At 36.0% G+C, this 68,945-nt stretch overlaps 9 protein-coding genes across 12 annotated transcripts; 4 read left to right on the top strand and 5 right to left on the bottom strand.

The window, feature by feature from the left end:
- The first annotated feature begins 19,383 nt into the window (after positions 1-19,383).
- On the top strand, positions 19,384-21,772 carry LOC21398955 (bifunctional TH2 protein, mitochondrial). The gene is made up of 6 exons (XM_024162645.1): positions 19,384-19,577; positions 19,670-19,793; positions 20,207-20,476; positions 20,565-20,958; positions 21,087-21,255; positions 21,340-21,772. Exons 1-6 carry the CDS (start codon positions 19,384-19,386, stop codon positions 21,770-21,772), a joined length of 1,584 nt encoding a protein of 527 aa, XP_024018413.1.
- Positions 21,773-23,922: 2,150 nt separating this feature from the next.
- On the top strand, positions 23,923-27,007 carry LOC21398954 (bifunctional TH2 protein, mitochondrial). Its single transcript, XM_010093505.1, has 6 exons — positions 23,923-24,089; positions 24,192-24,300; positions 25,154-25,432; positions 25,549-25,825; positions 25,925-26,281; positions 26,541-27,007. Exons 1-6 carry the CDS (start codon positions 23,923-23,925, stop codon positions 27,005-27,007), a joined length of 1,656 nt encoding a protein of 551 aa, XP_010091807.1.
- Positions 27,008-30,749: 3,742 nt separating this feature from the next.
- Positions 30,750-34,104, top strand: LOC21398953 (MDIS1-interacting receptor like kinase 1). Its single transcript, XM_010093504.2, has 2 exons — positions 30,750-33,408; positions 33,503-34,104. Exons 1-2 carry the CDS (start codon positions 30,750-30,752, stop codon positions 33,910-33,912), a joined length of 3,069 nt encoding a protein of 1,022 aa, XP_010091806.1. The 3' UTR covers positions 33,913-34,104.
- Positions 34,105-35,022: 918 nt separating this feature from the next.
- On the bottom strand, positions 35,023-37,961 carry LOC21398952 (auxin-responsive protein IAA11). The gene is made up of 5 exons (XM_024162632.1): positions 37,315-37,961; positions 36,544-36,860; positions 36,012-36,123; positions 35,410-35,471; positions 35,023-35,311 (listed from the first exon to the last, which is right to left on the bottom strand). Exons 1-5 carry the CDS (start codon positions 37,662-37,664, stop codon positions 35,262-35,264), a joined length of 891 nt encoding a protein of 296 aa, XP_024018400.1. The 5' UTR covers positions 37,665-37,961; the 3' UTR covers positions 35,023-35,261.
- Positions 37,962-41,871: 3,910 nt separating this feature from the next.
- On the bottom strand, positions 41,872-44,550 carry LOC21398951. Its single transcript, XM_010093502.2, has 4 exons — positions 44,468-44,550; positions 44,147-44,281; positions 42,922-43,109; positions 41,872-42,336 (listed from the first exon to the last, which is right to left on the bottom strand). Exons 1-4 carry the CDS (start codon positions 44,524-44,526, stop codon positions 42,134-42,136), a joined length of 585 nt encoding a protein of 194 aa, XP_010091804.1. The 5' UTR covers positions 44,527-44,550; the 3' UTR covers positions 41,872-42,133.
- Positions 44,551-44,592: 42 nt separating this feature from the next.
- On the bottom strand, positions 44,593-49,371 carry LOC21398950. Of its 2 annotated transcripts, XM_024162658.1 has the most exons (3): positions 48,958-49,371; positions 46,342-47,960; positions 44,593-44,669 (listed from the first exon to the last, which is right to left on the bottom strand). In XM_024162658.1, the coding sequence occupies exons 1-2, from the start codon at positions 49,064-49,066 to the stop codon at positions 46,354-46,356; spliced, it is 1,716 nt and encodes a 571-aa protein (XP_024018426.1). In that variant the 5' UTR covers positions 49,067-49,371; the 3' UTR covers positions 44,593-44,669; positions 46,342-46,353. The 2 variants fall into 2 exon arrangements, with proteins under 2 accessions (XP_024018426.1, XP_010091803.1); XM_010093501.2 differs by lacking the exon at positions 44,593-44,669 and having other exon boundaries at positions 46,253-47,960.
- A 2,198-nt stretch (positions 49,372-51,569) lies between these two features.
- Positions 51,570-53,908, top strand: LOC21398949. Its single transcript, XM_024162663.1, has 4 exons — positions 51,570-51,771; positions 52,286-53,174; positions 53,288-53,460; positions 53,616-53,908. The coding sequence occupies exons 2-4, from the start codon at positions 52,341-52,343 to the stop codon at positions 53,743-53,745; spliced, it is 1,137 nt and encodes a 378-aa protein (XP_024018431.1). The 5' UTR covers positions 51,570-51,771; positions 52,286-52,340; the 3' UTR covers positions 53,746-53,908.
- Positions 53,909-54,120: 212 nt separating this feature from the next.
- On the bottom strand, positions 54,121-58,548 carry LOC21398948 (ras GTPase-activating protein-binding protein 1). 2 transcript variants are annotated; one of them, XM_024162662.1, is made up of 9 exons: positions 57,787-58,548; positions 57,509-57,643; positions 56,849-57,158; positions 56,364-56,626; positions 56,038-56,218; positions 55,440-55,561; positions 55,293-55,358; positions 55,049-55,127; positions 54,121-54,651 (listed from the first exon to the last, which is right to left on the bottom strand). In XM_024162662.1, the coding sequence occupies exons 1-9, from the start codon at positions 57,814-57,816 to the stop codon at positions 54,509-54,511; spliced, it is 1,329 nt and encodes a 442-aa protein (XP_024018430.1). In that variant the 5' UTR covers positions 57,817-58,548; the 3' UTR covers positions 54,121-54,508. The 2 variants fall into 2 exon arrangements, with proteins under 2 accessions (XP_024018430.1, XP_010091801.1); XM_010093499.2 differs by having other exon boundaries at positions 55,043-55,127; positions 57,787-58,545.
- Positions 58,549-58,960: 412 nt separating this feature from the next.
- LOC21398947 (pre-mRNA-processing factor 39) lies at positions 58,961-66,347 on the bottom strand. Of its 2 annotated transcripts, none has more exons than XM_024162648.1 (15): positions 66,215-66,347; positions 65,496-65,657; positions 65,235-65,414; positions 64,836-64,939; positions 64,443-64,672; positions 63,604-63,771; positions 63,000-63,393; positions 62,392-62,535; positions 61,725-61,877; positions 61,520-61,636; positions 60,855-60,935; positions 60,576-60,725; positions 59,967-60,269; positions 59,637-59,762; positions 58,961-59,313 (listed from the first exon to the last, which is right to left on the bottom strand). In XM_024162648.1, exons 2-15 carry the CDS (start codon positions 65,626-65,628, stop codon positions 59,206-59,208), a joined length of 2,391 nt encoding a protein of 796 aa, XP_024018416.1. In that variant the 5' UTR covers positions 65,629-65,657; positions 66,215-66,347; the 3' UTR covers positions 58,961-59,205. The 2 variants fall into 2 exon arrangements, with proteins under 2 accessions (XP_024018416.1, XP_024018417.1); XM_024162649.1 differs by having other exon boundaries at positions 58,961-59,310.
- Positions 66,348-68,945: the final 2,598 nt, after the last annotated feature.

Genomic DNA, 68,945 nt, shown 5'->3' with positions numbered 1-68,945 from the left:
TGATAAATTCAAAGAAAAAATACTGAATACGAAACAACTCTATCTGACCCATTAAAGAACTTTCAAAATTCAATCAAAACTCCATTTTCCCCTTTTTTTTAATGGGAATAAGCTAAAAAAACTCATTTTTACATAAACCCATTTACCGGTTTCTTTTTGCAGAAACCCATTTTTACTGGTCGGCGTTGTTTACCGGTTAGAGTGACAAACACCCATTTTTACAGAGACAAAGATCGAGATTCTCGCGGTTCTTCCTCTTCAAGAAGCTAGATTACCTCTAATGGTTTTGCACCGTCACGGTTTTTCTGTTCTTCGTGGTTCTTTTCCAGATGTTCTTGCCCCGTTCACACACGAAGGAATATGCACTGTAGCGGAGCAGTGGAGTAAACTCAAGTTGATGGGGGAGGGTAAACTCGAGAAATGAGTAGTTGACTCGAGTAAATTTCTGAGTCTGGTTCGAGTACGCAAGTGGAGAGCATTAACTTCGCCCAAGAGACTGACTCGAGTACCGAATTCCTGAGTGAGTTAAGGCAACCGAACACACCCTAAAAGACAATGGAAGGAGTTTTGTTGCTTTTCCTGGATGTTGAGTGTTTTGTAATTGTTGTGCGTGTTGTCGACTTTTTGTCGGATCCCAAATACACGTAACGACGCCGTTTTTGGTTATAACATCCTTTTTTTTAATTTAAAATATTAAATTTGAGATTTTAGTAGATTGCGTTTTTTAAGTATTAGTAACAAAACCCCAATTAAAATTAGGAAAATAACTATTCTAGAAATGGTTAATCATGAAATATGTCCAAAAAAAAGGTAATCATCACACTAATTAACCAATGTCAATCAATAATTATTATTTTATCAAACTAGTAAATCAATGATTAACCAGCTCATCACTAATGAATTAGTATTATGTCATTGATTAACCACTAGAGCTGTAAGTTTACATTTGATCCGCTTAAAAACTCAACCCGCCCGGGCCAACTTGGGCCTAAGATCTAGGTTCGAAAGTCTTTTCGGGTCAAGCAGCCTAACTCAATTACTCTATTTTAATTTTTTATTTAAATTAACTTATAAATATTTGAGTGGGACTCTACTAGTATCGTTCAGGTTACTAAAACCGTCTATCCACTTAATTTTTACTTTGATTTTTTTTTTTTTTTTGGAGGATGAGTCGGTGGTGGTGTATCTTTGTGAGTGCTGAATATACTTAGGGCAACGCTAACAGTTATTTCGTATTTAAAAAATAGTTTTTTTTTGTTTTCTTTGTTTTTGGATAACGTATAGGTTCAAGTGACCTAAAAAAGTGCATTTGTTTTGTGCTATTTGATCTTATTTCAATTACGTCACTTACATGTTTTGATCAGTTGTCATACGTTTCAAGTTTTCAGTTTATCAACGGTTATGTTGAGTGAGATGGTGGCTCTTAGGTTGGGCAGTGTTGGCAATTTGTCGTGGTCTTTTTTTTTTTTTGTATGTTTGTTGACTTTTGCCTAAGACGGTTTGCTTTAGCAGCATCGGGGATTTGGGTGAGATGGAGTTGTGATTTCGATCTATTAAAAAAAAAACTTGCCTTAGCCTCTTTAAAAAATAGAAACAAAAACAAAGAAAGAAAGAAAAGAATTTCTTTATCAAAAAAAAAAAAAAAAAAAAAAAACGTTTTCAGTTTAGTTTTGTCGTATGACAATTAGTCTCTTTTGTGCCTGTAAAATGAAAGCAAAACTTGCTCATTTTTCTCCGTTCATTGTTGGGGATCTCCATCTCATTCACACATTGGTTAACATGTTTAGGCTTTCAATTATGAACTGAACAATCTAATCCTTACTTCGAGTATTTCTTGCGTATATGATGTAACCTGGTTTCTAACACAGTACCGGTTGTTTGGAATCTCTTTTTTTTTTTTTTGAAATTAGAAAAAAAAAGCTCTAGAAATTTGGGTTTCGAAGGTCTTAAAATGGTCGTATATTTTTGGCTTATAAGTGGGCGGTGAAGTTTGAGAATAATGTAGCACACTTTCTTGCTAGATATGCGTTTATCCTTTCCTATTTGAGGTATCTTGCGATGTGTTTATTTCATATTTTATTAGCTCGTGTAAGAACTTTTATTGTCCATATTCAATAAAAGGTTGTTTACCAAAGAAGAAGGAGAAGAAGAAGAAGTGGGCGGTGATCAATTTTCTTTAGAAAGAATAGGAAAGGTAAAGGGAATCATTTGGGTGGAAATGATTTCTCTTTGATTGTGAAAAGAGCACTTATTTCTTTTTAACTTCTCTCAATCTCTCTATAGTGAAGTATCTTTGGAGATGACTATGAAGGACTAAGGATATGGTTAGGGAGAAGGGATTTGGAGTGCTCTTGGGTATGAAAAGCTACAACATGCAAACAGTGCCGGAGCTGCTACATTTAAAATGATCTAAACATGATCTAAACAAGATCATAATAACTAATCTAGCCTACAATTCGAAAATGTCACAAAATTCTTATTTGGGATTTAGGCATACCTCATATTCCGGTGGGCAGCGGAAGCACGTCATTCATGGTCGTCGGAAAACGTCGATGGTCGGCCGGAGTCCATGAAGAACCTGGAAAAGGAAGAAGAAGGACAAGAAGAGCCATTGAGCTCCTCCCTCTCTGCCCCTTTCACATTGGCAGCCCCTTTCACGTTGGCAGCAACCACCCACAAGCACAAGCCCCTTTTTTACTAAAGAAGGGGTGCTGCACACATAAACCAAATAAGTCTAAAGGCTTTTGAGCAATATTTAATGGAGAGGGTATTTAGTCCAACGGGTTGACTAAATATTATGAGATAGAGGGAGTTCATATGCCTCAAGCGAGTTAATAAAACAAGAGTCCATCCCATTATGGACCGATATTTAACATACATGCATGTGTTAATTTACATTAACACAGTTGTCTATGAAATGCTTTTATTAATCACATAGTGAATTATTATGATTATGGAAGTCCACATAAAAATATTCTAACAGTCTTCCACTTGGACGACATAATTATACAACAAACATTCACCCATCACAGCATAAGCATCAACTAAGAATCTCACATAACAAACACAAGCTCAAAACAATCATGCATAATAACGTATCGACAGGATACAATCATTATACATAATCTGACGCTAGAGATTCATCAAAGCATGACGACAATTTTAATATATGGATAAAAAATAATGATAGAGACTAACAACCAGATGTCTCTTTTCAACTCGTCACTTTGCCAACTAAAAAGTGTGTTAACACAACATCGCACATAAAGTGATAGATACATTAATATGCATGTATTATTTGAGGTATAAACAATCCTTATCAATAACAACTTGTCACACACAAATGACAGTAAACTCCCACTACTCAATACAACTACAGGCTCCTTACAGTCTCGAGTGGAATGCGTGTTCTTATAACACCTAATAGGTAAGCCTTTAGTGGAACTGCCAACATGTTGTTTATAGGCATGTTTTCAGTAACAATGAGGCATTTTACAATTTCTCTTTATAAAAATAGAACACACCATCATTATGCTTAAGCGGACAATGCTCCTGGTGTTCTAAGAGAAATATACTATTATGAAACTTTCACAACACAGTTTCAGCCGGTCCAGAAATGGAGTGAGCTACTCCTAGTGCTAAAACAAGGTTCCACAATCACATCACACAAATAGCCTCACGATACGCTACATACTCCACATCACAGTCAAGGGCGCTACTTGTGTCTATTTGACACTTTTCAACAAAGTAGCTCATCCTTTTATCATTTATGCAGCCTGCATAATCAGCATCACGATATCCAACCACAATAAAAGTGTTGGTTTGCCGATACATAACTATCTAGTACTTCATTCCCAGTTAATTCAGTAATAATAACAACAATCACTCAAGTATCGAATCTGCACGTCAATAACAAACACAATAATGAGACGTGTGCATACTTGAGCATACATCAGGCTGCTAAATACATAAGCATAAGGGATAATTTTGTCTGATCTCTCTTACTTTACCATAAGGACACTACACCTTTGAAAGTTTGACACTTTAGCTAACAATGCTTACTAGGAGAACAAGAATGCATACTGAACCTATTCGAAACAAGAACAATATAAGTTCTCTGAGACGACCAAAAAATGCACTTATCCTTGTCACGGAGAATCTACATGCCTAGAACATAAGAGGCTATATCAAGATTCTCAAACCAAATTGACTAGGGGATATGTTATTCGTCTTAACTAGTAGGTCAGAATCATTAGGCGTGAGCAAGTTGTTACCGACATAAAAAACAGAAACATGTAACTGCTCCCACTGACCTTAGACGTATGCATTTATCAACAACATTCTCTATGAAGCTAGTTTTAGTGACTGTCTCATCCTAAAATTTATACACTACTGCATCGGTAGTATCCATACACTCACACTCATCATATAGTTTCTCAACACATTAGTGGAGCTAGGAAACACATCCACTACACTCACTCGTATAAATACGACTAGACTCTAACTCCATTTTGGTAAGGAGAAAACTAACGCACTTTACTGTATGGTCTTGAGTAGGTCAAGAGAACTAAGAACTCACTCATTCAAAGGTCTTTTAAGAACTCATAAGTTTTGAGAGCTAGAACTCGAGTCTAGAACTCAGAGGCCGCTCATGTAACTCCGCCGGAAGGCACACTCTCAAGGTTATGTCCATTTCATCATTAACAAATTCATACCATATATAATGGCTTGTCTCACTTAACGTCAATATAGCAGAGATGCAAGGATTGCTCAAGGCTAAAAAAAATAACATGGGCAACCAACAATAGGCATGTAAAACAAGATCATGCAATTTGCCCTTTACTTAGCCTTCCTAATGATCCAAACTAATATGATCATTATGTGCTAGAGTCCGTTGAGAAAGAATAGAACTCTTTCGCATGTAAGGACAATTCATCAAACATCACAACTGAATGCATCAATCCACCACCGATAGGGTAGTAAAGATTATGTGGTTCATGACATCCAATAAACTTCCTTCACCGGTCTAAGCATCCTACCAAACAATTAATTATCGATAGGATAATTTAATTACTCGTATGGATCTTAACAATATAGTAAATACACACCTTTATCCTTAACACTCCAATATATTATTTGACTATAATATGAGTTTAGTGATTATGCAAGTCCACTCATAATCATTCACAATATTCTCCTACTTGGACTGCATAATCAATGAGGACAATACTTATATAATACAAAATTTCAAATAATAATATGTAAATAAAAACATGGATAAAGACAACAAGTTTAAGCTCCAACAAGACTCAAGCATCCTACCAAGCAATAAAATTATGGATAGGATAATTCTACTACCCGTATGGACTTTCAGAACATAATCAACAAATTAAGTTTATCCATATAATCTCACAATTTATTATTTGATAATAGTATGTGAGTTAGTGATTATACTAATCCACACAAAAAATGTTTCTAATTTTCTCCCACTTGGATAACATAATCAAAACACATGATACTCACATAAAACAAGATATCAAATAATAATGATAGCAATAATAAATAAATTATGGATAAACTTATAGCTTAAGCTTTATAATAGCCCATGAGCTTCTAATTAAAATTTTCTTTCTCACTTTAACACAAAAGAGACCATGTATGCCTATATAAATAATTAGGCATTAAAACATTAAACACAAAATGGGCATTTCAAAATTTGAACAAACATCCATATTATGTCTAAATTTTATTTACCAAAATATCAAATTATGTGGGAGAACAAATAAAATATGACCATATAATATGGAGTAACAAACATGCCCCAAAATTTTAGGTCTCAAAATAGTGAGAATTAAAACTACCCATAAAATATATGAAAATTATTAAAATAAACAAATATAAAAATAAAAATATTTTTTGGTAGCTCATGTGCATCCATGTAAGGAGTGTGTGTATCCCAATGCCTTTTTTAAAAGGAAATGTTAAATTTTGTGGGAGAGCTCCGTAACATACGCAGACAATTTAACATGTTTACACTCACGACAGGCAAGTACATAAACATTCACTATTGTCGAATTCTCACAATTAAATATGCCATATAATAATAAGAACACAATACAAATTTTGTCCTGCTGATATGTATATTTATTATTTTTAATATAGCCTTATTTTAGTCCGCTGATTTGTTTTATTCAATTTATGTGATTGGTCATAGGATCTTTGGCTGACTCCTCCAAAGAGGATAGCCTTTCTTCCTTAGGGCTCTTAGCAGATTTAATAATCTGTTAAGTATATAGAAGCCTCTCCTCCATGGAGGAGTCAGCCTTCTGGAAGCCTCTTGATGCTTCTAATAGATTTAATAATTTGCTAAGTATAGAAGCCTCTCCTCCATGGAGGAGTCAGCTTTCTGGACGCCCCTTGGGACTTTTAGCAAATTTAAGAATTTGCTAAGTATAGAAGCCTCTCCTCCATGGAGGAGTTAGCTTTCTGGACACCCCTCGGAGGTTTTAGCAAATTTAAGAATTTACTAAGTATAGAAGTCTATCCTCCATGGAAGAGTCAGCTTTTCGGACGCCCCTTGGGGCATTTAGCAAATTTAAGAATTTGCTAAGTATAGAAGCCTCTCCTTCATAAAGGAGTCATCTTTCTGGATGCCCTTTGGGGCTTTTAGCAGATTTAGTGTGAGCGTAAACCCCTGCTTTGCATATATATAAATATTTTTTGCGTGCTTTGTAGACCCAAGTTGCCCCTCATGTTTGTCTAAAAACCTTAATTTTTAGGCAGGCATGTTATTAAGGGGTTGATTCCTCCATATTTGTTGGACACTTGCTATGAATCAATTTCACTTATATTATTGAAATGCCAAATATAACTAAAACGTGTAAGAATTCGTACATTATTGGTAGTACAGTTTTAGTTGCTCCGTATTCTACGAGTGTTGAATCCTTTTGCCGGTGAGGCTTTCCAAAACGTAGGTCCCTGGGCGTAGCATCTCCCTTATGCGGTAGGATCCTTCCCATGTTGGGCCCAAAGGGCCAGTATTTTTGGGTTTGGTGCTTGTCCTTTCCCATTGCCTCCTGGATGTTTCTCGGCATCTCTATACTCGCCAAATTCGTCACCAAGGCCTTCATTGAACCTGATAGATGATCATAACCTACATAATTGGCTATAGGATATTTAGTGCAGGACCTAGTACCCTTTCTCAGAGCAATAGGAACATCTAAGTCGTTCAACTCCCCATCAAGACTGAGTTTTGGATCAGATTCTTGGGAGTGAAGATCTTCGGGCTTTCTACAACTTTTTGGTTCTTCCTATGTGAAGAATAGGTTAGATCAAATGGTTGCAAACCTTGCTTTTGCATTTTAGATGTTGGATTTTTAGGATTTTGGGCTTGTGTGACTGTGATGGATTGTAAATGATCACCTAATTGCTCTGCAGATGTGTTCGGCTAATCAAGAGCATGTGACTTAGGGCTTGACAGGGTAATTTCCAGATTCTCAGTGGGATTTTCTATGGTAGTGCTTGGGAAGTTCTCAGATTCTAAAACAAGAATATCTGTAAGATTTGAGATGGGAATATTTTCAACCTTTTTACCATGATTCTCTATTTCAGGGGACGTTTCATAGAGATTAGAATCCTTCGGATCTAGGTTTGTAATCTCTGGAGGTGGGGCGAAATCCAAAAAAAAAAACTCCTAAGACGAAGACGAACATTTAAGGTCCTGACCCTCCTGATATTTAGGCTTCTCCCAAAAATTATCTTCACATATTTTCTCCCCCTGAAGGAAATTTTTTGTGAAAACAGGTTGGTTTTCAAAAAAGGTGACATCCCTAGTCACAAAATATTTCCTTTCTCTAAAGAATAACATCTATACCCCTTTTTGGTCGCAGAGTATCCCAGAAAAATACATTTATGAACTCTAGGATCTAATTTCCCACGGTTTGGATCTAGATTATGGACAAAGGCCACACAGCCAAATACTTTTAACTTGAGAGAATATGGAATCCGAAGCTTTGGATAGTACTTATATAGGGACTCTATGGGAGTTTGAAATTTGAGAACTTGATAAGGTACCTTATTTATCAAGTAGGTTGCAATCAGAACTGCATCACCCTAAAAACGCTTAGGAAGATTCGCTGTGAATAATAATGACTTGGCAACTTCTAGAAGATGACGATTCTTTCTCTCGGCCACCCCATTTTGTTGTGGTGTGTCTACACAAGAACTTTGATGGATAATCCCATTTTCCCACACAAATTCCCCTAAACTGGCATTAAAAAGTTTTGTGCCATTGTCAGTTCTTAAGAATTTAATATTCTCATCGAATTGTGTTTTAATCATGGTGTGAAATTCTTTGAAAACATTCCCAACTTCAGATTTTTCCTTTAGAAGATAAACCCAGCAAACCTGTGTGTGATCGATCATTGGTAAAGGTTATGAACTATTTTTTATTGGTGAGACTTGAAACACTAGAAAGTCCCCATAGGTCACTATGAATAAGAACAAATGGTTTTGATGCACGATATGGTAAGGGATAAAAATGGACATGAGTGTGTTTTGCTAATTGACAAACTTCACATTGAAATTTTTCATTATTCTTGAGCAAGGAAACAAAAATTTCAAGTAAGGAAAACTAGGATGTCCTAATCTATAATGCAATAACATTATTTTTTGAGTTCTGGAAAGAGAATTGCTTGCAACCATTTGAGCCTTCCCATTACCACTGGATTTCTCCTCAAAGTAGTATAGGCCATCTAGCTCCTCAGCACTGCCAATCCTCTTCCCCGATAATCGGTCCTAAAAAACACAAACAAATGGCAAGAATATTACTTCACAATCCAAGTCTTTGGTTATTTTACTAATGGACAAGAGATTGAAGCTCAAATTTTTATTGTCCATGTACCAGCTACCACGGAAAAGGTTCCATCAGCAATCTGCACTTTGTGGTTTCCAGCGCTAGGAGTGTATGTGGTGTACAGCTTTGCACACCCAGTGGTCTATTGCTCTTGAGTCAATAATTCATGGTTCTTCCTTTTTTACCAAGCCACGAAAAACAATTAGTGCTTTACCTCTCTAAGCCATAAAAGAGGATGAGTGGGATGATGATTGTGTTAACATCTGCCTTAGTTGTTCCATCTGCTCTTTAGAAAAAACAGGTGCTGCAGTGGCTGGTTCTTCTTCAATCTTCTCAATGGCTGCTTGAAATCCCTTTCCTTCACGTCCACGGTTCCGGGGTGTCTAATTTGCCGGCTTGCCATGTAGTTTCCAGTAGTTCTCCTTGGTGTGATATGGTTTTTTACAATGGCCACACCACTTTTTATTAACTTTTTCTTCTCCTTGCTCCTCTTGTCCACTGACAACCAATGTAGAATTTTCCAAGATCTGCATATTTCCTCCAAGCATGACCTCTTCCTTGATTCCTCTCTACGTACTTCTGCAAAGATTTCCTCAATTTGCGGTAGAGGTCTCATTCCAAGCAGTCGACCTCAGACTTCATCCAAGTCCTTGTTAAGTCCAACGAGGAAGTCATATATTCGATCATGATCAACCATTCTTCTATACATGACTGCATCATCAGGGTCTTTCCACGAAGGGGATGAAAACAGGTCCAACTCTAGCCAGAGTTTTGTCAACTCATGATAGTATTGTGTGACATCACTCTCCCCCTGTTTCAAATTTCTTACCTTGTTCCTTAGTTCAAACATCTGTGACATATTCTCCACATCAGAGTAAGCCAAATTGACTGCATCCCAAATCTTCTTGGCCGTGGGAAACAGGATGTAGGTGTCCGCGATGTTGTCTTCTATAGAGTGAATCAACCATGTCATCACCATAGACTTTTGTGCTTCCCAATTCTCATATGAAGGATCTCCTATTTTAGGCTGTGGAATTGTGCCATCCAAATAGCCTAATCTTCCTTTTCCTCGTAAGACCATTAGTGCCGATTGGGACCACTTGAGAAAATTCTTTCCATTTAACTTGTGAGTGGTGATTTGAAGGGATAGATTATTAGAACTCTCGGGAACTGAAGTGACAGGTTGAGAGGCAGCAGTGGGAGCAATTGTGGAGGTAGTTTGAGAGGACACTTCCTCAGAAACATCATCTCCGCTTGCTCCAGTCAACGCCCTTTTATATGCTGCCATCTACAACTCGAAATTCCAGAACTCCAAGACTTCGCCTGTCTCTGATACCATATAGTAGGAATTCGAGGAGATGGAAAAGGAAAAAGGAAAAACATTGCTTATTTTTTATTCACTCATATTCAAACTCTACATTAGTCTCTTTATATAGGAGAGACCGGTTGGTTTAAATAAAGAAAATAATCATAACAAATAAAAGACAAATCACAGAGAATATCATAAAACAACTAATCCTTAGTCTCTAAGAATATTCCTTTTGAATCAGTGGTAAATCCTCGTAAACAGCTACAAATCCTTCTCCATAATTATCCTATATTCGGTAACACTTATCTTCCTAGAACCTAACTCGACTACCATCCCCCACCTTCCATCTCACTCTCTCAAGAAAAGAGTTCAAACCCCGAAAAATAAATTTCCAAGGATTCCTATGAGCGCCTCTAGTAACAAGGTTAGAATCCCAGCCATTGGATTGCAATCTATATTTGCTCCTAATAATTGTGGCCCACAGAGAGTCTTGTTCCAAAGGAAACCGCCACAGCCATTTACCCAAAAGAGCTTGATTTTTCTTCAAACGATTCCCAATTCCCAAACCACCTTCCAAGCGACCAAATTATCAACCGACTCCCTCTCCAAGCCATCCCACAAGAACCATCTCATATGAGCTTCAATCTCCTTACAAACACCCACTGGAATCTTAAAAGGGAAAGGAAATAAGTCGGAATGCTCGACAAAAATGATTGAATAAGTGTAAGTCTTCCTCCCATAGAGAGAAATCCTTTTTTCCACCCATCCAATCTTTTTGAAATCATTTTCAACACCAGGTTCCAAAATTCCCTAGCTAAGGGGTTTCCTCCTAATGGTAAGCCCAAATATTTCATTGGCCAAGAACCCACTTCACAACCCGACTCCCGGGCCATACTTTGAATCACCTCCTCCTCCAAGTTAATCCCATTCAATGTACTTTTCCCCATATTAATTCTCAATTCGAGCACTTAATTTCAAAATCGAGATTGTATTTCGAAAATTCTCACTAGAGGGTTCAAGAAAAAATAGAGTATCATCTGTAAATTGTAAATGGGATACCTGAATGTTGAATCTGTTGGGATATATGCCCATAAATCAAATAAGATGTAAATATTTTGTTGATTATCAATGAAATGAGGAATTTTTTCAATATTATTTTGCATACATGTGATGTTTTATAAATATCAAAATCCCTAGATTATTTTAGATGTAACTTTAAACATTGTATATAAGTGTTATTGCAAAGGATAATGTTTGAAATAAAATAATCTAAACTTGTCCGTAATTATAAATTAAAGTTGGGATCTTTAATTTAAAATTACTAATGCGGTTCATTACATTTTGAATATAACAATCTTATCCTAGATTGTTAATAATTAGATTATTGAAATGAAAGCATTTTATGTAATATGATTACATAGGACCGGAACGCGATTATCTCTAATAAATTCCGTTATTAAATAGAGTATTCAATATTAATCAATGATGGTCATATATGAATTAATCTTAATTCTGAGTAATTAATAAACTCCTATTTATGATATTATGTTCTTTGACATATTGAGTAATGACACATGTGAATAGTGTCAAAGTCTTGGTATATTGGGAGCATAGTAAAATAAATAGCCGGGAATATTAATTTACAAGATGAAATTCATTCCTTCATAATGAAGTAGATGGACGGTTCCCATAAGTGTTGATTCGGGGCTTGAATAATAAGAGCGCTCAATTTTATGATTGGATCACAAAGTATATTATTCATTAGAGAATCAATGGTACTTATGAAGAAAGATATAATTAAAGAGGTCAACGGAAAATACCTAGCTTTAATTATAAACCGTTTATGGAGGATTAATTCGTATGTAGTGACTATATCAATGGACAACACAAATTCCGTGAACATAATTATTTTATTATTTTAAGAGTGCAATTTCAAATTTATAGTTGAGTAATTTGGAATTAATAATTTTGATATATTAATTAAGGTGTTAATTAATTGTCAAAATTATTGGAGTTTAAAATTATAATGTTCATAGTTTCTCTCAATGGCTCCATAAGATTAATGTGAACTGAATATATCATATTGGGTTATAATTATTAATTTAGAATTAAGAATTCTAAATACACATATATTAATTAATTTGATTAATTAATATTAAAATTAATTTAAAATTGTTTTAAATTAATTTAGATGAATTTAATTATTTTTTATAAAAAGGGAATTTTCTTTTACTCTCCACGTTTCCTTCCTTTTTCGCTCTCCCTCTTAATGTGTATCTATATATATATATAAAAGAGGAAACGTACAGTTAAAAAGAAAGAGTGGGAGGAAACGTGTTGTTGCACGTTTCCTCATAAGGAGGATGTGCGGCTGCACATTGAGATATAGAGCCAGAGGAATTAGTTTTTCTGGGCGTGGAAAAGTTTTTCCTTGAGAGAGAAAAATGAAAGTTTTTTCCAGAAAACAGAAAAAGAGAAAACCGTGAGAACAAAATTCCCTATTCATCCATCTCATGTGTTGAGAAACCCATTAGAACGTCCACACGTTCAAGTTCACGTTAATCCAGAGATACGTTGAAAAAGAATCGTGGTGTTCTTAGAATTGAAGAGGTCAAGACGGTGTTGGAGGAGTTCAAGATTTCCATCCTAATCGAGCGACGGTAAAATTCTCCTTCTTCTCTTTAATATATTTGTAGTTAAATTAACATGAAATAATAATCGCATTAAATTTTGATTTATGTGATTTGATCGATACCACGCTTCTACACAATATTTTTTGAAAATCCGGTTTGAGAAACCAACTCTAAATCCGTTGACTAAACTCAACTCCGCCGCCTTCTCGATCAACCTACTCAGACCATCAACTACTAAAGTGAAAAGGAAAGGAGAAAGCAGGTCTCCTTGTCTTAATCCTCTGGAAGCTCCAAACCTCCCACGCGGTTTACCGTTAAAACACACCCCATGATCCAATTTATCCATCTCTGACCGAAACCTTTCTTCTCCAACACTTGCCTTAGAAGACTCCAATTTACATGATTATAGGCCTTCTCAAAATCTATCTTGAACACCAATCCTTCTTTGCCCTCCACTCTATATTCTTCAACAACCTCATTTGCTATCCAAAATCTGCCTACCATTTATGAAAGCACTTTGACTCTTGGAAATGGTATCCCCCAACACTTCCTTCAGTCGATTGGCCAACACCTTGGCAATTATCTTGTAAAGACTTGAGACCAAGCTTGTTGGCCTAAAATCCTTAACTTTCCTAGAGTCCTCTTTTTTTTTGGAATGAGGCAAATAAAAGTGTGGTTTGTATTTCGATTCACTACTCCATCACTTTTAACAAATCGCCCTTAAACAATTCCCAACATCTTTGATAGAAACCCAATGAGAAGCCATCTGGGCCCGGTGACTTACTTATCTCACATGAGAAGATAGCCTCCCGAACCTCTTTCTCCTCAAAAGGTTTTTCCCACCAATCAGCCCTCTCTGCTTGAATTGGATGCCACTCTAAACCCTCAAACGACCATTGTACCAATGATTCCTCCCTGCATAGTTTCTCGTAATATTTTATCAGCTTTTTCACCACATCCTCCACATTTTCTACAACTACTCCATCCTCTTTTTCAAGTCTAGATATCAAGCTTTTATTCCTCCGATTATTCACTAAGGAGTTGTTTAGTTGGAGGATTCGTATCCCGATTCAAATCATGGTTCGTGGTTCGCTACAGTATTTTCTCTCACAAAAAAAAAACACGTAAATCAAAAATAGTTTTAATCTCATGATTCTAATCCATGAACCAAACGTCTCCTAAGTTGTCTTACAACTTAGAATTAGCATCCCCCTCTTTGACCCGTCTACATCTCATTTTTTGTCTCCACGAAATAGATTCCGTAAAAATCACCTCCTCAAGCGAATTCCTCAAAGCTCTTCTCTCACTCCTTTCTTCTTCATTTAGGCCCCTGTCTTCCTCTCTTCTATCTAAGAAATCAACCTTAGCTAATAAGCCACTCTTGATCAACCTCGTATCTCCAAACACCACTTTGTTCCACTCCTTCACCGACACTTTCAAGCTCCTCAAATTCTCATAGAATTTGTATCCTTCCCATACTTTCACCACAACAGAGTCCCATTTCTCTTTACAAAACTCCTTAAACCGTGGGCGTTCAAGCCACGTACTCTCAAATCTAAATGGACAAGGTCCTCAAGGCACCGGATTAGTGTCTAATATCACAGGACTGTGATCCGAGACCGATCTGCTCCTAACCAATTGCTTCACACCCAGAAACTCCTCTTCCCATTCCGACGTGAATAAAAATCTATCCAATCTACTTTTCACTTCTGCCTCTCTAAAATTACTCCATGTGAAGTGAGCATTAGATAACACAATATCTTTCAGATTTCCTTCCTGAATAAGTCTGTCGAACAATCTAATGTTCTAGTAGACCTGGGAGGGTGAGATCTTTCATGAGTAAATCTAACCACATTAAAATCACCTCCCAGCACCCATTTCTCACCACAAATCACCTGCAGCCTCGTCAAATCATCCCAAAAAATTTAAAAATTTTCTGTCTTTATATGACACTGGTCCATATACCCCTGTTAACCACTAAAAAGAATCCCCTTTTTTGAAATTTTATTGGCACCTTAAATGACCCAATGAAGGTGTCAACAACTTGAATGGTTCTAACATCCCACATTATTAAAATACCCCCCCGCCGACCTGCCAATTGATGGCAAACAAACCCAATTCCTAAACCTAGCTTGCCACAGACTTCCTACAATATGTCCGTGAACTGAATACCATTTTGGTTAGCTCTGTGAATATTGAGGCAGCACCTATTGTAAATGTCAATTTAATTGGGTCCATATAATTTAAATATTTATCTTTGAAGATCTTTGAATGAGGAGCACTTAGTCCATGTGAGCATCTTTTTCTTGTTCCAGTAATCTTGAATTCATTTCCATATATTTAGCTTCATCCTTCCTTTCCCACAGGCGATATCTCTGACGATTGAGACACTTGCTTGGTGTTCTATGCTGGCCATGATTGGTGTGGAGACCAAAGTTTACATCCGTGAATTTCGGTGGTTTGTCAGATTTGGAGTCATTTATGCTTTGGTGGGAGATGCTGTGATGCTCAATCTCATTCTTTCAGTGAGGGATTTTTATAGTAGGTATATGTTACTTTGATTTTAATATACATAATGTTTTGTACAACTTTCTGGGTTTTATATATATAAATCTCAAATCAATCACCCCTTCTAAAAATTATTAAGGATGTATATTTAAATGGTTCTATACTTCTGGCAGATTGTTTGCTTCCTTTTCATCTATTTTGACTAAACTTAAATATCCATTGTCGTCATGACATGATGACGTAAATAAGAAAATGAATTATTTACCACAAAAAGTGAGTCTTAATAGTAGAATAATATGTCATTTGAATTCAAAAAAAAAAAAAGTGAGTTTTTCTTATAAAAAAAAGAGTTATATGTCTTTGATATGATTGATAATTCTTAACTTGAAGTTTTATTCAACATAAGCAGTGCGTGAGAATCAACGCTTTCTAGAATATGAAAGTCATGCCGTATATTTCAAATTAGTATTCATTATTTAAAGAAGCTGACAATGTTTGTGGCTTGTCCTTGCAGATCTGTTTTGTATTTATACATCAGTGAAGTCGCCATCCAGGTATGTTGGTTCTGTTTCTTTCCATCCTTTATTTCAATGATTATTATTCATTTTCACCAATTGCATTATGGTTCATCCACATTAGCTATATTGGTCTGCTCCTACACCAGCTGGGCAAGCCTGGCTGTAACTGAAAGGGTGATGCTGTTAGCTATGTGTTTCATCGGCAGTGTGCCATCCAGTCCAAATGCATGCAATATAAAGAACATATTGTGAAATATGAGGCGAAAAAGACAGTCTACTTTCATTGTTTGAGAAATTGGCTTGAGATTTATCTTTTATTGGGCTAAAAAAAATGTTAATTTCCGCCACTTTATCACTGATGCATTGGTGTAGGTTTTATTTGGACTTCTTCTGGTTGTGCATCTTCCTCATTTGGATCCCTATCCTGGTTATACAGCTACAACTAACAAATGAGTATCAGTAGATTTTAATTAAAGAATAACTCTTATTGTTCTAATCCATGCTGCAGCACCTCAGAAAGAGTAAACTCACAATATTTGGTGACTATGACATGACATGCACCACTGCTGAGTCCACCTTCCCCACCACCCTGGCGAAGCTGTCAATAAGATTAGGCGTAGTTCCTGGGATGTCATCATAAGAAAAGAGGAACGCGTGGCATGACTTAGTCAACCTGTGCGCCAAGGATTTTGAAGAATGCTTCAAAACAATCATGTCCAGTACTGAGCCAGGTCCGACGAATATATGATCAGTATGCTTTGTTTTCTATTTGTAAACTTTAGCCCTTTTAAATGTAGATCGAAACAGATCGGCATCATTGCCTATTAAAATATACTTTGAATTTAACTTCTGCAGGACAAGTATTCAAAAACACAGTTTGCTGGAGACACCTTGAGCAAGTTGCGGAAAGTGAGAAGAGGGCAATTGAAATGGTGGTGAAGTCGGGATTGTTGAAGGATTTAACTAAAGAGGACATAAAGAGTGCTGCCTCCACTGTCATTCTCCGGGATGGTTGCAGAAGGTTTTTTTCAGAAGCTTGCGGAAAATGAAAGTCCAAACATTAGTGTTCATATAATTTCTTACTGTTGGTGTAGTGAACTGATCAAAGAAGTTTTATCTCCAGGTATGCTTTTGGAAACATCTATACACCTGTAATTAAGCACTATAAGGAGTATAGATTTGTTTCGGTTTCTAATTAATTATAAACTTTTAGAAGACTTATATCTTAAGTTTCTTTTTTTTTTTCCTTGAAATTGGTAGATATGTTCCAGCACTCTTGCACAAAATAGTTGATATATGTCAAACAAATGCATTTTCCCCTTTTTTTTTTTTTTTTTAAAAAAAGATTTTTTACTTTTTTGGTTTTCTTTGTAAGGATCAAAAAGCTCCATTCTATCTTCATCTGAGCAGGGATAAAATCCTGCAATATACATTCAAATGAATTAGCTTATGAGAACGGTTTGACGACGGGAGATATTACGAGGATCGTGGAAACTCCATCCAACAAGTTAAAAACTTTCCGTGCAGTCCTAAAGGGCCACGGAATTAAAATCGAGAACTTGACAGTTTGCATTGGAGTAGATGTTAGTGATTTACATTGCTTTCTTGAAGCAGATATAGTCCAAACAACCTATTGGAGCTGGCAGATAGTTTTGGTCTCAAATTCAAACCACTTTTCCCTGACTTGGTAAGGAGGCAGAAGGAGCTTGCTGCAGGCTTCTACCACAATTGGAAACCACACACTGGCATTCTGTACTCGGTCTCTTGTAGGGCTGAAATTGAAGCATTTATTCCGCAGTTGTAAACAAACTTTATGTTTTTATTCATCTTACTAGGTCATGTAATAGAGTATACTAATGTAATGGTGGCTAATTTTGGTTGAGAGTCACAGGTCAGCCCTTATTCTTTTCTTCCTTGGGGACTGCCAGAAAAAAAAAATAAAAATAAAAAGAACATACATATATTCTTTTGTATATATACCAACAACATTCTGGTACAGATGTTATATAAATTTTCTTCTTCTTTAGGGACAGCCAAGGAAAAAAAAAAGTGTGTTGCTATGTATGCAAAATTCATGTTTTAAAACAATATCCATTCGTATTTCAACCTATTGAGCGTTACTTATTTGTTTCTTTAGATGTTTCGTGATTTAGGTGTTTTTGTTTCATTTTCACCATTTCACTCTTCTGAACTAGTTGCGAACATTTGAAACTATTGCATTTTTTTTTTTCTTGGGTTTAATATTAGAAACGACGTTAAATTTTCAACCACAAATAATGTTCTTAAGGATAAGACAAGAAACAAAGGCGAAATATAATATGAATACTACTGTTAAGGTTCTATAAAGGACCAAGGACAAAATACAACTCGTTTCTAATCAAATCTTAACTCTTAAGAAACCAGATAAAAAATTATTATGTGCCTTTTCAAGTTCTTTCTACCCATTTCTCCCTCTCAAAAGGTCTTCATCACTCATATTGAAACAATTTATATACGATTTAGGAATCGTATACTTTTTTCTTTTTGTACTACCGTACTAGGAAACAGTGTGCTTGATCAGCAGGTATTGTTGTTCATATTGTTTTCGTTTATTGACTTAATTGTCATTTTGCAATTTATTTCTTTTTTTCATTTATTATCATGTTCATACTTGTAATTGTGCAAATGATGTTGTTTGCTGATTTATTTGTCGTTAATTAATTTGATCTGATTTTTCAAATTATGCTTTTTAGATCCTTTGTTGAGTGTAATATACTTTATTATTACTATCCTTTGTGGATTATAATGTCGTTTATTAGTTTTTTTTCTCGTTAATTTTTCCTTTGATTATCGTTTTCAAGTTTGCATTCGTTTAATAGACGATGTCGTTTCCTTATATTATTGCCGTCTCTTCTAATGAATGATGTGCATTTTGGTTCATAGTGGTATTTATGTTCGATAGTGTTTCCTAGAATTATGTCTTTTGTTGTTCTAACTGTCCTTTATATATTTTGACTGATCTAAACAATGTCGTTTAATGAGTTGCGTGTTGTTTATTGATACTTACTGCAGTTAAGTTGTTTTCGTTATTGTTTCTGGGTCTATGTTGCTTATTTATATCATTCTCATTAGATATTTATCAACTTTCCTAGTGATATGGTTTGTACATTTTGTCGCTCATTTATGTGTGTTGTGGTTTTCCTTCAAGATTATGTTTCTTTAGGCAATATTCGTGTTTTATTTTGGCTTTATTTTTGCTGAACTTGAGTGACGTTTATTAATCAAAACGTTTGTCGATTTTACATTTCTTGGCGTTTTCTTGTTTATGTTGTTTATGGTCCCTCTTTTAAATTTAACCGCCAGTTTCCTTCTTTCTTTTCGGTAGTCCTCTCTCTATATATTTCTCCCGCAAAATCTAAAGCCTTTGTGACTCCAATCAAACGAACTTTAACAACAATTCGTCATCTCTCTCTCTCTCTCAATTTGCTATATACGGTCCAAACCTTTGATTTTCTTGTCTCCATTGCTTTACATTATTCACATAAAGAAAAGGAAAGATTGAAAAGAGGCTCGTCGAAAACGATGGAGAGGCTAAGAGCAGCAGCGATGAGGGAAGAAAAAATACCAAGAAGGTGGTGGAGAAGGTTCGAAAGTGAATCGCCATTCGCTCAGTACTCGTCTTTCTTCATCAGCTTGACTGCTGGCACTTTGGCTCCCCAGGCCTTTTCCTATTTCATCTCACAAGACCTCCATATTTGGGAAACCTTCAAGGATGCGTATGTGACTAATTACTATACCTCAATCTTTAGTCAAACTGGTGTAGACATGATTAAAGGTATTAATTGTATTTTGCGGTGGATTTTTTCAGCTATGCATCCGCGGCGGAGAACTGCTTATACAATGCCGGCGAGAAGATGATCATATGCCACTTGAGGGAGTCTCTACTAAAGAAAATTAATGAGCGTCAAAAAATTGTCCAAGAAATTGTCCAAGTAGGTTTACCTTTTCTCACTCTTTCCTTCATTTCCTTAAGTTTCCTTTTGTCTTTTTTATAATTCTACGTGTTTCTTTCTCTGTTTCTTTATCAATTTGATTTGTGCATGAGTACACACGCATAAACCAACTTGTATTGTGATATATCAATGGTTAGTTGTTTGGGTTCCAAGAAACTGAACTAAAAAACAGAGGAAATTTTCTTGAAGATCTTCTTAGTTCTTTTTCTCTTTGTTTTCCTTTTTCCCTTTTTGTTTGTATAAAATCTTTTTATCAAAAACCTTTTTTTAGTGCTCTTATGTAGTATTTAGTACTACTAGGATTTGGTAAAAGGTCAGTTTACTTTTCTGAATGAAAAATCTGCTTTTTAAACTTCACTTTATAACTTGGATGATCAATAAATCATATGCAGGAATTGGGTTCTAACTTGCCAAAACAGCACACTTCTTGTGTGACAATAATCAAGTATACAGACTTTTTGCTTGATACAATATCCGGGAAAGCTGAATTGATACAAGTTACGTGGAAGAGAATGATTGCTGCTCATACACTTTGTGCCATTATCCCTTGTATGAGGCTGTATTACCACTTGCTTCGGAAGATAAAGGACATTCTAGATCCTTCTGATACCATTCACCCCTACAAGAAATTGATTGACCATTATTCTTCTCAAGATTTTGAGGTCTGTCACTTTTTTTTTTTTTTTTAACTATGTATGCTTATTTGTTGTAAAATATCCTTCCTCATTGCTTGTGTCCTGTTATTCTTAGGTATTAGTTACGCAAACTGAAGACGTGCTAGAGAAATTGAGTAATCGTTTTACCCGAGATGAGATTGAAGTAATGGAGAGGCTATATTTCCGAGCTGTGAAGCTTCATGTAGAGTTCTTCGCTAAACTCCCGACGTATAAGCAAACCTTAGTGTCTTTGTCTCGGCTGCAGGGCCTCAGAAACAGTAAACTCACAATATTTTGTGAGTATGACAGGACATGCACCATTGATGGGTCCACCTCCGCCATCACCCTGGCGAATCTGTCAATAACAATAGGCAGGGTTCGCGGGAGGTCATCAGCAGTGTTGAAGGGAGCATGGGATTGTTTAGCCAACAACTTCAATGAGGAATTTGAACAATGCTTAAAAAAAATCAAGTCCATTACTGAACCAGGTCAGTCGAATATATAATCAGTACGCTTTGTTTTCTATTTATGTTTACTTTTAGCCCTTTTTAAATGTAGATTCAAAAAGATCAACATCAATGCATATTATAATATACTTTGGATTTAACTTCTGCAGGACAGCAAAAATTCGACTGTGGACGTCTTTGGAGTGTTTTTCCGCAAGTTGCCGAGTACGAGAAGCACGTAATTGAAGAGGTGGTGGAGTGGCGATTGTTGCGGGGTTTAAGTGGAGAGGAAATAGAGAGTGCTGCCTCCACTGTCATACTTCGGGATGGTTGCAGAAGGTTTTTTCAGAAGATTACGGAAAAAGAAAGTCCAGACATTGGTATTTATATGATTTCTCTCTGTTGGTGTGGTCACCTGATCAGATCAGTTTTCGGAGGTACGCTTTTGGAAACATCTAGACATGTATGTTCAAATGAATTACCTTTTGAGTACGATTGGACGTCGGGAGATGTTGTTAGAATGGTGGAGACTTCATTTGACAAGGTAAGCTGCTTCTTTGAAGTCCTAAAGCGCCACAAAACCGAAACTGAGCACTTGACAGTTTGCATTGGAGGAGATGTATGCGACTTACTTTGCTTGCTTGCAGCAGATATAGGCATTGTGATTTGTCCAACTCAATACCTAGAGATACTGGCAAATCATTTCGGGATCAAATTTGTCCCACTTTTCACTGAATTGGTAAAGAGGCAGAAGGAGCTTAATAAGGGCAACTACCAAAAGTGGAAACCATACTCTGGCAATTTCTACACAGTCTCTTGTTGGGCTGAAATTGAAGCATTCATTCTGGGGTTGTAGATAAACTCTATGTTTTTATTCATCTTACTAGGTCATGTTATAGAGTATACTAATGTAACGCTCAGCCAAAAAAAAATATATATATATATATATATATATTCCTTTGTATATCAACATTCAGATACTCAAGTTAGCGCCTTGTAATTTTTTTTCTTCTTTCGGGTGTGCCAGGAAATGAAGTGAAGATTCATGTTATAAAACGATATGTTTTCCTATTTCAACCTTGGGAGATGCCTTGCTTATTTGTTTCTTCATCAATTTAGTTTTAGATGTTTTTGTTTCATCTTTCAGCATTGCGCTCTTTTGAATTTTAGTTGCGAGTAACATTTGAACCATACATTATTTTTTTGTTTAATATAACAGACTAAGTAAAGTTTTCAACAAAAATAATGTTTTAAAGAGAAGACAAAAGGACAAAGGCGAAAGGTAATCTGAATACGACTGCTGAGGTTTTAGCAACTCGTTATATAAGGACTAAGGACAAAAATACAAACTCTTTTGCATCTCCTGTCATTTTTATTGATAATGAAATGGCATGTCGACTTTCGTAGAAAAGTGTCGTTTAAAAGAAACTACACGTTGTTGAAATACAACAATAAAATAACACGGACGGCATGACTTTCCATTAATAATCACATCTTAACTCTTAAGAAACCTGATAAAAAAAAGTTCATGTTCCTTTTCAAGTTCTTTCTACCTATTTCTCCCGCTCAAAAGCTCTTCATCACTTATACCAAAACAGTTTATAACTGATTTAGGAAACAATGAGCTTGATAGGCAGTTTTTCTTAATATTGTTGCCGTTTATTGACGTAGTTCTCATTTTGCAAATGATGTCTTTTTTCATTCATTATAATGTTCATACTTGCGATTGTGCAAATAATGTCGCTTACTGATTTATTTGTCATCAATTGATTTTATCTGGATTGTTAAATTACGTGCTTGATAGGCAGTTTTTCTTAATATTGTTGTCGTTTATTGACGTAGTTGTCATTTTGCAAATGATGTGTTTTTTTTCATTTATTAAATTGTTCATTCTTGTAATTATGCAAATAATGTCGCTTACTGATTTATCTGTCATCAATTGATTTTATCTGGATTGTTAAATTACGTTTTTTAGATCGTTTTTTAGTTTAATATTCTTCATTATTGATGTCTTTTGTGGATTTTGTGTTGTTTATTAGTTTTTTTCTTTGACTGTCGTTTTCAAGTTTGCTGTCGTTTAATATACCATGTCGTTTTCTTATATTATTGCCGTCTCTTCTAATGGTGTACATTTTGGTTCATCGTCGTATGTATGTTTAACAGTGTTTCTTAGAATAGTGTCGTTTATTATTCTAATTGTGCGTTGTATATTTTCAGGTAATTTTGACAAATACTTCTTGAAAGTACATGAGTCATGATTTTTACTCTTTACTCTAGATTTATAATCTTTTTAGTCAAATAATTACACTAATAAAAGAATATTTATCAAAAATAAAGAGTAGAAGTCCAGATTCATACACTCTTAAGAGTAAATTCTCATTTTTTTTCTATATGTTCACTCTAAATCATGTAGTCTATTGAGTTAAATGTTGTTTGTCGATAATACTGTAGTTTATTTGTTTTTGTTATCGTTTTGGGGTTCTGCGTTGATTATTTATATCATTGCCACTAGATTTTTTGTCGACTTTCCTAAATGTTATGGTCTGTAAATATTATCGCTCATTTATGTGTGTTGTCGTTTTTCACCAAGTTTATGTTTCTTTAGGAAATATTCGTGTTTTAGCGTTTTATTTTGGCTTAATTGTTGCGGAACCATACTGACGTTTATTGATCAAAACGTTTGCCGCTTTTGCATTTCCTGTCGTTTTCTTTTTGATGTCGTTTATGGTCCCTCTTTCAAATCTAACGGCCGGTTTCCCACATTTCTGTTCAGAAGACCTTCTATTCATTTTTCCCGCAAAATATAAAGCGTTTATGACTCCAATCAAACGAACATAATCACGTAAACTACAATCCCTCTCTCTCTCTCTCTCTCTCTCTCTCTCTCTCTCTCTCTCTCTCTCTCTCTCTCTCTCTCTCTCTCTCTCTCTCTCAGTTCAAAGCTCAAACCTTTGAGCAAGAACCTCAGTCTTGAACAATCTTTCCCCTCCGACTTTTCTCGCGGCCATGGCTGAATCAACGGCGAACCGGTGTCTATCCCAGTTTTGGGAAGAAATGCTATTCGCTCTGTACTCGCCCTTCGCGCTGTGCTTCGCTGCCGGCAAGATGGACACCAAGAGTCTCCGCCATTACATCTCGCAGAACCGCCACATTCTCGAAGCCTACGTTGAAGCGTACGTCGTGCCTAATTGTCGTTTTTTACGTTTCTTGCGTTGGGCTCACAAATTCTGTGGCCGTTCGATTGAAGTTGTTTGCATTTTTGCGGGGTTTTTCAGGTACAAAAAGGCCGAGGGCTGCGCGGTCGGCGGAGACGATAAGGCGGCGATGAGATTTTTGCAGACTAGGGTCATGGAGAAGATGTTTGCGCTAGACAAACTTCTCCGAGTACGCTCATCTTCTCTCTCTCTCTTCGCTCCCTCTCTCCCTCTCTCTCTCTCTCTCTCTCTCTCTCTCTCTCTCTCTCTCTCTCTCTCTCTCTCTCTCTCCGTGTTCATATTCTGTTGAGATTTATTCAATTTATTCTGATTTTATATATTTCTTTCTTTTCTCTCTGCTCGTTTTCTATGTTTTTTCTCCTTTTTTTGGAGGGAGAATGAATTTTCTTTTCTTTGTTCAGTTTGATCGGCATATGTGTACAAAAGATTGTCGTTTGGCTTCCAAGAAAACAGGAGGAAATCTTTTCTCACTCGTCCATACATTTTTTCCCATTAGAAAACATGAAACTTCTTTTAAGTTGACTAATTCTTTTTTAATCCTTTTCTTTTCTTTCTTTTTTTTTTTTTTTGTTTTGCCTTCTTTTAAAGGAAACTTTTATTTAGCTTATTACTAGTCTTCCAAAACTCAATAAACAGAGATATTGGGTCTACTTTTATAAGTAAATCTTTGGAAAAACCGTGTCAATTTTTCTCATAACACTTAATTAAGATAGTATTAGTCAAAGCTTTTGAATCAATCCTGGATTAAGACTGAATTAAAATATTGGAGGAAAGCTTTTGTAGTCCATAAATTTTTCCCATTAAAAATATGCAACCTCGTTTTAAGTTTACTAATCCTTTTCTAATCATTTTTTTTATTTCCATCTTGTGTAACATTTTGCATCTTTGGAAAAATTGTGTCCCAGTTATAAATGCTTAACAATTTTTCTTTCAAGACTTAATTAAGATAGTAATCTACTAGGATTCATAAAGCGTTTGAATCACTTCTCTGCTTCTTTACATTGAATAAATGAACTTCGCAGGACTGGGGCTATGACCTTCCAGAAAAGAAGAAGAAAATTCCTGATCCAACAACAGTCAAATACGCAAACTTTCTGAACTCAGCAGCTTCTGGGGAAATCGAAGGAAATACTCAAATTGAGAGGTCGAAAATTCCGGTTTACGCGCTTGCTGCTATTGTTGTTTCCATGAGGGTTTATGGCCGTGTGTATTATATGATAGGGAACAATTTATCTCCTGCCTATAACAACCATGACTTTTGCAAAAGATGGGTTGAAAATTATACTTCTCAAGATTTCAAGGTCAGTTTTAGAATGAAAATTAGTTCAATTTGTTCCTTTACGTTTTTAAATCTTTTGTTTGTTGTGAAAAACAGAACATTTCTTAATGATAACTGATTATTTATTTGCGAAATCAGGGTTTGGTTTTGCGGAATGAAGCTCTGCTGGACAAGTTCAGTGCTTCTTTGACTGGATATGAGATGGCACAGCTAGAAACGGTCTATCACCAAGCAATGAAGCTCCAAGTGGAATGTTTTGCCGCAGAGTTGTACCGCCCTCAGCGATCCATATCCCCATTGATTTACGTGCATGGCGGGAGCAAGCGTATGCTTACCATATTTTGCGCCTTTGACACGACATGTGCCGCACTTCAGGGACAGTTCACTCCATCTCAACCAGCTCAGCAAACATCAGGTCCGATATGAATATTCAGCAGGCTTTGTTTTATAATGCTTTTGTTTTGTTGTTTTGAAGAATTGTTTGAACTTTAGACTAAATTTAATTTCTATGCAGCAAAAGCATTTGATTATCCACGTCTGCGTGCCGCCTTGGGCACTGGGGAAGATACAAAGGAACAAGCAAATGCAAGAGCGGTACCGTCTAAAGGGTTTAAAAAAGTCTTTGGCTTTAAGAAAGATCGTGCAAAGAAAAATGCAGTTGATGCAAGTGTGGCACCATGGGAAGTGTACTTTGAAGGTTTAACTCTAGAAAGCCTAGAATTTGGTGGTGAACCGATTATCCCTCTTCAGAATGGCTGCAGAAGGTTCTTTCACAAGATTCCGGAAAGCGGATATCTAACCAAGTACACAGACATTCACCTAGTTTCTTACCGTTGGAGTAGAGATCAGATCACATTAGCCTTGGCTTCAGGTTTGCTTTTAGCCATTAAGCTATTTTTTTGAGAAAGAAAAAAAAAAAAAAAAAGAGCATGATAGCTAAGACTTCGAAAATGGAAACCTTTGGATTCATGATATTTTGTATCCTATGAGGCGTCTTTGTTTTGGTTACCAACATCCCAAAATGTTAAGAGGACTTATTTATGTTACTACAAATGTACTCTTTTTTTCTTTGTGGTGGTAAAAAGTTCTAATTACAAGTTCCATTTCTGTATATCTTCATCTGAAAACAGGTTCAAATGTGTTGAATGTACATTCAAAAGAATTAGCTTACAACAGATCTGTCTCGCCGGGTGTCGCTATAAGGGAGGTGATACAGGACAAGCGCGGTTACTGTAAGGAAGTCCTAGAGGGCAGCAGGAAGAAAAGCAAGACACTAAAATACTCCCAAATTGCAAACGATTGGAAGCACTTGACTGTTTACATTGGAGGAGATGTGGGAGACTTTCGCTGCCTGCTTGAAGCGGATATAGGCATCGTGATCGGTTCGTGTCCGAGCCTGAGGAAACTGGGAGACCATTTTGGGGTCAAGTTTGTCCCACTGCTCCATTTCTTGATACAGAAGCAGAAATTGGTTAAATCAGTACTGAGGAGGAAAAGGGTTATGATGGGATGTACTCATAACTGGGGAGCATTCTCTGGCAATCTTTATACGGTCTCTACTTGGCCTGAGATTGAAGCTTTCATTTTGGGGTTGTAAGCTTTTAATAAGAAACTTTCTTACTCTTTTTTTTTTTTTTTTTTTAAACTCTTACTCTCAGAACAATCCAGATAGGAAACCTATTTCAGTACGTAAATAGAGTTTTTTGTACACTAACAACGGGGGCAGAAAGAAACTGTTGCCTTGTTGATTTCTTTGGATCATCAATTTCTGTGGCTTTAGGTGTTTTTTCTTCCATCCTTTTATACCGGTTCATTCTTCTAAATTTTGAATCTGTACGTTGGAACATAAACTTGTTTTTTGCTCTATCCTAGGGAGCAAGTTAATTTTTCAGACTTGGTTTGTACGTTTCCAACGGAAAATGATTCCTCAAAAAAATAAATAAATTGGTGATGTCGTTTGTACCGGATACTGTCGTTTTGTTTGGATGTCGTTTTTCAGATACCGATTATATTTTGATGTCGTTTTTTGAGTATACTGTCGTTTTTTGTTGTCCTCCTATTTTGTAGTTAAGTTGGTATACTGTCGTTTTTTGTTGTCCTCCTATTTTGTAGTTAAGTTGGTCAAAATAAAGTCGTTTAGTATGTTGATTGCGTTTCGTCTCCTCTTTTTCATAGTTGTAAGTCATCGTTTAGTATGTTGATTGCGTTTCGTCTCCTCTTTTTCATAGTCGTTTAGTCATCTTTTACGTGTTCTCCCCAAAAAATTTTCTCGAAAGAAAAAAACACCTTTTATTTGGACCGACGTGAGATTCTAGTTTACTACAAACCTACTCTTCAACTGCGTCGAAGTCTTTACATGAGTAATGTCAATTCTCAAACTTTATTTTGACCAACTCAGTTAATAGTTACAACCATTGAACTACTGTTAATTCTTTTTTTTTTTCCCCATTATGATTTTTACACTTGATTGAGTTAGTGGAACTAGAACATGCTTATTAGAAACAATGGACATCCACTAAAAAAAATAAAATAAAAAATCACTGAAAGAACTCTGATTTCTTTCTCCCTTTTGGAAATTAAAGTTTATTCGAACAGAACTTGGAATGAATCGTCAGATAAATGTGATCTTTGTTACTTCCCTTGAGTGTTTTATGCAAATTTTCTACTTATATGTTAAGGAAAAAACTCGTTAATAAACAATTACATAAATTAGTTTAGTTAGCAGATCTGATTAAGCATAGTGCAGAGAAAGTTCCAATCAGATTAGTTAATAATTTGTATACCAAAGTGGGTCCCAGAAAATTGTGGGTTCCACAGCCCTTGCATGTGCCACACGTGCAAAGACCAAAACTATGATCCTCTCATTTATGCAATCATGAAAGGGTGGTCTTATAGTGCCTTTGCATAAAGCCATGTGAAAGGCACGTTAAGCCTTCATCCCCCTAATCCCATTGATTCCCAAAACGGGATTTCGATGGCATACAATATATGTAATATAAATCCATACTATAAGGAAAAAATAAATAAATAAATATCAAAATGTTCTCTCTCCAATAATAGCTAAGGAGGGACTTCCTTAGGAAGCTGCTGTTTCACATGGCTTCCATCTGTTCTAATTGCACAATTGTACCATTGTAAACTATAAAAGTGCACTATTTCACTATTTTAAATACGTCACTCCACATGTATGCATGTGAAATTTGGCAGCTTAAGTTTTAACAATAGCCATTCGGTTAAAAATATTTATAAAAAAAAAAAAAAAAAAAAAAATCTTGTAAGAGAGATGGCGGTTGGTGGGACTCTGACCGTGATTGGTAATGTGCCATCACTTCTCCCTTTTCCTCTTGTTTGGTGAAATTCCTCTTTCATATAATAGTTTTTAATTCTTTTGTGCTCATTTTGTGCAAACCCCAATTTGTATTTTTTGGCTTATACTCTCGTTGAAAGGACAAATTCTTCCACATATTTGCAACTGCAAAACTATTCCTTACATAATTGTTGTGTCTCTTTGCTATAAACAATACCTAATTTAAGGATGCATATTTTGTCTTCTAAGGACTATATATTGATCAATATTATAATATTCTCCTTTTCCCTGAAATTTCAAAGGCAAGGCCATACCTTTTGGTATTGCCCCATATCAAAATGTTGTTAGATAGAATGTGTTTTGTCTTTGTTTAAGTGTTTTCACCACATAACATAGAAAGATTCTTTCCTATAAATCAACCATAACAAGTGACTAAATAGTGCATTTTGTGTTGTCTAGGCTAAATCAGCTTATAACTAGATAGTGGGTATGACCTGGTTGTGCTTTTAACATATCCAGACACATTGTGAATTTAATTAAAATATATATATAAACTCACTAATAATTTGTTCCCGTCTCATATGGGTTTGATTTTAGAGTTCAACTAATGCATATACTATATGTGACTATGGGGTCCACTTTATGCATAATTTTTTTTTTTTTTTTCTGAATCTTTGTCATACTTAGAAGTTAACCCTCTAGACGTCTTTACCAACGAGGAAAGTTTTAACAGGATGAAACCTGAATCATTACTACAACTTTAGATTCCACTTTCCACACGCTTTGCCGGGGCGTACAAAGAAGATTTTTACAAATATCTATTCTATATGTATAACTCTAGATTGAGTGATTGGGAAGTTAGGTATTCTTCTTTATTCTTTTTTTTCTTTATCTTCTTTCCCTTAAAAGACACTTTCTGATGTGTCCCAACAGCTTTTCTAATGGCAAGACATAACCGCACAACTTACTTTGCCCTATCTTGCAGATCTCCCTTTAGACTCTCACCAAAACTAACAAGTAAAATCACTTGTTCTAGACTTCAGAGAAACACTAATGTCATTCTTTCTGTCATTCTTTTTGTGACCTTTTATATTCATTATTTAACATGCAGACTCTATTATATTATTTTTTATTTAAATAATAATATATTATATTAGTAGAGTCTATATTTTAAATAGTAAATACAGAAAACAATTAAGATAGTGACAGAAAAAGTGAGTGACCCTAACAAATATCTTAGACTTAAATATCTGTCTTGGGAAGCATGAACCTATAGAAATCTATGGCAATTTTTTTTTTTTCATTTTTTTAGTCTTAATTTGAGTAATATATATGATCCTTTTTATCGGGATAACAACTTTTTTCTCTTAAGGTCATAATAATCAAAGACAGCATAAGAACAAGATAAAAGTCCTTGTGAGTAACGTTTTTTTGACAGATGTAATTAGAGGAGAGGCATTAAAAAAATAAAAACCTTGGTAACTGTAAAGCATTACATATTTGCATTACAGTTAAGACAAAGTGTTTTGTAGGAATGAGTGAGGGAGAGAGAGATGAAAAATAATTGAGCTACTCAAGTTGACCATGAAAAAAAAAAAAAAAAAAAAAAAAAAAAAAAAAAAAAAAATGGGGGTCCACAAGTGGACCAAAAAAAAAAAAAAAAAAAAAAAAAAAAAAAAAAAAACATACATTGAGTGAGTAAGAACACATTCTTTGCCATGTTCAATGTCGGAGAAACTTCCAATAAGTCCAAAGCCTCCCCGTCATTACTCGCAGATTAACAGCTGTTGCAGTACCCAAGACCTCACGAGCCCCAAAAATGTTACAACTAATCCCACCATTTTATTAATAACCCCATTAACTAATTCTTGTTTATTATAACACCGTCACATATTCGTGAACTTGGTCGTCTTCTTTTTCTCCCCATTATCTCCTCATACAAACAAAACAAAACACTTCACAATTCTTAGACAAACTGGAAATGGTGGAAAAAGAAGTGTAAATATCTGAGAGAAAATCCAAGAAGACCAATATGCAACTGAAAACTCAGTTGTTGTTGTTATTCTTCTTCTTCTTCTTCTACTGTTTCATTGATTTCTCTTCTCACGTTCAAGCTTCTGTGGCTAATGATGATGAAGTATCTGCTTTGCTTTCAATAAAATCAGGTCTTGTTGATCCATTGAATAGTCTCAAAGGCTGGAGATTGGTCGAAAAGAACGAAAATCACTGTAACTGGACCGGAGTTTTGTGCAACAGTGAGGGATATGTTGAGAAGCTTGATATCTCTCACATGAATCTCAGTGGAATTGTTTCTGATGAAATCCAACGGCTCAAAAGTCTCACTTCTCTCAACTTGTGCTGCAATGCGTTCTCTTCTTCGTTGCCGAAATCCGTAGCCAATCTCACCACATTGCGGAGCCTCGATGTCAGCCAGAATTTATTCATTGGTAGCTTTCCTTCGGGCCTTGGAAGAGCAGGTGGATTAACATATTTGAATGCTTCGAGCAATGATTTTACGGGATTTGTTCCTCAGGATCTTGGGAATGCCACTTTGTTGGAGACTTTGGATCTCAGAGGAAGCTTCTTCCAAGGGACTATTCCAAAGTCTTTCAAGAACTTGCAGAAGCTCAAGTTTCTTGGCCTCTCTGGGAACAACCTCTCAGGCCTAATCCCGCCGGAGCTCGGGCAGCTTTCCTCCCTGGAGAGTGTAATTCTTGGCTACAACGAATTCGAAGGTGGAATTCCGCCCGAGTTTGGAAATCTCACCGCTCTAAAGTATCTTGATTTGTCAGTTGGCAATCTTGGCAATGAGATTCCACCTGAACTGGGGAGGCTCAAGAATCTGGAGACGGTTTTCTTGTACAAGAACAATTTCGAAGGCAGAATTCCACCGCAAATCAGCAAGATGGCTTCGCTGAAGTTGCTAGATCTCTCGGACAATATGTTATTAGGAGAAATCCCTGCTGAATTAGCAGAGCTGAAGAAACTTCAGCTACTGAATCTGATGTGCAACCGGTTGTCCGGTTCAGTGCCACTCCAACTTGGGAGCTTGCCAAAATTAGAGGTTCTTGAGCTCTGGAACAATTCGTTTACGGGTCCTTTGCCAAGTGATCTTGGCAATAATTCACCATTGCAGTGGTTGGATATATCGTCCAATTCCTTCTCTGGTGAGATTCCACCAACCTTGTGTGATAAGGGCAATCTCACCAAGCTCATCCTCTTCAACAATGCCTTCTCAGGGCCAATTCCAGTTGGCTTGTCGACATGTTCTTCGCTCGTCCGTGTTCGAATGCAGAACAATCTCATATCGGGAATAATTCCTGTTGGGTTTGGCAGGCTTGGGAAGCTTCAGAGGTTAGAATTGGCAAATAACAGTCTCACTGGTCAAATCCCAGACGATATCTCTTCCTCTACATCACTTTCTTTCATTGATTTCTCTAGAAACAACCTCCACTCTTCTCTTCCTTCCACCATTCTTTCAATTCCTACTCTCCAAACTTTCATGGTCTCCAACAACAACCTGGAAGGACAAATCCCAGGTCAATTCCAGGACTGTCCTTCACTTTCGGTGCTCGATCTCTCGTCGAACCATTTCTCCGGAAGAATCCCAGCAAGCATTGCTTCATGTGAGAAATTGGTGAACCTGAATCTCAGGAACAACAAGTTAAGTGGAGAAATCCCAAAATCGATCGCAATGATGCCAACTTTGGCCATTCTAGATCTCTCCAACAACTCTCTGTCTGGTGGAATACCCGAAAACTTTGGAATGTCACCGGCCTTGGAGACACTCAATGTATCATACAACAGACTAGATGGCCCTGTCCCAGCATATGGTGTGCTGAGAACAATAAACCCCAATGACCTCGTTGGCAATGCTGGCCTCTGCGGTGGTGTCCTCCCTCCATGCTCTCAGAATGCCGAATTCACGTCAAGGCGTAGGAGTTTGCACACAAAGCACATCATTGCCAGTTGGATCATTGGCGTATCATCAGTTTTAGCAGTAGGGATTGCGCTTTTCAGCGCAAGATCTCTTTACAAGAGGTGGTACTCAACCGGGATTTGCTTTGGGGAAAGTTTCCAAATGGGCAGTGGAGAGTGGCCATGGAGATTGATGGCATTCCAGAGACTTGGTTTTACAAGTGCTGACATTCTTGGCTGCGTGAAGGAGTCAAACATCATCGGAGTTGGAGCTACAGGGACCGTTTACAAGGCTGAGATTCCACGTTCAAACACAGTTGTAGCAGTTAAGAAGCTATGGAGATCAGAGATAGATATTGAGACGGGAAACAGTAATGATCTAGTTGGAGAAGTGAATCTCTTGGGAAGACTTAGGCATAGAAACATTGTGCGGTTATTGGGATTTCTACACAATGATTCAGACGTCATGATTTTGTACGAGTTTATGCCTAATGGGAACCTTGGAGAAGCTTTGCACGGCAAGCAACAAGCCGGAAGGTTGCTTGTGGATTGGGTTTCACGTTATAACATAGCACTTGGTGTTGCACAAGGGCTTGCTTATCTACACCATGATTGTCATCCGCCTGTCATCCATCGAGACGTCAAGTCCAACAACATTCTACTCGATAAAAATCTCGACGCAAGGATTGCTGATTTCGGGTTGGCACGTATGATGGTCCGGAAGAACGAGACTGTTTCTATGGTGGCCGGATCCTATGGCTACATGGCCCCTGGTGAGTTTTCTTAGACGCGTTTGTTTGTGACTGTTCTTTTTCCCCTGTTTCTAGGACTTAACAAAGTATGTCAATTTTATGATTGCTTTCGCAGAGCTTGGATACACCTTGAAGATTGATGAAAAGGTTGACATATACAGTTACGGGGTGGTTCTATTGGAGCTGCTCACCGGAAAACGGCCGTTAGATTCAGAGTTTGGAGAATCAATCGACATTGTCGAATGGATTCAGAGGAAGATTAGGGACAACAAGTCTTTAGAAGAAGCATTACACTCGAGTGTAGGAAACTGCAAGCATGTTCAGGAAGAGATGCTCTTAGTCCTTAGAATAGCGCTTCTTTGTACCGCAAAGCTTCCCAAGGATAGACCCTCCATGAGGGATGTCATAACAATGCTTGGAGAGGCAAAGCCTAGAAGAAAAAGCAGTAGCAACAATAATGATGGAAATGCAGCTAACAAAGACAAGCCCATCTTTAGCACTTCACCTGTGAATGGCCTTCTGTGATGAACAGATTATTGAGTGTTCTTCCATTTGGCCGTGTAATTTGATTCTTCTTTTGTATGTAGAATTGTTAATTGTCAAAGGAAAAACGCTTGTAATCACTGGCCCCTCTCGGTTGTCTAGAAGATTTATATGCATATAGAGTTTGAATTTTTGTGCAAGGAGCAAAGTTTGAAAAAGCAGACAAATTGTTGTACCCTCTACCAGAATAACAAAGAATTTTTTATCTTTGCAAGTAATATTATGAGATTCTCCTGGAGTTGTGGCCTATGTCTATTGACTAAATAATAAAATTTGTTAAATGAGCCCACGAGCTGCTTAACATTTAGTATATTTACCAGTTACAACTGAACTCTCCCCTTTAGGTGAGTAAAATATAGTTTTTAACTTTGAACTCTCTCCCTTTAGGTGAGTAAAATATAGTTTTTAACTTCAAACTACTCTCTCTCTCTCTCTAGTAAAATATAGTTTTTAACTTCAAACTACTCTCTCTCTCTCTGTTTTTGGAATACAAAATTCATGTGCTTGAATTAGATGACAATACTTTTGTTCAAATTTCAGTCTTGGTCAAGGAATAACAAGCAAACTTCAACCAGTCCTATAACAGCAAAGATAATTTCGGTTCCTTAAAAAAAAAAAAAAAAATATATATATATATATATATAGTCCAAGTCTTACGAAAACATTTGAGTTCATAGACTTTATATCACAGCGGCTTATATCAAATCTAACGGTCATTATTACCTGTGCTGACCGATCAGGCACTTAGAAACATTTGAGTTCATAGACTTTATATCACAGCGGTTGATATCAAATCTAACGGTCATTATTACCTTTGCTGACCGGTCAGGCACAATTCTAAGTGCCTGACCGGAGACCATTCCTATATATACATATATAGATGTTAGTGCTGATGTCAATTGTCAAAGCAAGGCAAACATTCACCTTCGAAGGTTTAAAAAAACATAATAATATCACTCCATTTTCTATCCTTTTCTTCTTTATGAGGTGGGGAAAGCCCATCTGGTGTGCAGAGAATACAAAATCAAATGCGCATCCCCATATTTACAACAAAAACAAACATCATTCATCGAAATATGCAAAATGTAATGGTATTGCACCGAAAACTAACATCACTGGATTTCAAAGAGCAGGGAGGAAATGCCCAGAGAAACAGTAGGAAGAATAAAATGCAATGAAATTTGATAAAGCATTAACCAAACCATAACAGAAGAGCCGCAACACCAATCATCACTTCTCCAAATTCTTCACTTCTAAGGTATCTCTTTATCTTCCTTGTATAGCACTTTTAAGCATAGACTGTGTCTCATCTTGAGGTGTGAGTAAAGGCTCTAGATTGGTTGGCATTTTTGCCTCCCGTTCCTTTCTTGTAGTCTTGGAGCTGCAATAGAACTCAATAGAATTAGTATTTAAGTGTGGAAGAGTAACTTCAAGAGGTAAGTAGAGATGTATTCCGGAGTTGCGTGGCCGTCTACATACAAAGTCCATTGGCCTCAGAAGTCCTCATAATTCTGAGCCTCTTGACGGAGCTAAGGAACATCCTGAACATAAAATTCAGTAGTTAATACTTTAAACCACAGAGAACCAACGAGTAATATGGAAATTGATAATTGAATTAAATCATCAAAAGAATAACTAAAAGAGAAAAAAAAAATTCATGAATTTGTAAGTTTCAACTCGAACTTGTTTTTCATACTACTAAAAGGTTAAACCAGAGTTCGCGTTTTTTGCTCTCTTTTTCCAACGACAGAAACCCATTTTCTGGATGCAAGGAGGTAGAGAGCTTAAAACGATTATTTTAACATGATATTGGAACTCACACCAGCTTATAACTTAGACTCTGCAGCTCTTTTAGTTCTAAGACGGTCAGCATAATATCTCTTTTCGTTCTAAGATTGTCATCATAACATCAAGCATGAAATACTAATATAGTTTTTCTAACACTTTGAACAGCGTTTAGCCCTTTTGGAAGGTACATGTAAGAGTTGAAACAAGCATAACATAAAGCTAATGTAAAGGAATATTCATAACCAGTTTCACAATGATGTTGATTATTGAAAGAAATAGGCAGTTGTTCATACCCCCAAGGAACATCCCCAACAAGCATCCAATCCCCGTCTTTGTCTTCATAAGTGAGCACAAATTCTGATGATCCATCCAGCAGCCTTGAAGGTCCATCCTTTCCGCTCAATCCTAATTACAGATAACACCATCACACGATCAAAAACGAAAGGAAAACTATTCTAAATGCTAACCAAGTAATGTAAATAAATTCTTCCACCTTGCCAAGAAGATTTCAATTTTCAACAATTATGGAAATGTTACCAAAGAAGCTTCACATATCTTATATTTCCCTTCACTAAACCTGACAATGGCCTGACAATGGAAAGACTAAAAAAGCATAAACCATTGAATTGTATTAAGCGGGAGCATAACACATAACATCCAATTATATATTTCATTCAGTTATCACATCCTGGTCAAATGGACTCTTAAATTCATAACGCAAATCTAAATTTTAAGTGAGCTTAATTCATGATCCTCTTTAAAGCCATAGCTGGTTCCATTTCTTCATTGTTAAGGTTAAGATTATAAGACTTATAACACACTCACTCAGTTTGACGAGTGTAGTGGGTTCGTTGAACATGTTCTCCAATGTCCGAGCTAAGGCTTCATAGCTCTTGTGAGCCGTCAGATCCACCTTTCTCCCAATTGGAATTCCATCCATGTTCACCTTCACAAACAGAGAACTCCTCACATGCCCTTTATCATTAGGATTCCCATTCTTCTTCCCATCCCCATTGTCAGCCTTCCTAATGCATCTATTTTCTTCCTCGCCCGAGTGGAATGCTTCGGTGGCCGGCGATTTCGCATGGTTAACCAAGCTATTCATTCTGTAAGCTCTGATAGGAGGCCATCCCACCACCTGACTGCTTCAACAAATCATATCAGAAAAACAAGGTTAAATATCCAATCCATCATCAAATAAAACCAGAACAAAGAATACAAAAATTTCCTCTTCTTCTTTTGATGGATCATGGAGGGTTTTTCTAATTTTTCTTTCTTATTTGTCATTCTCCGATCTTGTTCTAACAATACATGATCACAAGTTCCAAAATTGGGGTTTTTCTAATTTTTATTTCTTATTTGTCAATCTCCGATCTTGTTCCAACATGATCACAGGTTCCAAAATTGAATTGTGGGACAGATTCAAAACAAATGAATATTGATTAAACACAATCAGATGATCACGTAGTACCCAGAGGCAAAAAACACGTAAGAAAATCCACGCAAAATATCTACACAACACGAAATTAAATAGAAACGAAAACCCAACACTTTATACACAAAACTCAAACAACCCATCAGTAATAGAGTTCATACCTGGCGCCATTAGCGACGGCCACGGAATCAGCACTTCTCTTCGTACCAGCCGTGACGTTAGCTCTGCTCAGAGACGAAGAAGAAGACGATGAAGAAGAAGAAGACGACGAAGACGATAACGAAGAAGACGAAGCAGAAGAAACCACGGAAGGGAAATCCTTGGCCGTCAAAATTCTAGCGTACTGACTCCGCAAAGCTTGGTGCCGGGCCTTGGCAACGCCAGAGCCGAGGCTCAAGCCAAGACCCAGCTCGAGCTCGAACTCGTCCGGGCTCGACGAGTCCTCGGAGGAGAGGACCAAATTGTCGTCATTCGACACCGTCGACATCGACCCACTTGCCGAAACCTGCATTTGAATTGTTTTTTTTTTTTTTTTCCTTTCTTTTCCTGTTTCTTTTCTGTACAGAATTCAAATTGATCGTGGAAGTTCAGACCCAGAATATGGGTTTAAGCGAGGCTTAATTGGAAGCAAAGTTAACGGCGAGAACGAGATGAAAGAAAAGAAAAATATTTCTTTTATTGATTTAATAATTTTTGTAATATATTTTTTTTCCTCGGTTTGGTGGGTTTTTGTTATTTGGAGAGGTAAGGAGAGGACAGGTAGGTTTGGTGTGGTGGTGGAAATGGGAAATGGGGAAAGGCGGAGGGCGAGGGGAGGAAGAAGATGGGGATGGGAATGGGCCCAGTAATTGAAGCTGTGGGCCCCACCTGTCCGCTCTGTGCGCCCCCATCAATATCTTTGCTTGCTTCTGCCCCTCACTCTTCTTCTTCTTCTTCTTTTATTTCTTTCTTCTGCGTGATATTTTCAGTTTCTCGGCCGAAATACCGGGAGATATTGCCCATTTTGATTAGTTTACACGCTTTGGATTACCAATCAAATTTACATTCACGCACCACCTTTTTTTTTTTTTCTTTGCTCGAGTGAAATCATTTGAAAAAAAAAATACGGTAACAATTTGAATTTTTATATAAAAAAACATGATAGTAAAAATTTAATTTATGATTCAAAATAATAAAATGAATCAATCAATACAATTAATAACGAAAGTCAATAAATTGACAACATGTTGTACTTAAGTTTTTAATTTTTTTTATATTTTAAATCTTAAATTTTACAATTTTTGACGATGCAATCAATAATGAAGATAAATTAATTGAGGATTTGAAATAGAAAGTTGAGAATCTAACTTATCAGTTAATAAAAAATTCTATTTATATGTAAATCTTGAGTAATATTTTGTCTACTAATTGACTTATATAAATTACATTTTAATGCGGAGTGTTTAAATTTTTTCTTAAGAGTTTGAAGGGCATGTTTAAAAAATTATGAAGCAAACATGTTTAGATATGACATTCTCCTTTACAAGAATAATTTGAGACGTATTACTCTCTAATTTTCTCCACCATATGCTATATTTGTTTGCCACCGTTAGCATTTATTAATGCATTTCTTGTCTTTATCCCTTGCGACAAAATCTAGATCAGTCAACAGTAAGCCTTATTCACTTGAATGAACATAATGAATTATAATAATAATCAAACTAATCAATGAGGGGAAAAAAAAAAAGAAAGAAAAGAGTATGGAGTGTAATAAAAGAAAATTAAGAGTATGTTTGGTTTATGGATTATAATTATGATATTAGAATCATTTTTTATTTACTTGTATTTTTTGTGAGAAAAAACACTGTAGCAAATCATGAATAATTATTCAAATCAAAGTATGAATCCGCTTACCAAACGTCTCATAAGTGATCTTTCTATTAGTCTTCTGACAAAGCGGAAATTGATTTACTCGTTAAAAAAACCAGAATTTCATGGGAATTTTTTTAAATTTATAAAAGGATTACAAAACCCCCACCGTTTTAACCTTTTGACCATGCCGTAAAATGGGACAAAACCAATAAATAAATAAATTTAAAAATAATGAAAAAATAGATGTTACATATCTAAGGGTTTATTCTTTTGCTGTTTTTGAGTTAGGTAACTTGAGTGTAGATTTTGAGTTGAGTTTGAGTTATAACTTGAGTTGAAGTTGGAACTTGAGTTTGTGTTTGATTGTGTACATTTGAGTTATGGTTTGAGATAAGAATCTTTTTTGAGTTTGTGTTTGAGTAAGTCAAAACTTGAATTTATTTTTAGATAATATTTTAATAAAAACTCAATGCTGATGAAAAATTTTAATAGGGTATATGGGTCTAGTTTTATTAGTATTTTCGTTGTCAACGCATAGAAAAAAAATCATCTCAATCAGAATTAAAACGAAAAAGTTATAGCATTTTTAAGAATAGAAAAAATATTATTCATTAACTTGAGTTCGAGTTTCTGAACTCGAGTTGAAGGGGAAACTTGAACTCGAATTTTAGTTCCAAACTCGAGTTCAAACTTAAAAGAACATGAACTCGAATAAAATTATAACTTGAGTTACCTTTATTTGAGTTTTTCACTCAAAAAAATGCCCCACCGAACAGGCCTTAATTATCGAATGAGCAATATAGTAAATGAATTTTGACTTTTTAATTAATGACTTTCTATAAATAAATTTAACGTGGACAAAAGAAATGAACTCATCATATCACATCATTCAAAAAAAATTGAAGTAAATTAGTATAGGAAAGAGTAGATGGATATATAATTTAATAAAAAAAAGAAAAAAAAAAAAAGAAGAGTAGATGGATATATTTCATAATAGGGTGATATGGCGCCTCATTTATCCAGTCAAAAATAGTATAAAATCTAGATCATTATAAATTTCTATTATTTTATAATATTTAAAAATTTTGTTAAATTTCAACTGATCGTATAAAATTTTGCCATGTAATTATCTCATATCCTTCGGAGAAGAAAAAAGGGACTTTGAGAAAACGAGATTATCTCGTAATCCTTTAAGTAGGAGAGTAGGACCCACAATCAATGGGCTTCCAAACGACAAGCCGACAAAGGTGGGACCAGACATCACAGGGCTCGACGTTGGAGTTAGGACCCGTGTGGGTCCCACTTGACAATCGAGGGAACCTGTGACTCTGGGAGTTAGGGGACCAGAACATCGGAATTAATGTGTAGACAGCAAAACAGACGATCCGCGATTATTAAAAATAAATGAAAATAACAAATGATTATTCGTTTAGGCGAGATTTGAGGTCCGGAATTTGGACGGCTCTTTCAGGTCCGTCAAGCCTGATGGCTCTCCCGTGGCTCGCCACGTAATCTCACCCTTTTCGAAATCGACGGCGTACGGCTCTGTCCGGCGCTAGGGAGACAGCCCACCGTTGCTTTGCTCGTGCATACGTGGGGACACGTTATTGGATTTCATATCCTATGCTCAATATTATTACTATTGTTCCACCTGCACCCACTGGTTTCTTGCCACGTGTCTGACGATTTTTCTAATCTTCTTTTTCGTTGATAATTATGTTGTCTGGTGATCGAGACAATGCGTCCAAGAGGTGTTGGTTGAGGACGTAAATTCCACATTTACTACATGCTAACTCATTTAGAACTTGTCCTCTTTGATATGGACGATTTGATATTCACTTTTGTGAGTTGTTTTAAATTTTAGCCCACCATCGATAAATTATGTCGAGTATTTTATGGTCAGCTGGGTATGTTAATAATTCAGGTATTAATGAAGAAAGGGGTCCTATTTTACACGATTTATATATTCATGTTTCAACTAAGCCCCCAGCAAATATTTTTGTATATTCCAAAGATATTTTCTAAATACTCATGAAAATCAATGATGGAAAAGAATTTTGAAATCAAAGGGTGGAAAATTAATTGATGATACTGACATATGAAGAATATATTTGTTACACGTTTTAGACTCGAATTGATGATAATAATAATAATAATAAATATTATAGAAAAGCATTCTCACCTCTAGCATTTAAATCACTATGGTCCTCACTCCTTACAAAGACAAAAAGAACTATCAAGTATCAAATATCTACCGTATAATTCCAAAGGAGTTTTAACATGTTCAGTACAAACGTGCGAGGTAACTAAAGGCAAAAACTACTGAGACAAAAGTAAAAACAAGTTCTAGAAGTTAAGGTGGGGAACATTTTTCGGGAACAGTCGTGACGGCCACGTTGAAAGTAGAACAAATTGGCGACTTGAAAAACTTGTTAATTTTTGTCTTGTTGAAATCATAATTGGGTCCACCATTCCCTGTTTTCCACTTTTTTTTTTTTTTTTTTTTTTTTTTTTTGCCCTTTTTCTCTCTAGATCCACTATTTGTCTCTGATAGCAACGAAACCATAGATGCACCATTAAAGAAGGGAAAACGAATGAATAAAATAAAGCAAATCAAAGGCTAAAATTAGATATGGTTTTATGATTCGATGGATTTGTGGACACACCCAAAAGCCCAAACTTACTCTTTTAACATAAAAAATAATTTAAAAAAGAAAAAAAAAAAAGGTGGGGGAAAAGGAGAGGGGAGAGAGAATTGGATTTGGGCGAGTCTTAGATTTGTCCATGGTTTTACATCTTATGATTATTAGCAAAAAATAATAATAATAATAATAATAAGATCACATGCGGAGCAGCAAAAATGGCTATCTGTCTATCATAAAATTGCTGAATGTAACATATCTTTCCCAAACTTAAATAATCAGGGAAACTGGTCTTCTTAACTTATTGCTCTCAGAAAGTGAAAAAAAAAAAAAAAAAAAAAAAAAAAAAAAAAAAAAAAAAACAAAATTCATGCCGATGATATGGAACTTGGAGCATCACCCGCTTGTTCTAAACGTCGGTTGTGAGTTGTGACCACTGATCTGTATTGGAGAAAACAAATACTAGTATACTTACGAGTGCATTGCTTCATTTCTTTTCTGGATTTTCTGATTCTCGGGGCTTGCTGCAGTCTGTACATGCCGTGCAAGCTTGAGGGGGCGGAGGGAAATAGTCAGAGACACTGATCCGGAAAGTTTGGTGCTTCTCATCATTCCCAGGAACATGCAGGAGAGCATCCATGATTATGATGTCCCAGTCACGAGGCCGCAAAAATGAAAACCAGGTGTCCTCTGCGAAATTGATAACAAAAAAAGTTACGAATGCAGAAAAGTGCGCTTTGCGTACTTCAAATATAGCATCAAGTATCAACACAGAAGAAGTTCTTATAGCTTTTTTTAACTTTTTGTTTCTAAATTCTGAAACAGAACTTGGTCGTGCCAAACAAGGAATTTATGAAAAGTCTTTTAACACTAGAAAGGAGAATAATTACAAACCAACACGGGCGCCTAATGATTTGATGGTTTTGGCTTTGGAATCACGGCTTTGTTCATTTCACCGATTCAAGTTTTCAGTTTTAAGTTTCTACAGTAAAAAACTCTCCAAAAATGTCACATCTAACTTTTTCTACTACAGTAAAAAACTTTCAAAAAATGTCACATCTCAGCTCGAATTGAAAACTCGAATCCGTGAAATGAGAGGCCGTAATCTATAGAGAAAGAGCATGAACAGAGATTGGAAATGCACGGAGAAAATTTTATGTTGGTTTATCACTCGGTTCATTTGCTACATTGAATATCTGTCATTTGAGTGTGTGTGGCACATGCATCTATCGGTCTCAGTTGTTCGAGATCATGATATTACTAAAATGTCAGTACCTCCATTACGAACGGCCTTCAACTGCAAGACACCAGTGCCTTGTGGTCCCGAGACGGGAAATGTGCAAGACACAGATTGCCTCTTGTGAGCTACTGCAAGTGATGCATTGTACCATGGACCCTTCACAATAGGCTCTCCTAAAGCATCCTTAATTTGCTGATTGTTACCGATTTTCTCCAAGGCCTTCCTAAAAATTTCATAAGGAAAAGAAAGCCATTAGACTCAATCATGCATAGTAAAAATCAATGTACTCAAAGTTCACATTCCATTTAACATTAATTATCATGAAACGTCATGCTAATTAAGAGTATTTCTCCAGAAGATGGAACTAAGAGATTATATTATAAATAACATACGAAGTAAAACTGCCTCTATTTCCTGGCAACTTTACCAATATCGGGAAAAATACAAGTTTTTTAGAAACTGATCCAGAAAGCAGTAACAATTCACCCCACATTGTAATCATATCCACAGGTGGAAGCGTGAGAAAACCTCCGGACATATGTCAAAAAAAAAAAAAAAATCCTTTCCCAGTGGCATCCATGATACAACTCCGCCATTATATTACTACCTAAACTACCATCTTGACAGGTTCCTCTGGTGATAGGATATCAGCTGAATTCTCCGAGTGTTCTCCTTTCTGTTGTTTGTACAAATAAACAACAGTCCGCCATGATGAGTTTCAAATCCGGTAATAACACTTTCAACATGCTTTATAATGTGGAGTCAGGGCTTAGGCTACGTTTGGAAAGAGGGAAAGAAAATAAAAAGGAGAAAAATGTATTTAACCTGCGTGAGGAAAATGGAGAGAAAAGGGCTTCCCCCACACCCTTAATCTTTCCGTATTGGAAGTGACTAAAACTGAAATTCTTCAAATGAAGTAAAACCCATCATCCAATTTATTTACGCCTCTTTTCTCTCCAACCAAACAATCATAAGCAACAAAATCCTTCCACTAATCCCCTAAACCCCTCCCTCCTTCCACTTTTCCCACCTACCAAACAAACTCTTAGTTCATGTCAGCCTCCTAAGAATAAGTATTACAATATATTCTTTCTAAAAGTGAATAAATTCATGCATACCAATACTAGCCATCCGCAATATGAATTACAATGGCAAACCAATCTACCTAAGGAACATTATTCAAGTTCTCCTTTCTATTAAATAATATGACAAAAAAAGGGAAAAAAAAAAAAAGAAAATTATAATACTGTGAGATTGTACCTGCTACAGCTATGATAAAGAGCAAGATCATCAAGAGCACTCAAGGCAACGCCACCGGTGACAGTAATCAAGATGAAAGACACTGCTTTACGACCAAATGATTTGTCTATCTCTTCATCCACGGGATTTTTTGAACTGCAACAACCAATTTCATAATAAAAAAAATTTCGACTTATTTCGGTAAACCAGATTCACAGAACGCAAAATAATCTACAAATGATTAATGAGTGTATGAAAAAAAAAAAAAAATTAAAATTAAAATTAAAATTAAAATTAAAAAAAAAGGCTGGGTTTGTGGAAGAATGAAGAAGTATTAAGTACCTGGAAAGTTTTGATTTGGGGGAATTTTTGAAGAAGGAAATGAACCTTCTTCCCAGCATATCTATTGTTTGTTGCGCTGTGTATTTCGCGCTTCCACTATATTCGTATCGTATTATTAGTTTTGTGTGAGATCTTTCTCATGCTTTGCCTTGGTGCCCTAGATGATCTGTCGCGCCGTTACAAAGAGCTTGGAGATGGTAATCTGACATGAAACGACTTGTCGTTTATGACATAAACTGCCTTTTTCTTTACAAACAATCGCAAACGAGAATTCGAACGTTTCACAAAAAAGAACGGTGGGAAGCTAAAAGTTAAAACCAATATCGTTTATTTCGGGGATAAAATCGTTTTGGTTTTCTGTTTTGTCTTCATATCTTATATTTTTAATAATATTAAAAACGGTATCTTTACATTTTAAGAAATAATTTTTTATTACCTTAAAATGTAATAAATTAATTTTTAAGATATGAAATGTCTATTATACCCTTCTCATTTATTAACAATAAAACTGCTAATTTTTTTTTAAAAAAATCTAAAAATACTTTAAAACATTTAACAATTAAACAATCAAAATAAATTAAAATGTTTTCGGCTATGAAATGTCTATTATACCCTTCTCATTTATTAACAATAAAACTACTAATTTTTTTTTTTAAAAAAATCTAAAAATACTTTAAAACATTTAACAGTTAAACAATCAAAATAAATTAAAATGTTTTCAGAAAATAATTTTCAGTTATTAATTCTAAGAGTGTTAAAAAAATTTTCTTTAGCAGTGTAAATACCGTTTAATATTATTAAAAATACAAGGTATTAACAAAATGTTTGGATATTACCGTAACAAAATAATTTTATGCCTTCATTTTGTTCGTGGATGCAGATGCACAAGATTAACCCGTGTATGTCTATGTAGTAAAACAATTTGCGAATTTCTTAATGTGGAACGACATGTCATTTCAAATCCTTGAAAAACGACATGAACTATAGATCATCAAACTTCATGTCGTTTTTTTGGTCAACGACAGAGAATTTTATTAACAAAGCATGTGTCATTTTTATTGATCTAAAGACGGGATCTGATTGAGAAAAGAGTACGTTTATCGACAAAACTGAAAACATGAATCACGTGTCGTTTACGGACTTAAAACGACAAGAAAATTAGACGACAAAGAAAATATCTACAAGGAAAGGAGGTCACGTGGTTTCTTGAAATTTATGGCTATGCCAAAAGGGACATGTACTTGATTCTGAAATGACAATATAACGCATAAACGACAACATGCTTTTTCTAATGACAAACGGAATGCCGCATAAACGACAACAGCTTATGTGGTCCTTCCAAAATGATCATTGACCAATCCAAGAATAAGCAGTAATGAGGGTGCGTATTTGAGAACTTTCACACACCCGTAGTCACACGTTTTTCCGAAAGATTGAATTCAACAAGATCATTTTCTATATAAAAATAAAAATAAATAAATAAATAAATAAATAAAACACACACACACACACACAACGTGGGAAAGAAAGAAAAAAGTTAATAGGAAAACTAACACCCGTTGGACGTGAAAATTTCCATCTTCTTGGGTGTTAGTCGTGAAAATTTCCATCTTCTTTTCCTTGCCATATGACCATATGACTTACTCGAGCTATAATATACAATCAATCTTCATACTCTATTTCATTGTCCTCGTACTTGGACAACAATCCACTACAACTGTCTTCAGCTCGGTACACGAATATATATATATATATATATATATATATATATAAAGATATAAGAATACACAATGCGAATTCCATGTTTTCCTAACCGTGTAACTGAATAAAACAGTTGATGAATCAAAGAATGATAATCTACCAAGGTTTGGTACCTTTTACTCAAGCTAACCTCTTTCGTCGCCCAGCCAGTAGTCCTTCTCTTTTGGCCCAGTTGGACCTTCTTGCCTAGAAAGCTCAACTGGAACTTTAGCAAACCAGTTCACTACTGAATATTTAACCATCATAGGCAACCTATTGATCATCTTATCCAGCTCTGTTCTTGAATCATAAACAATGGTTGGACCCCACAATCTCATATACTGCAACCAACACGGCTCAGTCACAACCCCATCTCCCAGATACTCTGCCGCAACAAGTTCGTATTGTTTGCTTGAATCCACAAGCAAATTGCTACGGGCTGCATCGTTCCTTATACCGACCCCAAGAGTTGAGGAGCCTTGGATGTAAGTTCCAGGATGAGGGAAGCTCGCGTGTCCGCTTTTTGACGAGTAAACAATGGCTTTATTTCCTTCTATGAACTCCAAATTATAGGCATCCACCCATTCCCCACCACTGTGCTGTGAGAAGTACATGCTCCACAGCTCTCCTGTGAAGTTGCATATCCGAAGAGTGAAATGCTCCCAATCGCCGATGTGTTCCCCGATTTTGCTAAGAGCTATATTCATAAGTCCAACTTTGAGAGTGGCTGGTCCATTGAAGGGGCAAAACACCCACATTGCAATGTCAGTAAAAGTCCCTCCAAGAGCTGGTTTGGCATGAGCATAAAGCTTTGCACTTTCCAAGTTTCCGCGTTTCACGCTTTCTCTTCGTTTATCACGTGGCAAGTCGATCCAAAACTCCCCATCGTTTGTTCCCCCGCCAGGCAGATTTGAGCCACAAGCATCAATGGGTTCACCAACCGTGATGCCTGCTCTGTACAGGAGAGCTCCATTTTCAAAAAACCATGAAACAGAAGATGGCAAGTAGACCTCTTCAGGATGAAAGAAAACAGTGGGGCCATAGTGGTTAATAAGAGCATGGATTTGATCAAGGTTCGGCATTGCAGGCAGTGTTGGATCCAGATTCTTCAAGCATCCAATACACAAGTCCTCTCCAGCACTCCAGCTGCTGCTGCAGAAAAATGTCCCTACAGGTACCCCTTTTCCCGTCACCCCCCTGTGACGTGGTCTAGTACTCCAAACTCGAAAAGAGAAATTCATATATCTAGAGTTGCAAGTAAGTAATAGCCGATAAGCATCACATTCATCCATTAAATCAGACCGAACACACCTCACTTCATCCAACCTCGGCTTCACTGGCTTGTTCGTAACCAAAAAACCAACTGGCTTATAACCTTCGGGTGCCTGAGGCAGCCAAAAGTAGCCACATCCACCACACTTTTCCTCACTCCAGTCATCAGGGCTCCAAACCAAGACATAATCAAGCGGTTCACAAAGCACCGGTAGCTTAGCAGTATTGGAAGCATGACAACTTTCTGGCATGTGTGAAGCCACTTCCCTCGCCACAAGGAGAAAGCCTCGTAGCGGCTGGTTATTAGGTTGGCAAAAATGACCAAGGCTATGGAATCCATCGGGTATTTCCGCGGGTTTGTAAAATGAAAAACCTTTGTTCTTGTCCTGTGAGAGATTGTAGCACCAAATAAATTCAAATCTAGTGACCTTGAAAACCTCTAGTTCTCCAATACTTATTCTTCCAGAAGCGAAACCTTTACCTGAAAAGGGGACCAAGAATTGAATTCTCCAGTATAGATTCCAAAGTTAACACAAGGAATAGGCTAGACTCTAAATTTTATCTCCAAAATGGCACGGTTCTAACTCGAAAAGAATCCAAACCAACCATTAAGAAAGAAAGAAAAGTACTGATATACCAAAAGCAACTATGACGAGACAGAACAGTATTCGTAAATACGCGAATAAGGAATAATATCAAAATGTGAATTTCTAAGAAGTAACTAGACCAAAAGATCCACAATTATATAGACAAAAAGTCAAGAAAGTGCATGGGAAGAGGAAACAAAAGAAAAAAATAAATAAATAAAACAAATATTCTTAAAGAAAAAATAACCAATCTTCCAATAATCTTCCAATATTTAGTTCAAACTTCAATTCTTTTCTCAATTTAGAGTGAATTTATGTGAGAAAAAACACCGCTCGAAAGACTTTTACCCCCCGATATTACATTGAGTTATCTTATTATTGGAATAAAATCCGTAACACGGTAGGAATAGTATGATTATAACTTCAAATACCCTTAGCACCATTCATAGTGCAATAAGTAAACTTTCCTGAAAACCTCCTGGACGTTAGTTAATTCATACCGATTAGCTTGTATAATGTGACCAATAAGGTCCTTATCAAGATTTTATGATCACAATAAGTTAAATTTAAATTTTTATGAGAAAAAATATTATATTAAAAAGTTTGAGTTGTGATTGAGTTGTAAAAAGAACGGAGAAAATTACTCATTTCTGATTAGTCCAAGATTTTCATGCGCAGAAAAACAACTAGAAGACAACAAAGTGTCAAATTATCATGGAAAAAACCCGAATAATATGAGAAAAAGAAAATTAAACAAAAAAAAAATTAACATACAAACCGATTATCATCCACGAAACGCCAAGAGAAACATGAATGAAACGGATCATACACGAAAACCACGTCAAAAATCTCTCAAAAAAAGCTAAAATATCGGAGCCGAATTCTCATTACCTTGAGGCCATTTGGGCAATGGCGCAGGGAGAGAGAAGGTCTCGGGCTCAGACAGAGAGAAGTCGGTGTGTTTATTCCAACACAAGCAGTTGCAGGAGGAGCCAAACATCGTGACCCCAAAATTCTTCTCTCTCTCTCTCTCTCTTCTGTTTCTCTCTCTAGAAGATACGGACACAAACAAAAATGAAAGCCCCTGATCCGAACTTCTGGAGTTGGCCTGAAACTGAAAGTGATATCGGAAAGCTTTCAAGGATATTCATATTTTGAAAGCTTTTATGTCAGAGTGAAGGGTAAAGCGTCATCTCATCAGCACTTGTAATGATCGTGTGGCTCCTCTTCCATAATGCAGAATGTTAACAGTTTTGATTGATGGGTCCTATCCGTGATCTAGCTTTTCTTCTCTCTTGCCACTTTTTCGAGAAGAATCGCGCAAAAGTTAATAAAATAAGATTTTACATGTGTTATTCTGCTGTGTGTTTAAAAGATGTTATAATTGGCGTCGTATTTCTCTAATAAAATACTGAATGTTATTTTAATTCACTCATTTAAATTTTTAATTTATATTGAGATATAATTTTGTGTTAAAATTTTTTATTATAATAAAAAAATTAGATATAATTATTTTTAAAAAAATTTTATTATAATAAAATTTAAATTTTAAATTCAAATCGATAAAATAAATAAAACTTAAAATTTAAGAATAATACATTCATTTGGTACACCATATTGGGATAGGTGAGTTTTTATTTATTTATTTATTTCTTTTCCTTGTGATAAATTTCTTATTATGTTTAATAGGTTGCTTTAGATGAGGTGACTGTGACTTTCCAACCTATCCTGACAGTGCTTATTTATTTATCTATATATTTTGCTAAAATGTCAAATTAGTTGTGAATATTAATAAACTCTCATTTATTTTGTAGATTTAAATTTTTAATTTAAATTAAGATATAATATTTTTTAAAAATTTTTAACTATAATAAACAAAATTAAATGTGATATTTTTTAAAAAATTTTAATTATAAAAATTTAAAACTAAAATTTTAAATTGATAAAATGAACGAGATCGTGAACGGATTGGCGGAAAAAAAACCGACCAACAGTGGAATACTCAATGACAACAAAATACAGACTGTAAACCATTTGAGAAACAGGAGGTGCATGAATGGAATCAAAATCCAAAACTAAAACACCTTCGCTTTACCTTATTGTTAATAGTAGAGTTAAGAAATGTTATAATATCTAATTTTTCGTCACTCTCTTTATTATTTATTATTTATTATTTATTATTTAATGCGTAAATTTTATTATTTTATTTTTTAAAATAATAATATAATATATTAATAGAGTTAACACGTTAAATAATAAATATATAAAGTGATAAAAAATTGACAAAACATATATAAGACGTTTGGTTCATGAATTTAAAATTATAATTCAGAATTATTTTAAATTTACGTGTATTTTTTATGAGAGAAAATACTATAACAAATTACGAATCACGATTCAAATCAAAATACGAATCTCCCAACTAAACAACTCAGTAATGTTAATATTTTTGTTGGACGTTTTGCTTCTTTTTTATTTTTTTCATTTCATCTTATTTTTGGCTCTGGTAAAACAATTTCATTGCGGAACTCAAAAGTGGCTTGTACTTGAAAGCTGGGTGTGACGCAACAAATTAATTACAACGATTGAACAATGTTGGAGGATTAGGAAAAAAAAAAAAAGGTTTTTTGGGGGTACGAAAGGTGACACCTGTCCAATAATGATCGTATGTTATGAGCAGTCCAACAAACAGAATCTCGACCAAGTGTACGGCTCCCAACCCACAAGAAAAACCTGGCAAAATAACATATACAAACGCGTTGCAATGGAAATATTGGTAAATTTTAAAACGTGGGTTATTTTTCTTTTGCAAATTGCTCTTCACCAATTCCATGGAATCGAATTTTGGAATATTGTAAGCAGAAAAGGAACAAGTCATTGCTATTGTTTCCTTTTGGGGTCAAAAACGCATGGGTTTTGTCAAAAGCTTCTAGTATTAGCATCAAATAGAGCATATGTGTGTGTGTGTGTGTGTGTGTGTATATATATATATATATATATATATATTACTACCAATGTCTTGTTTAGCGGTAATGATGTTTTTTTTTTAATTTTTTTTTAGAATGCGTTTAAAATTTGATATTTTACAATCTCATTTTAAAATATTTTTACTTGATTAATGTGTTGTGTGAGGTTAAAAGTGTAGTGGTATGAAAAAAAATTAAATTAATCTTTCAAATCAAATTGAGTCAATCCTTTTCATTCTGTTAATGAGCCTAGATTTCTAAAATAATGAGGAAAAAGAAGGGCACAATGACGTGAAAAATCCTTTTTTTTTTCCCAGCAACTAAAAAAAAAAAAATGGAGCATACGTTTTCATGCAAAAACGTGTTGTCCCCACTCTTTTGGCATTTGGTACAAGTGAGGTTTCCCATTAATTCCCAACACCAGAAGGAAAGAACAAGTTGATATTTTGCTTCCCAACTGTACCAAAAGATATTCACTTCCAAAGCTCTAAAGACCATACAAATAATATCACGTAATTTTTACTTTAAAACTTAAAAACAACAAAAGAAAAGAAAAATGTCACTCAGTCAATAATGATGCATTTGTCTTCCTTTCTTCTATGTATTTAAAGGGGCTTCTGTAGATGACTCCACAACGACGTTTCGTTGTGTCTCTTTTATTGGAGGGAGAAAAAGGTTCATCCTTCTGATTATCAAATTTGAGGGTCGACTTGGAAGAAGTTTAGGCATCTCAAAAGAGGCAAGTGTTTTTTTTTTTTTTTTTTTTTTTTTTTTTTCAACACTTTTCTTCATTTCCACAATATTTAATGGACATAAATGAGAAGAATATCAAAATAATATTACCTAAAAAAATAATATTAGCAGAAACTGTTGTTTACTATTTTCTTACATCTAGAATTTTTCTGCTGAAAGTTTTTTTAGAAACAAATGTCTCCTAGAAATTGCTTCTTTTGATTAAGCTGACCTTTTTTTGTGACGGTTTCCTGCAACCAGAAAATTAGGCCAACAGACCAGCTATGTTGATTTGAGAATTAATGTAGAGATTAAACTCTTTTTTTTTTTTTTTTTTGGTGATTGCCCTTCAAAAGGGTCGGTGGTAATTGATGCAATTTGACTTCTTATGGAGTAAAACACAAACTTAAAACCTTATTGTTAATTAATGCAAAATTACCTCATAACAGAACTCCTTATCACATCATATGTTTTCATTCTTCCAATAAGAGATAATAACATGGTTTATATGTCATCCACAGGCTGTTTTAAAAATTCAATCTCAAAACAGAATTAAACAGCCATAGAATCAAAACTATGATGCTAAGAAGCTCTTCAACACCAGTTATTGGATCACTTCTACCATCATTTTCATCAGAAAGCCCAAATCACTATGAAACAAAGCCAGCCACCATTCACCATAGCCACAGCAAACTCCACAAAACCGGGTCTCTCAACCTCACTACAGTCCCTTGCAATTCCTCCCCTATCTCGCCCTCCATTGATTGCGACCGGTTTTTGCACAAAGGCTTTAGAAGAGCTCAATCTGAAGGAAACTTGGAAGGACTAGCTTATGATTCTTGCACCAACAATGAAGATCAATTCTGTGACTCAAACCAACCAAAAATGTTTACAAGGAAGCCCAAGTGCATGATGTTGCAAACTATACCGTCTTTTTCGTTCCACAACTCTAGAGGTGTCAGTGAAGGTGAAGAAGAGGATGGAAGTTATTCAGAAGATGATGAAGAAAGAGAAGAATATGATGAAAATGAGGAGCTCTTGGAAGAGAGAGAAGTGAGAGTAGGAGACGATGTAATGGCTATGGAAAGTGATCATCTTGGCTTGGAGGGTATGATGAAGAACATGAATTTTATTGAGGAGGTGAGAGTTAAGAAAGAGATTTGTAATGTGGGTCTTGAACAGGAAAATGGGCTGCTAACTCAAAAGATGTACCTTGCAAAAGGGCTCGGGATCGGTGGCAATAGTGGCTGCAGTGGTGATGGGGGCAGCGGCGGCGGAGATTATAACTCATTTGGCTCTGGTGGGGATGAAGGTGACAAACAAGGAGTTGAGGAGTATTACAAGAGGATGGTGGAGGAAAATCCCGGCAATCCTTTGTTCCTTAGGAATTATGCTGAATTCTTATATCAGGCAAGTCCTGTGGATATCATGCAACATTGGCATTCCTTTTTTCCCTTTTTAAACAATTTGCTTAGTAATAATAATCATTAATGTCTAACTAGAAATGATTTGTTTCTGAACAGACCAAGGGAGACCTCAATGGAGCAGAAGAATATTACTCTAGAGCCATCCTAGCAGATCCAAAAGACGGTGATGTTTTGTCACAATATGCTAAGTTAGTATGGGAACTGCACCATGACCAAGACAGAGCTGCAAGCTACTTTGAACGAGCAGTCCAAGCTTCTCCTCAAGATAGGTATGTGATTTTTTACTATTATTATTATAATGCTAATGATAATTATTATTATTATTATTATTATTATTACTTTGAGAAAAAATTGTACAAAATATATTATTATCGTACAAGTATATGCCATAGATTGACATGACTTCCTACGTTTTGAATTTCAGCCATGTTCATGCGGCATATGCTAGTTTCCTATGGGAAACAGAGGATGATGGGGAAGAGACTGATATAGTAGATCTTTGTGTCATTCCAGAGAATGTTCTTGAAGTAACCATAGCTTCTGCAACTGCTTAGAAATAGTGTTATATGGTCTTGGGTGATTTGATTCTGTAAAGCTTTCCAGGTCCACTTGACTGATTATATACCCAAAAGAAGAAGAAAAGCAGGGTAAGGTTCGGGAAGAAAACCGCACAAATGAATAAAAGAAATTGTGTACCACAAAATTCAACACCTAAAAGAGTTTTTTGTTTTCCTTTTTTTTTTACACATCACTAATCCTTGTGAAGTTCTGTAAAAGTCAAAATTTAAATAGCTAAACAAAGCTCACCTCCAACTTTTCTCAACTCACAAGATGCTTGGGATTCTTGTTGTGTGAACCCCTTAACAGAAGTCCATTTTTTTTTTTTTTTAAATAATGCAGTAACAGAGATACATTAAACCACTGATAACTGGAGAAATGAAAATTAAACTCCCAAGTGACAAACCATAATGAAGAACAAAATCACTAACCTTCAATATATTAAACCACGAAACAACCCACCCCACGTTCCCTCACAACATGGGGCTTCATCAACAGGCCCGGAACTTTCCCCCTTGAATTGCATGATAAAAACCATTCAAGGGGAAAATAAACAGATACTCGCTAAAGAGACAAATAAAAACATTCCAATTCATGTGATATGGGCACTCAACAAGTATAATGAAAACTTTCCTAAAAAACCAAAGGGAAGAAAATATTCCATCTGGAATCTGAACCCTAGAAATCTTCAATCAGCCTCGTAAAAGATTTGCTTCTCACTAACTTTAGCCCACCGTCTTTAGAGGCAAACCTTCTATTCTATCGTGAACCACGCTGGTGGAAACCATTGCCTCTCAACCTGTTGTAATCGCTTTCCTGGTTACTGCCCCTGCCCAAACTTCGACCGCCAAATCGCCCCCTTGTGGACTCTGTTTGGTAACCACCTCGGCCTCTTCCCCTTCCTGGTCAAGAAAACAGAAAAAATTGATTACCGTCATGAAAATAGACGCCCACATGTTGAATATTGGACGCCAAACAATATAGTAGTTTGGTTTTAAGGAATGCTAACACGTTATATAGTTTTGATGAAATCCATTAGCTTGTATAAATACAGTTCAAAGAGTAGATTTAAGGTGGTAGAATCCAAGGCTGGCTTAACGAATGTCTTTTATGATATTCAAATAGAGGACACGTTATGCAGTTTTGATGAAACTAGTCAACTTGCATAAAAAGTCAGGCAGAGACTAAATTAGTAATGCGGTAGAATCTTAGTTGGGATTCCTATATGAAATTCGAATGGAAGTGATTAACCAATAAGAAATATTAAATAAGAAGAAAACAATATGCCCATACTTCCACCTCGAGCAACAACACCACTGCTGTTTTGTCTACGCTCCTCAATGTAAACTTGCCTTCCAGCCAACTGAATGGGAGACGCCTGCAGAGAACATAGATTTTGGTTGTTGCAGATATTGTATAAACATAAGTTGCATGGCAATAAGAAAATTTAAAACGAGTTCATCTAAAGAATAGTACAATTGCAACATCTAAAGAGAAAGGAAGGATGAACTGATAAGATCTCAGAATGATGAAGACAAAAAACCTTGAGTGCATTATGAACACCAATGAGGTCTTCGTACTCAACAAAAGCATAGCAAACTCCAATATCCTGTACAAATCAAATTCCATTTTAGTTTCTTCGAAGATGATGGATAAAGTCAAATATTACAGAGCATAGAATGAACTTAACCTTGCGGCTCCTAATAAACACCCCATCAGGTCTAATTCGGCCGAAATTCTTAAATTCCTGTTCGATTTCATCTTCTGTAACATCAGGAGGCAAATTTCGGACATAGACAGATTTTGGTTCACCTGAAAGAATGGTTTGAACAAAATCACTAAGAGGTTCAAAATATGAAGCTTAAAAAACCAATCTAATTCTAACCCTACCCAACCCCAAAAAAAGAAAAGAAAGAAACACAAACTAGGTCAGCCCCACAGAATTGAATTTTCCAAGGCCTTGAAACACGTCCAACAGGTAAATTTATTCCTGGATTCTCGATGTATGCCAGGTCATATGTCGACTCTAATGATCTTAAAAAAACATATACATGAGAATTTCTTGCAGAAAAAGCATACATCAAATAAATTTAATACGGAACATTTAGGGTCGCAAGATCAAGTCAGTGAAGTCCTTTCTCATATACTAAAAACACATCTTTACCATTTCCCTATAATACACAACATATATGCAGAGGACAGAGCCAACCGCACAATTCGTTGCAAAGTGAGAACAACAAAATTGTGGCTTTCATGTTTCATGAAGTACAATAAGAGCAGAACCTAACCTTCTTCTTCGAGTACAAAACTTTCCTCTGCTGCCTCTGTTACAGAATCAGGCACACTGGTATATGTAGAGATTGGCTGTTGCTCAGTATACTGTGGTGTGTAATTCCAATCTGACGAAGTTTGCGTACCCACAAAAGAAGGTTGAGGTGCAGCCAATGATGCAGGCTGTCCTTTACGCAACTAGCATTTTCAAACCATTAAATACAATAATAATGGTTAAGGAACCAACAAATGAAGAATGGAATATACAAAAGTGAATAGAAGCACAAACGTTGAACACAAGCAAGCATTAAAGGAGTTTGGACATTGAGCTTTAGGTGCATACAATAGAAGCCCATGTTTTCTTTACAGGCTCTTCCACAGGTTCCTCTACGGTCACGGAGGGGTTTTCTTGTACAGCAGTCACCACATTTTGAACTGAAGCAGATGTCTCTTCTACTGGACTTTCCTCCACCACAACTTCTGTCTCCACATCCTGATGCTGCTGCTGCTGTGGTTCCGGGATACTGTATTTATCAACTGGATCATCTTCTATATGAACATTACTCACATACTCACTGGCATCTTCCTCCAAAACATAGTCGGAAACTGCAAAAAAAACACCAACTTAGACATAAACAAAATGGAACAGATAATAACTATCCATCAACCACATATGGAGAAATCGATTGGCAGATGTTTATATACAGTTTAAAGCTTTTCAGTTCCAAAGTAATAACTAAACAATGGAGAAAGTAGGTCACATTCACAAGTTGATATTGCCAGCGGTAAATGCTTAATCTCGAAACAGCCTATTATTAGGCAAATTACCTAGCTGTTCTTGACGAGGGCTAGAAGCATTCAATTGAGAATCAAAATTGTTTTCAGATAAAATGGGCGCCTGATGTTGGTAAATTGGTTCGTCATCAATGTACTGGAAGATATCGTTGAGAACAAAGAAACCCTTCTCCTGAGGAGCCAGGAGAAAAGTCTGAACAAAATTCCTCCTTGCAATAAAGTCCTTAGCCTTAACAGACCCAGTCACCACAACCAGAACACATCCATTCCAAGAATCAAGAGAGTTGAGTGTCTTGATTTCTATTGCAGTAAAATTCATTGACATGATAAGCGTATGAATTTCCTGCAAACGACAAAATAAACCCAAAAACAAAATACTCCAATAAGCAGACTATTAAATCACAAAGAATCAAAAGTTCACTATATAAAAAAAAAATGAACGAGAGTCACATGGGCATTCATAATATACCATAGAATATCTGTTTTAAATAATTTTAACTCTCCTTCCACAACAATCAATTCAAGAAGATAAAAATCCCGGAAACACAATTACATAACAGAAAAGATCTATTCTTGAAACCTCTTGAATCACCATATTCAACTTTTCAATACAATCAAAAGATTATATATTAAAAAAAAGGAAATTCAATCACAAAAACGTTCACAAATATAAATAAACAACAATAATCCGACCAGCATTGCTGAAGCGGAATCGGAATTCTCTCCATCGACGCGAATCATCGAGCTCGTTTCAGAGTAAAACTGATGAACTAGATCGGGTTGCTGCTGAAGAACCTGATAGTACTGTCCCACAAAGTAGGAGCCAACCTGCAAAAGAAAAAAAAAAAAAAAAAAAAAAAAAAAAAAAAAAAAAAAAAAAAAAAAAAACAAGAACAAAAACCAGAAACACAAATCCATTAAAATCCAAATGAATACGAAAAACCATGGAAGTTCATGATCAAATCCAAAACCTGAACAGCGCTAGGATAAGAAGAAGCCATCGCCGCCTTTTACTGTAATCTATCGTTCACTCAGTAGAAAGGCATGCAGTGATAGGACAGAATCCTCCAAAACCCTAGCAACCAGAACCAGATCCAAACAAACACGACCCAAAGTATCCGACTCCTAAACCCTTGGGTTTAGGATAGGAATGGATATCTCTCTTGACTTTTTTGTTCCTTATCCCTTTTCAAACGACTCGAACAAAAAACACACAAAAAAACAAAAAATCTGCTCCAAGAAAACTTCTCAAAAGCTATGGATTTGGAACCAGAAAAATCTCAAAAACGGAAATGGAATATAGATCTACGAAGAGAGAGAGGAGAGAGAGACTGCGTGCGCTTTGCCTTTTGTCTACTCCCCAGGGTTCTTTATAAGCGACGCTTCTGATTCGCGGATTTTATATATGGCTTCTGCTGGGGATTGCCACGCGAAACAACAATCGTCTGATTAAGTAGGGACTGGTCTAGAGAATTCCTTGATCCCAGCCGTTGATAGGGATTACGACGGGAAGTTCTGAGTCAACGGCACCCCATAGATCTTGGCTAGTTGGCTTTTTGGAAACGATCCCATCGAAAACAACGAAAAGAGAATCACTGCGTAATAATCACGATGGTACGACGTGGACGGTCGAGATTAAAGATTTGATCAGTGGCTTATGACGTCCAATTTTGGTTAAAGTGAGCGCGCATACAGGGTAGTATGACGTGCCGATCAGTCTCTTCCACTTAAGCTTGGAACCGATTCTAGGCCTTCCCAAAGGTGGGAATAAACACATAACTGAGACTGATTTTGTACCACAAATGGCAACTAGATTTTAACTCTTACACACTTGTTTGTCTTTTTTATTGATAAGAGAAAATAAGGTTATTTTCGTTTTCCCCCTTCTATGAAAATCATGTCGTTTTTTTTTTCCCTGTTAGAAAACGAAGCTTCACGACTTTGGTTTAACTGTAATGCCATATTAAATTAACTATGCCCGGACATCTAAAGTCAGAGTTAGGAAGGGCTGATGATATCCACGTTTTCATTAAAAAAAAAAAAAAATTCTAGAAAGCTTTTTTTCTTTCTTTAACTAATTGATGGTCTTTATCTGAATTTCTAGCTACGTGAAGAGAGACAAAATTATCTCCAAAACAGTTGATATGTGAAAACTAAAGCTTGATAGTAACTAAAATACAATGACCAAGGTCACCTAAAGTGATTCACTAACCCATATTTCTGTTTACTGTCCTAAGATCTTCGTTAGCTACATGCAAATGTTCACCCCAAAAAAAAAAAAAAAAAGGTATGAAGAACTCAACGTCCTATAAATAGCCGAGGACCAAAAGGGGAAAAATTTTAAAAAGGACTACCAAGTGGCAACATATTGCCCTAGTTATTTCGCCATCTCAATAGTAACTGCCATAATAGGCCTGCGTAGCTGAAGCAGGTTGCTGAGCTGCAGCCGCTGCTGCTGTTGCGGTCGGCTGGGCATAGCTCTGCGGAGGGTAGCTCTGCTGAAAATAGTAGTGTGTAGTATTAGCTTCAAGAAAGAAAAACCGAAACCAATACAATGAAGGGATTGCTGAATAAACACTCTAAAAAATTATAATTTTAACGTAAAGCTTTCAATAACAATCCTTATTTTTATTGATCTATTTTTTTAATTATTTAATTCTAGTATTTGACCAATTTAACTTTAAAATGGGAATTTAAAACAGTTCATTTTATGCTCGAACAAAATCTAACTTGTGTAACTTGATAGTTAAAAACTGAGAAGAAAACCTCAGTTGAGAATGTAAAACATAAAATTGCTTTTTTGCATTAGTTTATAAGGTACCTGGGCAGGATATGTAGGAGGATAAGCAGCAGCAGCAGCAGCATAAGCAGCACTCTGCGGCGCAGAAGCAGGCACTTGTAGATTAGTGTAGTTGCTACCATAACCACCGTATGCCCCATATGCAGCCTGATACAGGAAGAAGATTAAAGCAAGAATATCACATATTTCAGTAACCAGCAACCGTAATTATGGATTAATTTCTCGAACTTGACAAGCTTGTCACAAATGTGACAAATCACACCTGTAATTCTTTTTTTTTTCTTTTATAATGTCAGGTAAAAGAATGCATGAAAAGAGAAAAATGAGGGATCGCAGTTGCGGGCAATCTACCTGTTGGGTATAACCAGGTGCCCACTGCTGTCCCTGAGCTTGCATGGCTGGCGGCCAGGCTTGAGGCTGAGCACCATAACCAGCAGCCCACTGGTTCTGTGTATTTGGATATGTTCCCATCAAGGACTGAACAGGTGAAGGAACACCCGAGTAAGATTTGGCTAATTTTGTTTTATCCGATGCTAGAAAATCCTCAGCGTGGCGCTTTTTCAATTCTGATGTGCTCCTATGGGGTAGGAAGAGCTTGGCATGTCGATCCTCAGCCTTCTTGATAGACTGTGCATCTCCAAAGAGATTTAAGAACTGCAAAAGCATTTCTAGACATATCAGACTAAGAAGCAAATGAAATATTTGGAAAGGCTAATCTCCCCAAAAATGATCACCATCCCCCATCCCCCAAAAACAGTTGAAGGGGAAAAGAAAGCACCACGCAATAAAGAGAGACGAAGAAAATGACACAACAATGACAACAATGGTAGTTATTATATAGAGATGTTATAAACTTCCCAAAACATGCCAAATGCATGGGAGGGTAAAAGAGAGGCTGCTTAAACTACTATGCCATACAAGCTCCACGCGCAGTAATTAGCTTATTTACTAGAAATGTACCTCCAGAAAGATGCTAGATAGCTCCTCTCTCTCAGCAACACTAGCAACATTGGGGTTCTCTGAGTTAGGCTCTATGAACTTCTGGACCAATGAATCAAGGTAGTCAATCTGCTTTGGTCCGGACTGTGTTGACTCAAAATGAATAAGTGCCTGCACGTACCACGGATTACATTATAATTATGAGAGAGAGAGAGAGAGAGAGAGAGAGACCACATTCAGTACCACAACGTATGTAAATTGCTGAAACAAAATAGAGGGAGAAGTGGAGAGAAAAAGCACCTCAAGAAGTGGTTTTGACGATTGAACATGTTCTAGTGCTTCAACTAATATCTCCCTAGCTTTTTCAGCATTCCCAGCTACCTGGATCCAAGTCAAAGATTCAACAACCACATCATTAGACAAAACAAACTCCCAAATCCAGCATAATTCATCTTCACATACTGAGTGCAAGCACGCAAAGCACATTGATGAACACAAACCAAATTCTGATAATTCTAATAAGACATCATCTTTAAAATTTTTTCGTCCCAATAAATTATTAATATTTAATAATTAGGAAGACGGTTACAAGTTAAACACAGTGTACACAAAGAAAAAACACGAGACACGTGTTATGTTAGATGTAAAAGAAATTAAACCAGCCTAGCTATATCCCTCCGAAAAACCAGCATTACAAATATGGAGCAGCTAACTTAGTAGTCACTCCTTAAAACATTCCAAAAATAAATAAATCAATAAAGAAAATAGATGTCTTTTTGTGGGTAGAAAGAGGTTCAGTAGTTTAAAAAAGTTATTCTAAAATAGCAAAAAGGTATAAAAAGGAAAAGGAGGTATAGAACTTAATAGCATAGGGGAACCATAAGGCACGCTGGGAAGCAAAATACTATGACATACTAATAATGAAATAGATAATAACAATTAACCATAAAAATTCATCCACCTACCAAGTAGGCAAACCGTGAATATTGAGCAAATAGCATAGGCAATGTCTGTGAATGTTCTTTTCCTTTTTCAATGGCAATGGCCTGTTCGTATGAAGAAAACGCATCTTCCAGATTACCCTGACAAGTGAAAGGAACAAACAAGTTACACGTGCAATATAAATGGAGAATCTGCTAAGCATCAACCAACTTAAGCACACCATCTTCCCAGCCGATGTTCCATGTTTGCGTGCTTTATGATTGCTTCTAGCAGACCTGGTGAAATTTCAGAATGTACGAGTTGATAGGCAGCACGAGCACCTAGTATATCCCCACTTTGTTCTTTGAACCGAGCAGCAAAAAGGTGAATCTCTGGCTGTCTCTGTTAAGATTTAGATGCATAGAAGGCATGTGAAGACAAGATCAGAGGACAACTACAGGAAAAAGTAACATCTCTTCACTCTCAAAATCATGCATAATACTCTCTTGTCTGCACAAGAGAACATGTTCCCAAGAATAATTTGTGAAATACTCATAAATTGTGAGATTTGTCTCAAGAACAATCAGACCAAGAGTTTGTTATCCGTTAGTTAGTCTAAGTTTCAAACTCGGCTAGCCCATTTGGTTTATTTATTTTTCAATTTCACTTTTCAATCAGACCATGTATAAGTAGCCTAACATATGAGACAAAACAATATCGCATTTTATTGTCGTCATTTTCGAAGTATTTCACTTTTCAATCAAACCATGTATAAGTGGCATAGCATATGAGACAAATAAATATATATATAGCATTTTTTTAGTATTGTCATCTCCGAGTACATATTTGTTAATTAATTCCAAGGCCCATACAACTTTAAGTACATGGGTTAAGTATCACAGATCTAGAAACCTACCTTAACAAACAATTGGGTTGCACGAGCAAGCGCATTATTGGCAAGATCCAAACTTCCACTGGCTTCCATGCTCAAAACATATCGAACCCAGTATTCAGGATAATTTGCACATGCTATTAGGCATCTTTCATACAACTTGACCACCTGATTCACCAAAAACAGAGCTATGAAGTCGTTCTATTCATTCTTCATTAATCCACAACAAAAAAAGGGGAAAAACATGGGAGATATGCACAAGTACTCCAATAGTGGAACAAAGAGGCCCCTCAAATAGGAAAGGAGGGACCCTCCTTGCGTGACAGATAGATGGTTAGGAACATAAGATACCTGCATCATAACATTGGAACTTTAAAAAGAATAAAATTACTGAACAAACACATCATGAACCTAGAATGTCCATCAAGACAAATAAGGGTTTGAAATACTTAGCCTCAAAGTAACCAAATTGAAGGCCCATGCTTTAGTCTCAGTTCAATTTCCCGTTTAAAAAGTTGCTTCATCCAACGGTTTAGCCAATAAAGCATATGAACAGCAATATTGTTTACGTAAGTCAACATATAACAAAAATACAAAGATAATCAAGCATATAAAACACACAAGTCAAATACCTTGTTAAGATCTCCTTCTCTCTCTATAAAATCCAGGTAGTTATGCCAATTTTCAAGTTCTGCAACATTGAGGGGCCGCACATGAAAGTAAGGCCTCCTGATAGCTGTTTCAAAACCAATGATCTTAGAATCGAACTCTTTAGCTTTCTTATACATCTCTTCTCTAATGGCGATATACTTCTCCAACTCCTCTGCTTCTGTTAAGCCAGCACTTACAGGTTTATTTGATTGATCTGTAGCCTCAGTATGAACCTCTTCCCCATTTACTTGGTCAGCGGCTTCTGAAGATGCAACTGTTGCAGGAGCAGCTTCTGAAGATGCACCTGTTACAGCAGCAGCTTCTTCGGCAGTTCTTAATTCTGAAAGAGGCCGGTTTCCAGCTAGTTCCTTAAAGCTGTAATCATCGCCATCAGCACCAATAATAGTAATGATAATAAATGTCAAGAACTAAGCAAAGGATAACAAAAGATGCCTTACTAAACATATAGGATTAATTAACAGAAACTCTCAAAAACAAGAACACACCAGTGGGAAGTTCAAAAACTTGACAGTAAGTAAGATCAAATGCCATACAAAACGCATAGACGCATGATGAAGTAATAACCTGTTGAAATAGCGGTCCAGTTGTTGATTTGGATTTTCTAATATCCTTGTATAAATCATGGCAAGGCGACTCCACTCCTGCTGCATATATTCATATTCAATATACTTGTCCCAAAGGGGGAAGGACAAGTAATCAGTTCCCACATAAGCTAATCCTCGCTCAAAGAACCTGAAAGACCATGAAAAATTGCGAAGGACAGTCATGGAACAAGTATCAATCAGTTGATACAAAACAAATCCATAAATGGGCGAGAGCGGCAGTAATGTTGAAGGAACAATTCACTCTTAACCACACATGACACTTCCAAATGCTGCATTACCTTCCTGAAAAAAAACCATACTATGTCCGAGAAATGGAGCAGAGATAGAGGCCATCTTAGCCCTTAACTGGACGAGATCTTCCCAGCAGCAATTTGCATTAAGATGCACCCTCAGAGTCAATGTAAAAACAGCCATAATGCATTGATGACTACATTACTATGACTCAGACAACCAAAGAAAAGGGGAGACAAAAAAGGTAGATCGGTTACCCGATCCCCACCACCCACCAAAAAGAAAATCTTAATTCTAAGAAAAATTCAGTCAGGTATGCAATAGAGAAGAGGTTGCACCAACAAGAAAAAAACTATTCTAAAGTACAATTCCATGAAATCTTTCCGCCTTACATGTGAGGAACCACTGTTGCAGGGATACCCAAATCGGTTAGAAAGAAACAAAAATATCTATTAGTGAGGAAAAGACCAAAGAAAAACACCAGTTGCTTGCCACTGAAAACATCATGTGATCCTCAATTCCCAAAGCAAGACCAGCAACAATGATAAGTTTATGAACAGCTATTACCTTCTAACGGTCTCTGGATCTCCATATGTGCTTATGGCAAATATGCAGTAATGCAACCAAATGTCAACTGAATAGGTAACCCCCTGAACTGCTCGCTCATAAACCTCAACAACTTTATCAATGGAGCCCAAATGAGCCTCGTGATCTGCATACTTTTTCCAGTATCCATAACATAAAGGAAACTCTGCTAAAAAAGCATCATAAACTTTTCTGATCTTCAGTATGTTATTCTGCAGAAGAGATATTTGCAAATAGATTAGTTCAAGGAAATAGATACCTATAAAAAAAATTACACAGTATTAACCAAAGTTGTGAAAATAATAGAAAGAATCAGAAAAATTCAGAAAGCTAGATCAAGTAGCCATCTTTTTACAAGACTTCAGCATAACATACCTCTGCAACCTTCTCTGTCTCTTCAATCAAAGCCGTCCAGGTGTTAAAATCTAAAGAATTTGCCTTCACAATGTTCCACAGCCTTTCTTCTTCGGTAGACATCACTGGAAATACAAAGAGACGTAGATAACAAAAGGGAAAAAAGAGTGTTAATTTACCAGCTCCAAATGGATAAGAAACCGTAAAAAGCAAAACATATAACAAACAGAGGGAGAGATAGCGCGAGACCTCGAATTTAAAAGGAAAAAAAGAGCCTCCCAGACAAAATTTTTACATATCAATTCCATGCGTTCATGGGCTAAGTTGTCAAAAGGCTGGAAAAAATAAATGAATACAAAGACAACAGCAATCTCACTTATAAAGAAAAAATTGCAACGCAACATGCCCAAGATGACATACCAGAACCATCCACGTATTGCTGCTCATCAACAGCCCCACCAGCATTTTCCGAAACACTCCCATTCTCTACAGATCCCACAACAGCAGGGCCATTCGCAGAAGAATCATAACCGGCAGTCTGGGACGACTCCACGGCTTCATTTCCAGTACCGACATGAGATTCTTGCGCTAGAGAGCTATCTGCAATTCCATCACCTACATTAGAAAAATCAGGGGCAAGAGAAGTTGCATCTGCAGGAGATGCAGAGTTAGAAATTTCACCAGTGGCCTCGGAAACGACATTAGAGCTCCCATCAGCATAGCCAGCAGATGCGTAGCCCACTGGCTCGTATCCCACCATGGAAGCTGTTTGACTTTGAGCAACAACTGTTTCGCTGTCCCCCATACTCCACATACAATGATTTATTCTTGATATTGTACAAACTGCAATAACACAAACAACACTTATTTGTACACTTTTGACAGAGACAACAATTCCCAGAAAGACATAACAACCTCTTAAACCCATTTCATGACTTTATCATAGTTGTTCTTGAATCTCCAAAATTAGAAATAAATAAATAAAGGATTTTAAAGAAACATATACGAAAACAATCAACAACTATTAGTACTTGTTCCGTTGTTCGCAAAGTGAAGCACCGTATGCATGCAAGTGTAATAATATTGCGCATATACATATACATATATATATACATATTTTATACACATAGGCATAGCTACAACAATTGCTTGCCAAATTGCCAAAGGAAAAGAGAAACATTCAAATTCAGAAACGACAATGAAAAAAAAAACAAAGATTTGAGATTTGAGATTTGAGATAGAGGCTAAAAGAACATTGTTGCGCGATTAAGCACGGGGAATAAACCAAAACCCTAGCAAAGGGAAAACCTAGGATTTCGAACAATGAACCCTAAAGAAAGCCCTAAACTGCAAAAAGACGGAAACAAAACGAGGAAAGAACTGCGGTTTTCGGGACGCACCTGAGGATCGAAGACGGCGCCGTTTGCAGAGAGTTCTGGAACTGAACTGAAAGTTGTGTTGTTGTCTTCTGGGATAAGAGAGAAGGTTCGCTTTAAGTAATTTTGGTGGTAAAAGGAAACGTATGAATAGAGTTTTTTTATTATTATTATTTTTTTTTTTTTCAAGTGTGTGAGATAGAACTTAGAAGTGAAAAGAGTAGGGCGATTCAACGCGCGATCTTCGTTTTTTTTCCCCCACTCTGCAGTGATACATTTGGGTGGGCCTGAGATTCTGAGCCCTAAACGGGTCTCATCTGGGCCACCATCTTAAGGCCCACAGCCCATTTACCAAGATGATCTTCAGAATTAGCCATCAGGGATAATTTTCACTTTTTTTTTTATAATTATAATTTTCACTTTTGATCGTTGGTTTTGACTCTCAATACCGTTTATTTTACCGATTCGAGTTTTTTGTTTTAAATTTTTACAGTTAAAAGTTCTCAGAAAATGTCATATCTAATTTTTTCTACTATAATTAAAAGTTTTCATAAAATATCACATCTCAACTTAAATTAAAAACTCAAATCCGCGAAGCGAATGAGGCCTAAAATGTTAAAAATTCTTGGTGAAACTATACTCCTTATCTCATGTTTGGCTTTCTATTCATAAAAATTGTTAAGAATTCAAGGGAATCTATCACGTGGCACTCACATGCTTAGTTAATGAATGATGAATGATATTTTATAAGCACGCTACACCTAAATTAATTTAAAATTAGAAAACCAAGAAAATATAAGAATAAAATGCCCGTTTAGTTCGCTGATTCGAGTTTTTAATTCGAGTTGAGATGTGATTTTATGTGAGAGCTTTTTACTATAGTAAAAAAGTTAAATGTGATTATTTCTGAGAGCAAAACTCGAATCGGTTAAATGAACAGGGCCAAAATGTTTTCCATCCAACGAGCTTATTGGCTAATAAAGTATGTAATGGTTGAATTTATTTAAATTCATCTTAACCATGTTATTTGTCTAGTATACTATTTTTATTCACAAGTCATGTGAGCTTGACATTTTTAATGATTTTAGTGACTGGCCGAACATGTTTATGTTGTGACGACCCTCCTATGAGGCCGCCACTGTAACTTAAACTTTAACTTGTACTTACTGGGGTTTCTTAAAATTTGCGGAACATTTTTTTTTTTTTATATATAAGAAAGAATACTCTCATAATTTGTAACAATAATTTCAAATAAGTGAATCACTAAATTTCTTAAAGCTTTTCTTAATTTCAGTTAAGATAAAACGTTCTAAAAATATCTTTCAAACAGAGCAGCATTTGAACTCTTATTTCAAATGCTCTTAAAAAGTCTTTCTAAAACTAGCCAATTCAATCGGGCCATTTAATTTTGACTTTAAAACGGATTTCGTGAGAAATCTTAAATTCAAGTACATCTTAAAGCCCTTTTAAAATCAATCATTTAAATCGTCATGTTTAAAATTTATTTATTTGTTGCATGCTCTGTTGCAACGTTCTAAAACTTAAATACTCAAAATGAGGGTTGTTAGCTACAACCTCGGTTTCCTTAACATACATATGTACCTATACTTTTTAAACATACATGCTTGAAACCTTTAAATCATATATACATATACATGATTTTTCTTAAACTTACTGCGGAAGATAACTGCGTGAGCGGTATCCATTCCCATCTCCACCATTCGGCCGCCGCTTGCCATTGCCCTTCAAGAATTGCTGATAGGTTTCTTACCTACAGCATGAACATATCTGATTGAGCTTTCGCTCAGCAAGTAGGAACTATATCTCACAAAATAACTGTAAGTACACATGAATAAATATGCATGAGCTGATTATGCTTAATTATGACGTCTTATCATAGTCTTATTATCTTATCTTATATTTCCTACTGATGGGCCCGAGTGCTCGCGTACCACTTGCGCGCAATCATCGGAACGTGAGGGTTTGCAAGGTCCCCCACGACACCGTGATTATAACTGGAATGCCTCCCTTGAGTCGGAGGACATTATTGTTATTTTCTGTTTCTCCCTTGTGGAGCATGAGTTACCTCCCTTGTGGAGGCTGGTACGGCACTCAACTGATAATTATTCTTATAAGTTCCTCTTGACTTATTAAGGTGTATGCAATATGACATAGCAAAGCATACTATAACATAGAATGTACTCAAATACATATACTTCATGTGCACTGCTTAAGTGTATGCAGTATGATCTAGCATAGTATACATAATATTAAATTAACTCAAACACATATAATTCATGTGCGATGTTTATGTGTATGCAGCATGACATAGCATCGCATACAATACTTAAAGCATAAACATGCATATATAACATGTGTAACTTTTTCTTTAAAAATCTATTCATACTGTAGGCGAGATTCCTACTTACCTGATTTACAGAGCTGGAATCCACTCTTCGCCAAACAGCCTATTCTCTTACTTGCTTACTTCTGAAAATGAACACCCATTGAGAGTGTGAAATTATCTGGCATTTGCTATTCTATTTTAGCAACTTATGAAGAAAATCTAACCCTTTACTTAAGGTATGTATTCCTTTCCTTTAATGAAGGATAATTTACTATAAGGATCAATTTATTAAATCCTCAAAATCTTATTTTCCTTAATTGCCATTACAAATTTGTGCTAAATTGATAATTCATTAATTATCTTATCCTTATAATAAGTCTAATAATTTAGTTAACTAATTTTGGTAAT

This window comes from Morus notabilis, unplaced genomic scaffold (genome assembly GCF_000414095.1).
Source record: "Morus notabilis unplaced genomic scaffold, ASM41409v2 Scaffold602, whole genome shotgun sequence".
Taxonomy (NCBI): Eukaryota; Viridiplantae; Streptophyta; class Magnoliopsida; order Rosales; family Moraceae; genus Morus; species Morus notabilis.
The sequence above is the reverse complement of the archived record's forward strand: the minus strand, read 5'-3'. Positions and strand labels throughout refer to the sequence as shown.

Coding starts and splice junctions, on each gene's coding strand:
- LOC21398948 (XM_010093499.2), bottom strand. CDS start 57,816: ATGGCTTCTTCTTATCCTAGCGCTGTTCAG. Junction 56,219..56,363: donor AGAAAACATGGGCTTCTATT/GTATGCACCTAA, acceptor TGAAAATGCTAG/TTGCGTAAAGGACAGCCTGC. Junction 54,652..55,042: donor TGTTGTTGCTCGAGGTGGAA/GTATGGGCATAT, acceptor TTTCTTGACCAG/GAAGGGGAAGAGGCCGAGGT.
- LOC21398951 (XM_010093502.2), bottom strand. CDS start 44,526: ATGCTGGGAAGAAGGTTCATTTCCTTCTTCAAAAATTCCCCCAAATCA. Junction 44,282..44,467: donor CCCAAATCAAAACTTTCCAG/GTACTTAATACT, acceptor TGGTTGTTGCAG/TTCAAAAAATCCCGTGGATG. Junction 43,110..44,146: donor CTTTATCATAGCTGTAGCAG/GTACAATCTCAC, acceptor TGAAATTTTTAG/GAAGGCCTTGGAGAAAATCG.
- LOC21398953 (XM_010093504.2), top strand. CDS start 30,750: ATGCAACTGAAAACTCAGTTGTTGTTGTTATTCTTCTTCTTCTTCTTC. Junction 33,409..33,502: donor CTATGGCTACATGGCCCCTG/GTGAGTTTTCTT, acceptor TTGCTTTCGCAG/AGCTTGGATACACCTTGAAG.
- LOC21398950 (XM_024162658.1), bottom strand. CDS start 49,066: ATGTTTGGCTCCTCCTGCAACTGCTTGTGTTGGAATAAACACACCGAC. Junction 47,961..48,957: donor ATTGCCCAAATGGCCTCAAG/GTAATGAGAATT, acceptor TCCCCTTTTCAG/GTAAAGGTTTCGCTTCTGGA.
- LOC21398947 (XM_024162648.1), bottom strand. CDS start 65,628: ATGTGGAGTATGGGGGACAGCGAAACAGTTGTTGCTCAAAGTCAAACA. Junction 63,394..63,603: donor CTGGACCGCTATTTCAACAG/GTTATTACTTCA, acceptor CGATGATTACAG/CTTTAAGGAACTAGCTGGAA. Junction 61,637..61,724: donor CAAACATGGAACATCGGCTG/GGAAGATGGTGT, acceptor TTCACTTGTCAG/GGTAATCTGGAAGATGCGTT.
- LOC21398952 (XM_024162632.1), bottom strand. CDS start 37,664: ATGCAGGTTTCGGCAAGTGGGTCGATGTCGACGGTGTCGAATGACGAC. Junction 36,861..37,314: donor GCCGTCGCTAATGGCGCCAG/GTATGAACTCTA, acceptor TTGTTGAAGCAG/TCAGGTGGTGGGATGGCCTC. Junction 35,312..35,409: donor TTCTGAGGCCAATGGACTTT/GTATGTAGACGG, acceptor GTTCTATTGCAG/CTCCAAGACTACAAGAAAGG.
- LOC21398955 (XM_024162645.1), top strand. CDS start 19,384: ATGGAGAGGCTAAGAGCAGCAGCGATGAGGGAAGAAAAAATACCAAGA. Junction 19,578..19,669: donor TGGGAAACCTTCAAGGATGC/GTATGTGACTAA, acceptor GGATTTTTTCAG/CTATGCATCCGCGGCGGAGA. Junction 19,794..20,206: donor TTGTCCAAGAAATTGTCCAA/GTAGGTTTACCT, acceptor AATCATATGCAG/GAATTGGGTTCTAACTTGCC.
- LOC21398949 (XM_024162663.1), top strand. CDS start 52,341: ATGATGCTAAGAAGCTCTTCAACACCAGTTATTGGATCACTTCTACCA. Junction 53,175..53,287: donor ATGCTGAATTCTTATATCAG/GCAAGTCCTGTG, acceptor GTTTCTGAACAG/ACCAAGGGAGACCTCAATGG. Junction 53,461..53,615: donor CAAGCTTCTCCTCAAGATAG/GTATGTGATTTT, acceptor TTTGAATTTCAG/CCATGTTCATGCGGCATATG.
- LOC21398954 (XM_010093505.1), top strand. CDS start 23,923: ATGGCTGAATCAACGGCGAACCGGTGTCTATCCCAGTTTTGGGAAGAA. Junction 24,301..25,153: donor CGCTAGACAAACTTCTCCGA/GTACGCTCATCT, acceptor TGAACTTCGCAG/GACTGGGGCTATGACCTTCC. Junction 25,826..25,924: donor ACCAGCTCAGCAAACATCAG/GTCCGATATGAA, acceptor ATTTCTATGCAG/CAAAAGCATTTGATTATCCA.